Genomic DNA, 72,089 nt, shown 5'->3' with positions numbered 1-72,089 from the left:
ATGATGCTGGCTTCCTGCTGAAGTCTGCCAGTATAGATGTCTCTGAGGGGGGTCAGTGAAGTGCCGATTGGCCGCTCTGCTGCCCTCACCACGCGCTGCAGTTTCCTCTTGTCCTCCACAGTGCAGCAGTTGAAGCAGAGTGTGCAGCAGGGGGTCAGAAGGCTCTCGATGGTGGAGCAGTAGAAATGAATTAGCAGGCTTTGGGGCTTGACATTGCTTCCTGAGGAAGTGCAGCCTTTGTTGTGCTTTCCCTACCTGGTGGGAGATGTTTGTGGACCAGGTAAGGTCAATTCAATTCAATTCAATTCAATTTTATTTATATAGCGCCAAATCACAACAAAAGTCGCCTCAAGGCGCTTCATAGATACAGAGAAAAACCCAACAATCATATGACCCCCTATGAGCAAGCACTTTGGCGACAGTGGGAAGGAAAAACTCCCTTTTAACAGGAAGAAACCTCCGGCAGAACCAGGCTCAGGGAGGGGCGGCCATCTGCTGTGATTGGTTGGGGTGAGAGAAGGAAGACAGGATAAAGACATGCTGTGGAAGAGAGACAGAGGTTAATAACAGATATGATTCAATGCAGAGAGGTCTATTAATACATAGTGAGTGAGAAAGGTGACTGGAAAGGAAAAACTCAATGCATCATGGGAATCCCCCGGCAGCCTACATCTATTGCAGCATAACTAAGGGAGGATTCAGGGTCACCTGGTCCAGCCCTAACTATATGCTTTAGCAAAAAGGAAAGTTTTAAGCCTAATCTTGAAAGTAGAGATAGTTTCTGTCTCCCGAATCCAAACTGGAAGCTGGTTCCACAGAAGAGGGGCCTGAAAACTGAAGGCTCTGCCTCCCATTCTACTTTTAAATACTCTAGGAACAACAAGTAGGCCTGCAGAGCGAGAGCGAAGTGCTCTAATAGGGTGATATGGTACTACAAGGTCATTAAGATAAGATGGGGCCTGATTATTTAAGACCTTGTATGTGAGGAGCAGGATTTTGAATTCAATTCTGGATTTAACAGGAAGCCAATGAAGGGAAGCCAAAACAAGGTCGGCCGAGATGTGGACTCCGAGGAACTTGAAGCTCTCCACCCTTTCTACCTCCTCCATCAATGTAGAGGGTGGAGTGCTCAGATCCTTTGTTCTGCTGAAGTCGATTATCATCTCCTTGGTCTCGGCTGTGTTCAGATGCAGGTTGTTGTCATCACACCATCGCTTCAGATGCTGAACCTCCTCTTTGTAGCTGAATCATCATTGTTGTCCATCAGTCCTATGATGGTGGTGTCATCAGCACATTTATAATGGTGTTACTGGTGTGGACTGGAGAACAGTCATAGGTGAAAAGTGAGTAGGCTGATAGGCCGCCTCGGGGAACGCCCCCACCTCCACAGGTGCTACAATTGTCCGCTTAGTCCACAGTGGATTAAAAGAATATCGTGCAGGAAGCAGCTGCACGTCAGGAAGCACAAATGTGATGAGGAGAAGGCGTGGAGCGCTGTATAGAGGAAGTATATAAATAGCTAGGCTTCCTTTTTGTGCTTTAGACCTGAGCTTATGTGTTCGTGTGTTCAGGTCTCCGTTCCTGGGAATGTAAAATTAAAGATCATTTTTAAAGTAAAAGACCACTTTTGAGCCGTGTCTTTCTTGGCCGTAGAGAATCCAAAAGAACTGGGATTTAATACTTGATTTAGTTTGGACAATCCACCAATCACAGAGCTCCATCAGAGACCTTACAGTAACTACATTCACCAGCAGAGCTCTGATGGCGCTACTCTCCACGACCACTAGATGTCTCCACACTCTGTGCTGACTCCAGTGAACGATCAGAGCTGCTGAGCCTGTTTGCAGACCGAGGAGGAGCTCCTGGTGATCCGTGTGGGACTAAAAAGCTCTGATAACGTCCATCCAGCAGCTGATAACAGGGACATTTGGTGCCATGTCAGAGCTGCACAGCCAATCATCAGTTTGGCTCTTTAGTTTGAAGAGTTCAAAGCAGCAGCAGAGAATCTAAAGTGTGTCACACAGCACCAAGTTTCCTTTGGTCACATATGAAATGTGAGTCAGAGCTTCAGCTACACAACAACAACACACACAGCAGCTGATTGTAACATGAGCTCATCTGAAAGCCACCAAGAAGAATCCAGTGATTTGAAAGTTGCTGCTTTTAGTGGGTCTGTGTGATCAGCATCAGTGGGTTAAGGTGAGGTCTTGACTAGTAGAACGTCATGTTGGTGTCTGACAACACATGAGCCAACATCAGACTCCGAGCGCTATAATAAAGATGTTAGTTGTTTTTGAGCCCCTGTATTAAAAGTAGATGCAGTTTAAAGTCAGCTTGAGTTTGATGTCTTTATGTCAAAGCTGCTCATGATGTTGAGCTGCTGATGGAATAAAAACAGTGAAACATCTCCTCAATATAAAAGCATGTAGACTTCTTCAGCTTCTTCTCGAGGACATCAGCTGCTTGTTTGGCAGCAGAGGCAGTTAAGAAGCTTCCTGAAAAACACTGAACAGTGAGTTCACTGTGGCATATGACAAATTCATCAATCAAGGAGAAAGCCAGGACGTGTCTGATCTGTGGGAGGCACAATCCAAAACCAGTAATTAAGCCAGAGGCAGGAAAATTTCCCATCCCAGAGAGACCAGGTGAAGAGATTGTGATCGACTTCACTGACATGATTGATCCAGGGCCAGGAGGAGTTCGATATCTACTGGTAAGTGTAGATGCTCTGACGGGATGGCCCGAAGCGTGGCCAACAAAGAGGGAGGATGCAAAAAGTGTGATTAAGTGTTTAATCAATCATTACATCCCCCGGCATGGTTTTCCTAAGAGAATTAGGTCAGACAATGGGACTCATTTCAAAAACAAAGACTTGGCAGAGGTAGAACAGAAGCTGGGGTTGCAACACAGATTTGGCACTGTATATCATCCCCAGTCGCAGGGGAAAGTAGAAAGAATGAATCTAAACCTGAAAAATAAAATCGCTAAAATTTCTGCTCAGACGGGGCTAAATTGGGTGGCAGCCCTGCCAATTGCATTGATGATAATAAGATGTTGTGTTAATCAATCCACAGGTTTCACACCATATGAGCTGTTGACAGGACGACAGTTTCCAGGTCCTTGGACAACAGTCCCGGCGGAAGAAAGTATAAAAAGTAACAGAAACCATACTGAATGTTGGAAAGAATTAAAAGCTCTTGTGTCTAGTTTCACACAACAGGTTGGAGAGGGGGTGAATGCGGAGGACAGGTCCGTACCCGACGCCAAGGCGGTGTGGCTGAAGGTCATTAAGCGAAAGTGGAGAGATCCAAGGTGGACGGGGCCATTCGAGGTGACGGCTCGAACTACCAGTGCGGTTCGGCTGAAGGGAAAGGGTGAGACCTGGTTCCATTGGTCTCAATGTGCCGTGGCCGATGAGAGCTTACTCGAGATAAGCTCCACCCCAAGTAACACAGGGGGGAACATAGAGGCAGAATAATCCTCTCCCCCTGTGCCGCGGTTCTCCCCAGCAGTCTACCTGGGGAGACGAAGAAAGAAGAGGAGCGTCACATGCCAAGCATTAATTCATTTCAGGCTCCTAATAGGCTAGGGCTCTAGTCTAAAGTATTTGATAGTTTAAAGGAGTCGTAATAGTTTTGTACGATAATCGCATACTTTTATACTCATAACGTTATACTCTTATTACGAAGTTTAAAGTAAAAGTAAAAGAGCCTGGGAACAGTGATCATGAAGTTGTGGGAAAATTGGAAAATAACGGGGATGTTGGGGTTAATAAGTATTATAATGTGTTTGTTTGTTTATTGGCAGACAGGTGAATTGCCCAGACGCAGAGGTCTATCCGCTCCAAAGTCCAAACCGATCAAGTCGTCGAGGAAATTCAAGCGCGAGGTTGGCTCAGGTGGGAACAATTAGGTCCGAAGTCTTTAATGGGAGTCCAAAATCGAATGGCTCTGGACATGTTGTTGGCTGAGAAGGGTGGAGTATGTGCAATGTTTGGTGACATGTGCTGCACCTTTATTCCCAACAATACTGCTCCGGACGGAACGGTCACTCGGGCGCTTGAGAATCTGAAAACGTTATCTAGAACCATGCATGAGCAATCAGGCGTGAACACGGGGCTGGGAGACTGGATCACGTCTGTCTTTGGGCAATGGAAGGGTGTGTTTATGTCTGTCATGTTTTCTCTTATAGTTTTTCTAGGTATATTGATGATCGGGTGTTGTCTCATTCCTCTGGTAAGGCGAGTGTTGGTAAAACTGGTAAGCAGGGCCCTACGCTCTGGTTCAGCTGGTTCAGCTGGTCCGGGGTATGTGATGCCATTGCGAGAAGCCGCCTGGACGGAGGAGTGAAACAAATTCTGGTAAAGGTTGGCCGATGGCCAAAGAGGAGGAGTGTGGACAAGAGATATTTTATTTTGTATTCTTATGGTGACAATTTATAATCAGAACTATCATTGATCAATCATTCATCATTGTCGAATCTGCTGACAGAATAATCTCTGAATTATATCTATGGTAATCTGAGCAAAATATTAATGTATGTATATTATCATCACTTTAATTAGTCTATTGTTCTTCTCTATCATTCTTTCTATCTGCTTAAGCTGTTGCAAATGGTATCCATATCATTGTATTCACACCTCTCGAAGCTGTGGGTCCAGTAGGGCCTTCTACATTCACCTACACACATATTCAGGCCTACACCAACATGCACATAGAGAGTCATGGAAAGTACGCACGTTCACTCCCGCACGTACTAAGAACAGGGAGGTCGTCTCAGGACAATCTCTCGGTTGGACACACAGTCTCACAAAATTGCACAACATATCACACACTTGTTTGTCTCGAAAGTAGTATCGGATGTCTATATAAGGAGAACTTTGGAACTGTTATCATTTCCAGTAAGATCTAGCTGTGATGTCATCAGGGTAATATAAGGATGGGGAGCGGTCTGCTCGAGGAAGATTGGAAGATTGTTGTTGCAAGTTTCTTCCCACACTCTGCGCAAGTGTGTAAATAAAGATCACTATTTTTGGCACCTACCTGGATTCAGTCTGCTTACTTCTCTTACCCAAATCGAACAAGTTTCAACACTTTCTATGTGCAAATGTGTCTGTGTCGACCTTTCAAATGCTGTTGAATCCAAAACTTCAGCGGCTCCTTGGCTGCTCACTTCATGCACTTCTGTCTTTGTGACAGTCCAATGACATCACAGCTGTTTCCACCCCCAGTGTCTCAGGACTGGACACCTTTAAACATGTCGAGGATCAAACAGCCGTCCAGCCAAACACACATGAAACTATCAAAGGCTGCTTTGTAAAAACGTGAATACAAACAGGATACAATGATTTATAAAGTCACATTTATTCACAGTAGAACACAGAAAATATGTCAGATATTTAAACTGAGAGCTCGTTTTGAACTTGATGGCAGCAGCATTGCTCAATAAAAGGCTATGATGGGGCCAAAGCTGCAGAGAAATTATTTTCCAGTCAGCTCTTTACGAACCCACGGTTGGTCGGATGGGATATAACATTTTGGAGCGACTACTGGTGCAATTTTATTGGCCGGGCATTCGAGGGGGAGGGGCATCCTGCGTGGAGAGTCAGCTGGTGAATGGAAGTCCAGTCTGACCGCACTGGCAAGGACCTCAGTGGGTCAGTATTTCACCAGAGCACATGGACAAAGTGGATGGAGCTGTCAGTTGGTGTTGGCTCTCTCTGTGGCATCACTTCCTGTTCCAACACACAGTGGTGCTTTTGCTGATCTGTGTAGCAAATGTAATTGAAAACTTATAGATAACTTCTTGTTTCCTCCTGTGATCTTTGTTACTCCCCTCGAGTTTTAATAAAGCTCAGCTTGTTACTCAGACACACCCTTGACACACGCTGCAGGACTAACCATGATTTCATCAGATCAAACATTCATACAAACTTTCTGTGGACGATCAGTAAGAAAGTCTCTGATCCAGTGAATAATGAATCACTGCAATAAAATGTGTGTCCTCGTTGTTTTAGAGTCAAATCAACAAATAAACGTCTTGCCTGAGCATCTGTGTGTTGTCAGTGATGTGTAGCTGTATTAACTGACAGCAGCGCTGCATCTTCTGGCTCCTTTGTGACTTACAAGCAAAGTTGTGACAGTGAAGAAGAGTTGCAGTCCTACACGCCTCTCTGCAGCTCGTCGAGCCCGGAGGCCAGTACGTGTACGTGGACCCAAAAGTGCGTTTTTATAACATTTACACAGATTGTGAAGGCATTTAAAAACAAACATAAGAAATTTAAAGACACAGGCAGCCAGTGAGGCCAGCACAGGGGCTGCTGAGCACCCTGAGTGGCTGTGAGTGAGGCTGGCAGGACCTGTAACATCCAGCAGGCTCTAATGGTTCTAACAGGATATTATGGTGGACGTGTCTGTGAAGTTCTCAGTCATCCAGGTCAGCGTTAGAAACACCTGCTGAGAGCGTTCAAACCTGAACGACTGAATAAAGAAGTGAAAGCAACACATTCAGCTCTGTGTTTGACTCAGAAAGACGACGTCACTTTGATTCAAGTCCTTCTGCCAGCAGCCGTCACGTCTCTGATAATAATGTGTCTGATTTTATCAAACGTTCCCCGAACACAACACTTCATTCCTGAACAGTAAACACACCAAACCATGTTTCATAGTCAAACTGGATGTTCAGCCTGTTTATGAATGACAGCTTCAAACCACTGACTCAGTTTCACTGTTCAGATTCACTGATGCTGAGTTTAAACCAATCACACTGAGCTCACACATTCAACACAACCACAAAAACACCCTTACTTCTTTTTAAATTATATTTTTATTGAAGAAAAAAAAAAAAAGGGACTTGTTACAATAAAGTGCATTGACATTATTTAGTCAAAAAAAGAGAAAAGAAAAAAAAAGCCCTTTTTCTTAGTCCTTTTGTTTTACATTCTGATAGCAAAAAAAATAAAATTAACTCATTGGCTTGACAATGTGTTACATAATGCAGCATGTTTAAAGACTAAAGACTACATTAGGTACATATTATGAAGTTGAGGGTCAACCTAACATTGTACGATACATGGGAGATACACCAAGATACACCAATTCAGGGCTGGTCTTACCTAAATTCAGGGCGGATGGGGGACACAAAGCTAATCCATTTATTCCATATTTTGTAGAATTTGTCTTTCCGAATTTTTAAAAGGAATGTCAATTTTTCCATTTTAAATATTTCGAAAACCACATTAAACCAATCCTCAAGTGTTGGCGGAGTTGGATTTAACCACTTTCTGGTTATTGATTTTTTGCTGGCCGCTAATAGCGCTTGTAAGAGTTTTGTGTCCCCTCCCCGGACCGAGCCAGCAACCAAGCCCAAGTACAAATTTACAAAATTAATGTCAAATTTTATCTTAAAAACCTCACACAAAGTTTTATGAATTCCCAGCCAGTAATTTTTTAAGTTAGGGCAGTCCCAAAAGATATGATAATGATGTGCCTCTTCTGATCCACATCTTCTCCAGCATTCTGCTGTCCCATTTTTATATTTAGGTTGATGAGGGGTTTTGAAAAATCTAATAATGTTCTTCCAACAGTGGTCTCTCCAAGATAAAGAACTTGTTGAGTACCAATGAAAATTACAAATCCTCTCCCAGTTCTCGTTTGTTATACCCATCCCCGATTCCAATTCCCATTTAATCTTAACATTTTGAGTAGTATCCTTCCTTGCTTGAAGGAGCACATCATATAGTTTGGAGATTGCCTTTCTCAGAGAACTATCATATGCTAATTTAACTATCTTAAAAATTTCTGACTCAACCATATTTGGGTTTGGGATATTGCAGTGTTTATTAAAGTAATCCCTCATTTGAAGAAACCTGAAGAAATCTACTTGTCTTAAGCCATTTCTTATTTGTAAAGACTGGAAACTCTGTAGTGTCCCTTTATGTGTGAAGGAATGGAATGTTGTTAGTCCACTCTCTATCCAGGACTGAAATCTATTATCACTTTCATTTGGTTTAAAATCTGTGTCATAAGCACACCATCTAAATACTTTTAGTATTCGTTCACTACCACATATTTTAGTCACTTTATTCCATATTTTTAAAGTGTGGCTAATCCATGGTCCTTTATCTTCTAAACGGTCTGCCAATTTTTTATCCACAATTGAGGCTTGTAGTTGGAATTTAGGGGTTGTATTGAATTCTATGGATTTCCACTTAGCTTTCAAATTCGGGTTACACCATTGCAGCAGGGGGATGACCTGAGATGCATAATAGTAGTATTGTAAGCATGGGAGCATTGTCCCCCCTTTTGCCTTGCTTAACTGTAAAGATCTAAATTTAATTCTTGGTTTTTTCCCATGCCAAACAAAGCGCGAAATCCATTTGTCCCATTCCCCAAACTGTGTTTGACTTACTTCAACAGGCAAAGTTCTAAATAAATAGAGGAGTCTTGGGAGTACGTTCATTTTCACTGCTAATATCCTTGAATTTAAATTTAAGAAAGGCACCAGATTCCACCTATCTAAATCAAATTTTATGGCCTGTGACAAGGGACCATAATTTACTTGTGATAGATTAGAAATATTCTTAGTTATAATTATTCCCAAGTATTTAAGTGTTTCAGCTTCCCAATTTATATTATAATTATCTCGTAAAGTGTTAGATGCTGCATAGTTTAGTGTCATTACCTGTGTTTTGTTTAGGTTTAGTTTATAACCAGAGAGTTCTCCAAAAACAGATAGAGAGGACATCAACTCCTCAAATGATTCTTCAGGTTCCTTCAAAAAGACCAAGACATCATCTGCAAACATTGCAACTTTTTGTTCTTCCCCAGCAACTACAATACCTTTAATTTTGGTATTGTTTCTTATAAACTGACCAAGAGGCTCAATATAAAGTGCAAATAAAAGTGGTGAGACTGGACAACCCTGCCTGGTCCCTCTTTCTAGAGTAAATGATTCAGATAAATCTCCATTGACTTTCACGCGAGCCCTTGGTTTATAGTAAAGGGATTGTATTATTAAAATGAATTTATTGTGGAAACCAAAAGTCTTCAGTACCCTATAAAGAAAAAGCCATCTGACTGAATCAAAGGCTTTCTGGGCCAAGAAATATCTCAAGACTGATTTTTCTAAGGTTTTATGGACTGATGAAATGAGAGTGAGTCTTGATGGGCCAGATGGATGGGCCCGTGGCTGGATTGGTAAACTCAGACGCCAGCAAGGTGGAGGTGGAGTACTGGTTTGGGCTGGTATCATCAAAGATGAGCTTGTGGGGCCTTTTCGGGTTGAGGATGGAGTCAAGCTCAACTCCCAGTCCTACTGCCAGTTTCTGGAAGACACCTTCTTCAAGCAGTGGTACAGGAAGAAGTCTGCATCCTTCAAGAAAAACATGATTTTCATGCAGGACAATGCTCCATCACACGCGTCCAAGTACTCCACAGCGTGGCTGGCAAGAAAGGGTATAAAAGAAGAAAAACTAATGACATGGCCTCCTTGTTCACCTGATCTGAACCCCATTGAGAACCTGTGGTCCATCATCAAATGTGAGATTTACAAGGAGGGAAAACAGTACACCTCTCTGAACAGTGTCTGGGAGGCTGTGGTTGCTGCTGCACGCAATGTTGATGGTGAACAGATCAAAGCACTGACAGAATCCATGGATGGCAGGCTTTTGAGTGTCCTTGCAAAGAAAGGTGGCTATATTGGTCGCTGATTTGTTTTTGTTTTGTCTTTGAATGTCAGAAATGTATATTTGTGAATGTGGAGATGTTATATTGGTGTCACTGGTAAAAATAAATAATTGAAATGGGTATATATTTGTTTTTTGTTAAGTTGCCTAATAATTATGCACAGTAATAGTCACCTGCACACACAGATATCCCCCTAAAATAGTTAAAACTAAAAACAAACTACAAACTACTTCCAAAAACATTCAGCTTTGATATTAATGAGTTTTTTGGGTTCATTGAGAACATGGTTGTTGTTCAATAATAAAATTATTCCTCAAAAATACAACTTGCCTAATAATTCTGCACTCCCTGTATTGCCGTACATTTTGGGAGGAACACCCTTCAACTGGTGCGGGAGTATGAAAGGGAATCAAGGAAACTAGCGGATTATAGGAACCATCTCCGTTTCAACCTAAGATGTGGACAAAGCAGAGTTGTTCCTAAGAGCCTGCGCCGATAAACGACTTTTCTGATTTTTTAGCTGGGATTATGCCCAACTATGACAGTGTTCTTATTGTTGGAGATTTTAATATACATGTATGTGGTCCTGATAAGCCACTGGTAAAGGACTTTTTAAGCCTTATTGACTCTTTTAGCCTGGTACAGTCCGTGCCTGGCCCTACACATGAGCACGGACACACACTGGACCTTGTTCTGTCATATGGTCTGCCTGTCACTGACTTAGATCATATGCCTGTGTTATTCAACGCTGGTTTAACATATACCGCACTTAAATCTGGCGCTCCTGCTCGGCGCTGTCAGGTTATTAACCCTTCCACTGCTGCGCAGTTTTCTGCTGCTTTTAATCAGCTCAGGGGCCCTTCTGACTTTGTTTCCTTGGACACAGAAGAGCTAAATTCCTGGTTTCACTGTGAAACCGTCTTGGACTCTGTGGCTCCTTTAAAAACCGGGCAGCCCAAGGCTAAACCTGAGCCTTGGTTTAATGAGAGCACTCGTGGGAATGTCATCGAGCAGAATGGAGATGGAAAAAGGAAAAATTGCAGGTGTCATTTCAAATTCTAAAAGACTGCTGGCATCGCTACCAGAACACTGTTAAAAAGGCAAACATGGAATATTTTGCAAATATTATTTCTTCCAACGGTCATAACCCACGTGTGTTATTTAGGACCATTGACACTGTTCTAAATACTCCATTGAATGTCTGTTTGGAAGTTTCTCCTGAGATTTGCAATAATTTTCTGAACTCTTTTATTGAAAAGGTTGTCACCACCAGGGCTCTGATCACAGCTCCTGACTCTGACCCCTCTGTCTCTGTCCCTTACGCTGCTGTTTTTACTCAGTTTGATCTTGTGACCTTTGGTTTGATTTGGTTCGCCATGTTAAGCCTGCAGGTTCCCCTCGGGATCCTTTCCCTCCACAAACTGTTCCTAGTGTAGGACAGTATGTCCTTGACATTATTAACAGCAGCCTGTCTTCTGGTGTGGTTCCTACATACAGTAGTGCAGCCACTGCTTAAGAAACCTGGCATTGATCACACAGTTTTAGCTAATTATAGGCCTATTTCCAAGCTGCCTTCACTCTCCAAGGTTTTAGAGAAAATTGTTTTTAGTCAACTGAAAGACTTTCTAGATGATAATGGCATCTTTGAGGTTTTTCAATCAGGTTTTAAAACTCTTCACAGCACTGATAGGTTTGTAGCTTGAACCTATTCGCTGGAACGTTGAAGACAATATAATTACACAGCAAGCAAGACACGAAGTAGGCAAAGTTCTTCATGTTTCTCGTGCACGGGAGAGAACCGGACAAACGCCGTTCCTTCGCTTGACCCCAGTTGCTCTTGTCCGCTCCCCCGTAACACTGCTCTTTTATTGAGGTTACATGAATATGCATAGGTTCATTAACATATGACGTCTACATACAAACAAAGAGTACCTTGCCTGTGTGTGTGTGTGTGTGTGTGTATGTGTGTGTGTGTGTGTGGGGTCAGAGTGTGACCCCATAAATGACTTCCTTAAACCTGCTGGTCTGGAAAGTCCAACAGTTCATCTATATGTAAAAAAGCACTTAGACTAAAACTGACATAGCTACGTTAATCCTACCGTAAAACAATAAAACAAGGTACGACCTCTCCCATGCTCCCAGGATGTTGGTGTGCATTCAAGCCTTTGCAGACTGCTAAAGATCACACATCCTATCACTACACAATTGATTATACACCTCTAAGCATATATGGTTAAATATTTCTAAGCATAAATGACAATAAACAATACAAAACCTAACAGCACAGAATCTGCATTACTAAGGGTTTTTAATGACCTCCTTCTGGGATGTGACTCTGGTAACCATGTTGTTCTTGTCTTGCTTAACCGAACTGCTGCCTTTGACACAGTAGACCACAATATTCTAATTTCTCAATTAAGTGATGTAGTGGGTATTGGTGGCACTGCACTTAATTGGTTTAGGTCTTATTTGTCAGACAGAACTTTCTCTGTCAGCCTTCTCGGTTCCAAATCATCTTCCGCTCCTCTGTCATGCGGCGTCCCACAGGACTCAATTTTAGGGCCACTGCTCGTTTTACTGTATCTATTGCCTCTGGGTTCCATCTTTAGAAGGCATGGGCTCTTATTTCACTGTTATGCCGATGACTGCCAAATTTACTTACCACTAAAGCAGAAGGCTGGCATCTCCATAAAACCTCTCTTGACATGTCTAGATGACGTTAAAGCTTGGTTGGCTCTAAACTTTTTAAATTTTAATGAAAAGAGAACAGAGTTGTTGGTGTTTGGACCCAGTGGTCCCTGCGAGTCCTCCTCTGTTGATTTAGGATCCCTGGAAGTCTATTTTAAACCTGTTGTTACTGACCTTGGTTTTAAGTTGGACAGTGATTTTAAATTGGACAACCAAATTAGAGTAGTGGTGAAGTCCAGTTTTTATCATTTAAGGCGACTGCATTAAACAATGAAAGGTAGCTGGGGCATTATTCAAGCCAAAGGCCATAACTGTATACTGCATGAAGTGGTCAGGGGTGACAAATGCAGAAATATCTGTAGCTCTGGAAGTCAGAGGCACCTGCCAGTTACACAAGATGTAACATACATCATATTCTATGAGAATATTATGTGTTTGTAGACTTTCTCCCCAGTTTGACCCATTTAGCAGAAGTCAGCCTGTTTAAGGCTCTGATATCTATTCTGTATGACTTAAGGCAGTTATGACATGGTCTGATTTTCTCACCCAATAAAGGAATATTTCATATATCAGTCTACTCTTCATTCTATCAGAAACAGTTATCACAGCTCGTACATTTTCTTTTTACACATATATGTAAGCATGGAGCCAAATTAATAATGCCAACATATTGAAAAAACAATATTTGCGTCTTATACATAACACATCTATATATACACTGTCAAAGATCCTTGTCTTTGAGTGAAGATTTAAGGTGATAGGAAATATAAATAACTGCATTTGAATCTTTAATAAAGGTCAGTATTTGACACATAGTTCAAGTTCACTACTGTAATAATGAATATAACAATAACTTTAATGTTGGCCATAATATATTTACATTACCAAAGTGAGATGACTTTAGTCTCATGAACAACATTAGCTAATTGTTATTTACTAGCTAATCTTAAAATTACTGTTCAGTACAGAAATGAAGCCCAACAATCATGTTTTTACAGTCCCGTGGTCTCAGCCTCAGTAAAAACAAACAAACAAATGACAAAAGTTTTTCTCCTTCATTTCTGTCAAACAATGCTGTATGAAACGTTTCCAGCAGTTAGTATCATGGTTGCTAGGCTACCTGCACAGCAAAACAGAGGCTGGACCAGGGGTTGGCAACCCTAGGCACGCGTGCCACAGTTGGCACGTGAAGGGTTAACTGGTGGCACGACCATAGCTGGACTGGCATACTGGGCATTTGCTCGGTGGCCCGGTGACTTTTTTTTTCTTTGTAACGGTATAAACAATGAAAGGTGGTGGATTGGCCAGATGCTGGTCGGTGTGTAATAATAACTCAGTTGTTTGGTGGTGGCTGTGGCGGAGCTTCCTCAGATTCAGTAACATTAGCAAGTGGTGGAGGCCAGCAGGTGGATGAGAGAAAGGGGAGGCAGGAGGAGGAGAGACCCGAGGCAGACGCAGGTCCGAGTGTCAGGTGAACTGAACTTCAGGTAAGAAGTTATGACCTGCAGTCTATCTGGGTCAGATATGAACCAAGCTTAGGAGGAGTTTATTTTCGTTATGCTGGGTACTAGCTAGCATGACGGAGTTTCTATACAGCTGGGTGGGTGCTATGATGTTACTGATGTTGAACTTTATTTTATTCATAAGGTTAGTTAGTAGAGTTTCCAACCGTCCTGTAAAAAGACGGAATCCTCCCGCATTCAGAGAAAAAATTACGGGTTTCGTGTTGAGCTGAAAAGGAACACAGTTTGTCCGGTACTTCAGCTAGAATGGAAAAAGACACAAAGCTGGATTTGTTCTGTCTTTACGCTGCACAGCTGCCTCTTCTTCTCTCATTCTCCCCCCTCCCTCTCCTGTTGCTACTTCAATCATGAAACTGATCAATGATCAGCTGATCGGCTTTTCTCTCTTGTTTGTTTATCGCCCACTTTGCACCAGAAAGAGGAAACCGGCGGCTGCCGCGGTAAACAACAGCAGCACGTTTAAGCTTGATCAGCTGTTGTTAGAATTTATTTAATATTACTTTCTAGTATCAGCTGATGTTGCTGGAGCCACAGCTGTAAAGCTGCTGGTCATGATGTCGGTTTGGATATGTGGTGAGAGGGAAACATGAAGATGAAACCAGGAGATGTCCTTACTGAATCATCAGAGCTGAACAGGTGATGGAGAAACAGGTTTACCTTTAGGTCACATGAATGAGTTGAAGTTATGAACTGTTTCTGAGAGACAAATAACACCAGGATCCTTTTCTAAGTAGCTGACAGCTGGTAACTGTGCAGGGGCGGGTCTAGCAAAGTTTTGCCAGGGGGCCAGGCAGGGCATTAACAGGGAGAGGGGGGCACAAAGATATACTTTCTTATTCTCATTTAAAATGTCTCACTTTTATTAAATAATTATCTGAAGCTTACAACCAAAGTTTTTATCTGATGTAAAATGTATAGAAATCATACATATAACATCGAAGTAGCTGGAATCCACAGCTGTGCGTGTTCATGGAGCTGCATGTTCACCTGCTGGACATCACTACCTGACAAGTTTAACTGTCTTCAGAACATTGCAGAGGCCTTATTGACAGGATTTGGCTCTACATGTCTGTGTGAGCAGATTGTCTCTCACATGAGTCCTCCTATTTACAAATGACACAGCGTACATGATAACATCACAGCTCAGCTGCTGTGTGCTGATTGCCTTTACCTCCTTTACTGTCACTTTGATTAATATTTACACACGAGACACCTGCCAGAGCTCTGAGGCAAAGCTAGCCAGACAAAATGCTAATGCTAAGCTGACGCTAAATTAGCCAAGAAACCAGAGTGACGTTAACCCTCTGGGGTCAAGGGACGCGCAGCCGTGTCCAAATGATTAAAGATGGCATAGCAGCAAGACGGAGCCTCAATGAGATTCTGTTTTGATGTGTTGAAAGTGCAAATTTCAAACTACATACCAATTTTTAAATTGTGCTGATAGGCCAAGAAAAACTCGAGTTATGATTAATTATATTCACAATACTTTTTCCCAAGCACTGTTGTCACGTTTACTGCAAGACGAGCAGATAAACAACAGACTTTCCAAAGACAGAGCTCGCATTGCAAGCGAATCCGCACCCATCCACACCCCACCCACCGAGTTAATATGATCTGTGAAATGTGCTACGTCCTGAGATTTTCACCAAGGTGTCATCGACATACCTGAACCAATGACTTGGTGGTGTTCCAGGGTAGGATAACAAAGCCCTCTTTTCCACTTCTTCCATGTACAAATTGGCCACGATGGGTGAAACTGGGGAGCCCATGGCACATCCATGTTTCTGCCTGTAGAACTCACCCTTGTATGTGAAGTAGGTGGAATCAAGTCACAGTTCCAAAAGCAAACACACGTGGTCGATGCTGAGAGTGGTCCTTTTGCTGAGGTTGGGGTCATCCTTTAATCTCTTACGAACTACCTCCAACGCTTCCACGACTGGGATGCAAGTGGAGATGTAACATTGAATGAAACCATGGTTTCACCTGCCTCCATAATGACATATCTCACCTTCTCAACAAAATTCAAAGTGTTCTGGATGTCGTGCTCAGAGCTGCCTACCAGCGGGTTGAGGATCTAAGCCAGAAACTTGGAGATGTTGTAGGTGACCGAGTTGATCATACAGACAATCGGTCTTAAAGGTGCACCCTGTTTATGTATCTTCGGTAAACCATACAGACTTGGTGTAGATTCCCCTGGGTATAGCCTGTTGTACGAGGTCCGGTCGATAGCCTTGTCTTTTTCTAACTCCTTCAGACCGTCTATCACCCTCTTCCTGTAACCACTTCCTGGGTCTCGTTTCAAGGGCTCGGCCCTTTGTTCCTTCAGTGGGCTGGTTTCAGTCATTATGCAAATGTACTTTTTATAAGATTGGAGAAACCTGCAGTCAGCTGAGACTGAAGAAGTCATTTGGATGAGTGACTAAATGTTTCTTCCACTGAAAACGCTACATCCAGATGAACAGAATCAACTTTTGGAGGTCTTCTGTAGTCGTTTTCTTGTTGTTGTTTGACATGTCACATATCAAAACAATGAGACAGCTACTAAATGTGGATCAGGCACTGAAACTCTTTTTTGAGCTGGAAGAAGATGTGGAGCCAGACTCTGAGCTGGAGAGTGACAAGGTCCAGGTACAGATCTCCACTGCGTGAGGCAGCAGAGCCACATCTCAGCTCTGAGCCCTGAAAGTCAGAAGGGGATGCTGACATTAAAGTAGAATTTAGCAGGTTTCAGCCACGGAGAACACCAGGTGTCCAGATAGAGACACTTCCAAGTGTCAGAGATTACTGGAGACAGAATCATATCTTGTTTGTGCCCCTTCCATCCAAAGTGAGGATGAGAGACAGGTTCCGCAGCATATTATGGAACATCCACCTCAGTGATCCTGAGGAGGATCTAAAAAAATGAGATGAAGAAGGGAACACCAGGCCATGACAAACTTTTTAGAATCAAGCCTCTATATGATGAGATCCTCAGTGCCTGCCAGGCGTATTACCACTCAAGGAGGGAGTTGTCAGTAGATGAAATGATGGTAGCAACCAAAGCAAAAACTGGGATGACACAATATATGAAAGACAAACTGACTAAATGGGGGATGAAAATGTCTATATTTGCTGAATCAAGAAGTGGCTGATGTCATGGTCCTGGGCCATGTTGGCCCAGCATTCTTAGTTTTCTTGTATTTTTGTATTTTGTTCCTTATTTATGCCGTGGTTCCTAGGTTCTGTTAAAGATGTTCCTTATTTGATTACCCCCTGTGTGCCCCTCTGTGTATCTGTGAGTCCTCGTTTCCCCTCCTTGTGTTTCATTCAATGTTTTCCCCAGCCCGCTATGTCTGTGCTCTCTCTCCTCCTGTCTGAACCTCTGTGTACTTCCTGTTTTACTTTGACAGTCTCTCGTCAGTATGCGTCATGTTGTGTTCACTCCTGCCCTGTCTCGTTACGATTATCTGTGTCAGCTGTGTTCCCCGTGTGCTCCCACTTCCCTCATTAACCCTCCGTGTATTTATGTGCATGTCTCCCTCAGTTCAGTGTTGCGTCGTTAATGCCTCCTACCCGAACCTGTGTGCTTTTCTGTGTTCCCTCGGTCCTCAGTTAGCATTCCCAGTTTAGTTCTGTTTCTCTGTGAAGCCTGCAATAAAGCAGTGATTTTGAGTTCAGCTTTTTGTCTCCGTGAGTTTTGCGTTTGGGTGCTGATCTGCCTCCACACAGCCAGTTCATGACAGCTACACCATCAGTTTTACCACATACAAGACTGAAACTGCAAGTGAGCATAGGCTGGCCTATGATTGGTGATGAATCTTATTTAGCCTTCCTGTCTTGGCACTGGATACCATATTTACAAGGACGATTTTTACACGTCCATGTAAGGGGCGATCGTGGCTCAAGAGTTGGGAGTTCGCCTTGTAATCGGAAGGTTGCCGGTTCGAGCCCCGGCTTGGACAGTCTCGGTCGTTGTGTCCTTGGGCAAGACACTTCACCCGTTGCCTGCTGGTGGTGGTCAGAGGGCCTGGTGGCGCCAGTGTCTGTCAGTGCGCCCCAGGGCGGCTGTGGCTACAGTGTAGCTTGCCATCACCAGTGTGTGAATGTGTGTGTGAATGGGTGGATGACAGGTTGTGTAAAGCGCTTTGGGGTCCTTAGGGACTAGAAAAGCGCTATACAAATACAGGTCATTTACCATTTACAAGTCCCAGACTGTTCCTGGACCTGACAAGGATGAGATTTGGTGCATGTGGTACCTACAGGGAAAAGAGAAAAGCATGTCCCAAAGACAGGGCAAATGCTCTGAACAGAAAATGTCAAAGAGGATCTGTGAGATGGATCAGAGAGGGCCCACTCGTTTTTGTGAAGTGGATGGACACACGGGAGGTGTCTGTGTGCTCCACCATCCATCCTGCATTTTCAGGGGAGACGGTGAAGAGAAAGGTGAAGGATGGAGATGGACACTGGGCTACGAGAGAAATCCCCTGCCCCACACCAATCATGGCATATAACAAAAATATGGGTGGGGTTGACCAGTCTGACCAGCTAACTCGGTATTATTCCACTCACAGAAAAAGTGCTCGCTGGTACAGGACCATGTTGCAGCATTCTTTGGACATTGTGACAATAAATGCATTCATCATGCATCGTGAGATGTGCAGTGCCAAGCAGGTTCATCCCATGGCACACAAAGTTTTCATGGTGGAGGTGGTGTGTCAGCTTTGTGGCATGGTCAAGACAAGTGTTCCCCACAGCAGGAGAGCTGAACACATTTCTCACATTATTCTCACAGACACAGATGCTGTCCAGACAGCCACTAAAGGCAGACTCAAACGTAAGTGCTGTCTCCAGGAGGACCACAGGGGGAGTGACACACCCTGGAAGCCTGTGGTGTGTCCCTGTGTCTTGTGGTGGACAGGAACTGTTTTCTTGAATCGCACAAATAATTTGTGTGAAGTCTTTTTGTTACAACCGATCATTTTGTAAAGAGATGTACTAAAAACGCCTGAGGCATTGTCTCAGGTGAATATTTGCATATAAGTATGTTGTTTCAAAAATTTTACAAAGGTTTTTAAAGTTTACTATTTATATTTGCATTTTACGTTCTGAAAATCATTTGTTAAACATGTTTGGGGTTTGTACAGTAAAACATATCACATTTTGCCTACTCGGATTTTATGTTTTTTGTCTGATTTTATATCAGTTGTGCCAATACAGTTAGTCAAAATGAAAAACTAACTAAATTCAGACACTTTATGTTGTGCTGAAAAAAAAGATACCAAACAAGGCAAAGCGAACAGTTTTTAAAGGTGAAATATAGAGGTCAAATCAAAAGTAGGTAAAAATGGCCAGTTATACCCTGGACCCCAGAGGGTTAAAGCTGAGTAAATGCTGACACCAAACCAGCACCATGATAAACTGAACAGCTACTGAATTTGAACAGGTCACAAACTGATGATCAGTCAGGCTGCAGGTTTCTACCTGTTCATGTTTCTGCAGTAGAATTACTTTGAAATGTCTTTGTGCTGGTTTCATCTTTGATTTGTGTTCATAAACACTCAGAGAAAGATCATGTGTGTCAAGGATAGGATCTGTGTTGGTGTGTGGGGCTGTAGCCTCAGCTTCATATTGTTAAATGGTGATTATGAGAGTGTTTCAGCTCATTTTACAGAGTAACATCTAAGTAATGTTACTGTGTAACATCATTACATAATGAAGTAATGGAATGAATTACTTTTGATAAAAATGTTCTGTGTATTATGTGTAATAATTACTTTTTTGAGCAATGACCAACACTGATCACAACAAAGAGGAAATACATCTAACATGAACAAACATTGACCCACAACATGCAGTTATTTTGCACAATTGTCTTTGATATGCTGCTCAGTGATGGTTGTCACTGTCAAAGCAGAGCTAGTGAGAGTCAGTAAAACCCACTATTGATCATGTGCCTCATCACAAGTGGGTCAGCGCCCCTCTCTTTCCCTCGAGGGTTTAAATATCTGGGACTCTCCACCATTTGGTTTTAGAACTGAAGAAGCTTCTCAGATGAAACATCTTCAAGAAACTTAAAGAAGTCTCTTTTCTTTTCAAGCTCCTTAGATAACCATGACCTAGATGACTGAGAACCGACAGACATGTTGACCTGGTTTCTAGGTTACATGACAGGTCAGAGGTCAGTGACTGTAACTCAGTTACTCCTGTTAATGTCAACTCACTGAGTGTTTGTGGTTTACCTCTCAGACTGACTGAAGTCCACAAGAAGATGATGATGAAGGAAGAGGAGGACAGAGCAGAGTCTGCAGGATCCAGTTGTCCCTCTGTGAGGAGTGACTGGTCCAAAGATAGCAATCCATACTTCAGTGCTGAACCTGGACCAACGAGGTCAGAGAACTGTGATGACTCCTTTACATGTTTGTGTTTTCCTGCATAAACATGACCTGAAAAATCCTGAGATTTTCACAAAGAAAACAATGAAAGAGAAAAGATCAAAATGTTAGACTTGGTCATTTGCTGTTTGAGGACAGTGATGCTCATATCTGTGGGGGAAAGTGTGACCTGAGTGGGTTCATGTTTGTCTTTAAAGAACAGAGGTGCTCATCTTGAATAGACAGGTTGTTGAGAGACATCAGCTAGAAAAAGCAGAGGAAAGAATATCAAGATTTATTTTCTTGATATTCCGAAAAGAAATAGTGTGAGCGTTCTTGATTATGGAAAAAGTCATTTGGACATTAAAAGAAAGAAGCAGGTGATCAGAGAATGGTAGTTTGTCAGCTGTGCAGTTGGAAGGAGTAAGTCCTGTTGTGGGAGTTTTCCATTTAAATAAAGCCTGCAGACAAACAGTGAGTGGTAGCTAAGATCCTTTAATAAAAAAAACCCCCCGAAACCCAAGCTTGATGCGTAGAGAAAAGCCTTTGGTCACACCTTTGGTCTTCCAGATGTGAAAAGTCGTTGGGCTGTTGCCACGTCTCCGGCAAATAGAAAAAGTAAAACTGACGGTCTTTGAGGAGATCCTGGACAAGATGACCTTTGTTCGTGAGCGAACGGATGTTAAGCAGGCCGAAGTTGACGCAAGTACTGTCAGACTGTGTGAGAGTGCTAGGCGACCTGGTCAGGTTAGCCAAAACATTGTGGTCAACAGCCCTGCCAGGGTTCTGTGGAGAGTGGCGAGAGGTGGACCAGAGAGATTGTAGTTGCTTAGAATTATCTTGATTAAAATACCATGGATGTAACTTCGGCAAGAGAGGAAAACAATATTCGCATGGAGGTGAAGAACAGCAGGCGGTGGAGCAGCCAGGGAAAAGCAGAGTCAAAGGAGCTCATCAGCTGTGTATTGATTTCAGTACAGGGTTGAAGGATCGATGACACAAGGATCCAGGCCCACACAGACAGTGCATAAATCCTGGGAGGCCACATCATGAACAGGAGCAGAGACACAGATGGGCCGTATAGACACGAATAGAACAGGAATCCGTGGGAGGGAGTAGCTGGGATGCCGGGAGAGGATAGCAGTGAGTGGTGATAACAGTAACAGGAGAAAAGGGTAGCAAAACCAAGGGGGCAAGTAGCAGGTAACAAGGTACAAGTAGCAGGAGTAAAGAGCACCAATAGCAATAAGAGTAGCGACAGGGTTAGCGATGAATAGTGGGAGTAACTCGCGCGAGCATTCACTCGACCAAAACCAGAACACACATACTAAACATGAACTGAAGGTGAGTGGAAATACACCTAAACTCTGGAGTTGGCTCCAACTAAAACACTAACACAATGCACCACGCTCAGGGGCTAAGAAATTAAATTAACTCACTATGACTGGCAAAAACTTCAAAATTACTAGATACTATACCAGAGTATTACTGTAGTATGCTGTGAACAAAAGCAGAACTGTGAAGCACTAATCTCGACTACAACAATTTCAGTAAAAGTCACATAACATGAAAACCTGAGTCACACTAGGAGTGTGGCAGCAGAGTCCAAAGGAAGAAAGGGGGAAGCAAGAGGCATTAATCTTAATTTTACAGGTGGAAGCAAGGCTTGGGGGGAAGTAAGGTCCGCGTGAGGCTGAACCAGACCAAGTTCTCTCACTGTAAAGAACCTGGCAGGGAGGCAGGCAGGTGAGTTACGCCAAACCCAACAAGCAGAGTAGGTTAAAGTTACGACCATCCATCACCTCCCTAAGAGTAGGGTGTCTGGAGATCTTCAAGTCTATAATATACTCTCTGTGAAGGTGCAAAAAAACCTGGGGCCGACTTGTGATAACATTCAACATGCATGCATACAATTGGTGTCAGAAGTATCTTGCTATACTAAAATGATATGATACATGGGATTAAAAAGTCTGCCACCACAGTCCATAAAAAACTAACAACTAAAATTTGAACTAAAAAAAAAAAACATTAAAAGAAAAACATTTTAAAAATTCCAGAAATTCTTCATGATTCCTCCACAGAGTGGACCAGCAGAGCTCAGAGGTTCCCAGTGGTCAGTCTGCCCAGCAGCATCAAACAGACCTGAACTCCATATTTATGGTCTGTACATGTACAACAACTTAAATCTATTCACAGTCATCTCCATGCTGCTCTTTGTAGACCAGTGGATTGTCAGTGTGTCCAACATGGATCTGATGTTTGGCTCCATGATTTCAGCCTGATTGGGTCGTTCATAAAGTATTCTATTCCAGCTGCTGGAGGACAACATCATCACTTTTGTGAAGGACGAGCTGAAGAAGATCCAGAAGGTTCTGAGTCCAGATTACCCAGAATGCTTTGAGAGTCAGAGGGATGATGATGAGGAGAAGAGGAGCAGCAGAGAGGCATTTGTGAAGATCACAGTGGACTTCCTGGGGAGAATGAAGCAGGAGGAGCTGGCTGACAGTAAAACGATTTCTAAAAATATGTAATATGATGGATAATATTTACTAATGTCTCCAGACATGAAAACCACGTGTTAAGTAATTTCTTATCATGCGTATTGTGTAAAACACAAACTTTTTTTTTTCCATTTAGAACTTTCTGCTGCTGCTCATCATCGTAGCCTTAAATATAGGCTGAAGAAGAAGTTCCAGTGTGTGTTTGAGGGGATCGCTAAAGCAGGAAACCCAACCCTCCTGAATCAGATCTACACAGAGCTCTACATGACAGAGGGAGGGACTGCAGAGGTCAATGATGAACATGAGGTCAGACAGATTGAAACAGCATCCAGGAAACCAGACAGACCAGAAACAACCATCAGACAAGAAGACATCTTTAAAGCCTCACCTGGAAGAGATGAACCAATCAGAACAGTGCTGACAAAGGGAGTGGCTGGCTCTATCACCACCTCCACTCTCCTCTGCACCTCCTCTGTCACCACCTTCACTCTCCTCTGCACCTCCTGTCACCACCTTCACTCTCCTCTGCACCTCCTCTGTCACCACCTTTGCTCTCCTCTGCACCTCCTCTTTTGCCTCCTCTCTCCTCCTCTCTGCTTCCTTGTGTCCCTCTTTGATCACCTGCTCTGCAAACCTCTTGTACCTGATATAAAAGCTCAGGTAATGTTTAAATGGTTTGACAGAGGTGTGATATTCACATGGTTTTGGAGAATGCATGTTCCCTTACCAAGAAGCTGGAGAGCATTTGAAACACCTTTTGCCTTTCCTGGGTTTCCTTGTTATAACACCTTGAAATGTTTCTACTTCTGAGGAATTCAATTCAGTTTTATTTATATAGATCACAAGAGCAGTCGCCTCAAAACGCTTTATATTGTACAGCCTGATGACTGTTGGGTTTTTCTCTGTATCTATTATTGTACAATTTGCATGCTGTGGAAGAGAGACAGAGGTTAACAGATATGATTCAATGCAGAGAGGTCTGTTAATACATAGTGAGTGAGAAAGGTGACTGGAAAGGAAAAACTCAATGCATCATGGGAATCCCCGGCAGTCTACGTCTATTGCAGCATAACTAAGGGAGGATTCAGGGTCACCTGGTCCAGCCCTAACTATATGCTTTAGCAAAAAGGAAAGTTTGAAGCCTAATCTTGAAAGTAGAGATAGTGTCTGTCTCCTGAATCCAAACTGGAAGCTGGTTCCACAGAAGAGGGGCCTGAAAACTGAAGGCTCTGCCTCCCATTCTACTTTTAAATACTCTAGGAACAACAAGTAGGCCTGCAGAGCGAGAGCGAAGTGCTCTAATAGGGTGATATGGTACTACAAGGTCATTAAGATAAGATGGGGCCTGATTATTTAAGACCTTGTATGTGAGGAGCAGGATTTTGAATTCTGGATTTAACAGGAAGCCAATGAAGGGAAGCCAAAACAGGAGAAATATGCTCTCTCCTTCTAGTCCCTGTCAGGACTCTTGCTGCAGCATTTTGGATTAGCTGAAGGCTTTTCAGGGAGTTTTTTGGACATCCTGATAATAATGAATTACAGTAGTCCAGCCTGGAAGTAATAAATGCATGAACTAGTTTTTCAGCGTCACTCTGAGACAGGATATTTCTAATTTTAGAGATGTTGCGCAAATGGAAGAAAGCAGTCTTACGTATTTGTTTAATATGTGCGTTGAAGGACATGTCCTGGTCAAAAATGACTCCAAGGTTCCTCACAGTGTTACTGGAGGCCAAGGTAATGCCATCCAGAGTAAGAATCTGGTTAGATACCATATTTCTAAGATTTTCAGGGCCGAGTACAATAACCTCAGTTTGATCTGAATTAAGAAGCAGAAAGTTAGCGGCCATCCAGGTCTTTATGTCTTTAAGACATTCCTGCAGTTTAACTAATTGGTGTGTGTTATCTGGCTTCATGGACAGATAGAGCTGGGTGTCATCTGCATAGCAGTGTAAATGTATGCTATGTCTTCTAATGATGCTGCCTAAGGGAAGCATGTATAATGTAAACAGAATTGGTCCTAGCACTGAACCCTGTGGAACTCCATAATTAACCTCAGTGTGTGAAGAGGACTCTCCATTTACATGCACAAATTGGAGTCTGTTAGATAGATATGATACAAACCACTGCAGTGCAGTACCTGTAATACCTACAGCATGTTCTAATCGCTCTAATAGGATATTATGGTCGACAGTATCGAACGCTGCACTGAGGTCTAGCAGGACAAGCACAGAGATGAGTCCACTGTCAGAGGCCATAAGAAGATCATTTGTAACCTTCACTAAAGCTGTTTCTGTGCTGTGATGAGCTCTGAAACCTGACTGAAACTCTTCAAATAAACCATTCCTCTGCAGATGATCTGTTAGCTGTTTGACAACTACTCTTTCAAGGATGTTTGATATGAAAGGAAGGTTGGAGATTGGCCTATAATTAGCTAAGACTGCTGGGTCTAGAGATGCTTTTTGAGTAAAGGTTTAACTACAGCCAGCTTGAAGGCCTGTGGTACATAGCTGATTATTAGAGATAGGTTGATCATATTTAAGATCGAAGAATTAATTAATGGCAGGACTTCTTTGAGCAGTTTTGTAGGAATGGGGTCTAAAAGACACGTTGATGGTTTGGAGGAAGTAATTATTGAAGTTAACTCAGAAAGATCAATTGGAGAAATTCCTTTGAAATTCCTTTCACAATAAATCCATAAATAATAAAAAAAATAAAACATAGAAAAGTGTTTAAACACACTTTTCCATAAAGCTGTCAATAGGAAATGTTCCAGTAAACATGTCTGTGTTTCTGCTGTTTTCCTTCCATGTGTCCACAGCTGACAGGTAACCCTATTGGAGTCGCCATAGTGACCGGTGGCTTCTCAGCTTCAGCGTGTTGATGGGCACAGCCATCGTTCCCACAGCTGGAGTTGGTATACGGCGAGCTGTGAGAGGACAGAGATGGAGAACGGACATTTAACTATTTAACAGGAGATACGTTACGACTAACAGACGACTGCTGTTTACATGATGTCTTTGCAGCCCTTATGCTACATGTTACACAACTTTTCTTCATGCCAACAAGACTGAGGTGCCACATAGTTGACACATTCAACTGATTATGATGCATATTTTACTATTGCTATGTTCACATCATCTCCTTGGCTTTATTATTGAAAGCCTGGAGATACTCTGTGCATGGCTGATGTGAAGTATGATTAGGACTACATGACTGACACCATCAACAACAGAGGCAATGAAAGCTTTGTTGTTAACAGGTTGTAGGTAAAGTCAAATTTCTACTTCTACACTTGTGTTGGCTAAAGTTCTTCTCACTGCAGCAGGTTTATATCTGTGCTTTCACAGGGCGTGATGTGGAGCTCAGCGCTGAGGTGCAGGAGAGTTTCATTCAGTTCTCCCTGCTTCTCCATTACTTTACGGAAACTTGGGCCTGCTTGTGTTTAAAGCCGTACGCTGCTGCGAAGTCTGCAAAGGTTTGACCTGAATACTGTGGCCCATTATCAGACACGAGGACCTCTGGGATGCCATGACGGGCAAAGAAAGATTTCAGGTGGGTAATGATATCGTTTCATTTTGTTCTATTTAACAAAGCAATCTCAACGAATCTAGAGTGATAGTCAACCGCGAGAAGGTAAGTTTTTTCCTTAGACTCTGCAGACAAGGGATTCTGCCAGTAGCCCTCGGTCAAATCCAGTGTCGTAAAGAAATGAGCAGTGCCCAACCGGTCCAGGAGTTCGTCGACCCGGGGCATCGGGTACGCATCAAACTGTGACACCTCATTCACCTTGCAGTGGTCCACACAGAACCGTATAGACCCATCTTTCTTCACTACAAGAACTATGGGGCTACACCAAGCACTGTGCGACTCTTCTATTATTCTATTATGCATTAAATGCATAGTAATTACATAAATTGCAGAAAAGTGCAATAAACTACAAAAAAATTGAAAATCATTTTAGTTTTTTTAACATATATTTCTAGATAGAGAAATTTAAGCCGCAAATGCGCTACTGTTAGCGCTGATAACTGAAGAACCTTTGTAACTCAAGTAACAACGTAACTGTAACTGTAATGTGATTACTGCATTTAGTGCAGTAACACATTGCTGTGAACGTTACTGCATTACTGAAAAATGTAATGTGATTACTGTAACGTGTTATGTAGCTGTCTCTGGTGGATGTGATGTTACATGCCCGTGTAGAAAGGACGGCACTGGGCTTGCTCTTCTGGGTTGCCTCTTTATTCTGGTACAAAGATGACAGCACACTGTCGTCAACAACAGTGTGTTGGTTAGGGTTAGGTTAACAGTGTGTTGCGACTGCAACATTCAGGTCTGTTAACAAGGATTAGAACAGTTACAATCTCATACTGTGGGAGTGTTTAGCTTATTTTAGAGTTTAGAAATGTGTTAACATAGAATGTAGAACTATTGTAGAGACACTGACACTGCCCTCAATATAATAAAGGCCTCATTGTGTCGTGAACTTAGGAGTAGATTTTAGGAGACCCCTCCCCCAATTGAACTGTGGAAGTAAAACAGAGGAGTTAATGCTGAGGGGAAATTACCTAGAGGATGTTTGAGTGGGGGTCTCAACATTTGTAACTGGATAACTGTGGTCTGGAAGGGAGATGGGTTTTATGACCTAGGGAGTCACCTACACCCACAGTGTCACGCACACACATCCACACGCACACTCACTCATGTGCGCTCACATAGGCATTCATGTGCTCGTGCACATAGATACAGACACAGAGTTTGCAGCACACCGTGGGGGGTTTATGATGGGGACGCCTCTATAAAGCTGGCTGTAACGAATAAAGAGGTGAAGATTTGCAGAGGGACCCACCGGCCTCGTCTTCCCTTCTAGAAGTGCATGCTTAAATGAAGATGAATAAAGATGAATAAAGGTTTTGTGAAATGACTACTGAGTTCCGGTGCCGTCTCTGGAAGTTTCGACGAATAAAAGAACCGGGGTAAAACTGATTTCGCAACAATACAAACTTTAGAGCTAGGGGTGAGCCAGAAAGCACCTGACTAGCTAACTAATATTAGCTTAGCGTGCAAACCAAAAATGCTACTTGTGAATAAAGTTACTGTTAATGCACCAAAATGCCTGTAACTTTCAGGGCACATGCTAGTACTACTTATAAGAAAATACAATTACCACTGTGAGAACGTTTTCACTAATAAACATACAGAAACTAACAACGACATCGCTCATGCCCACCCACCTCCAACATGGGATTTTTAAATTTTTTTAATTAATTTTTTTTTTTTTGGATTAGCATTCGAGTCTCTCAATGAATACAGAAGAAAGACTGACCACAAGAAAGCAAGAGACAAGGCTAATAAAGAAGGTATTTGCTGAGGCATGTACTGTGCAGCAATGGGGAACATGAACAGTGCAGTTGTAGTATTTGTCCACCAGGTGGCTCCAGCTATTCATAAAGTGCATCAATGATTGAGGAAATTCATTATTATGCTCTTTTAATTAACTGTTACAGTTACAGAGTAACAAGGCTACTCTGTTTAACACACTTCAGTCTGATCTCTGTTAGTCTGACATGCTGAAACAACCTGCTTCATTTTAACCCTTCAAATAAAAATAAAGAGTGTATTTATTTCATTTTATTTGTCACTATAAAGCTGCTCAGAGCTCAGCAATAATGACATAATTCTTATTTTCAGAACGTGTGATAACAGACGTGACACTTTAATGATCATCTATATTCACACCTCAAAGAATTCAAAGTGTCACCTGACCCATATCTAATCTGAGACTTTTTGCTTTCATCAGTTTTGACTTCATCGTTAATATTTACTCTGATCTGTCATATAAATCTGATCTCAGTCGTGTGAGTTAGTGTAGAGTTTTCTCAGCTGAAGCATCGACGCCTCAGTGATGCGTCTGTCTGTCTCTGTCATGAGTTTGACCCACACGTCTCAACACTTAATTACATTTATTTAAACGTTTTCCTTCATCAGCTCAGTTTAAACCACGGTGGCTCTCACTGAGACCGACAGCATCGTCCAATCCTGTGAACTGGAGATGGGCGGGGCCTCAGTAAAGAGGGATTAGGACTCTGTTACCCAGAGTGCACTGCAAGTGTAAAATCTCCAAAGAGGATTAGTGAGGATCAGAGAGACGACATGCCGCTGAAGAGAGAAGGTGAGACGCTTTTTCCACATCAGCGTTCTGTTTGTTTGTGTGTTTGTTTGTTTGTTTTTGTTTGTTTGTTTGTTTGTTTTTGTTTGTTTGTTTTGTTTTAGGTGTGTGTGGTTTCACTCCTGTGGTTCGTCCTCAGCCTCTTCTTCTACTTCTTCTTGTCTTTCACTTCCTGTTCTCCTCACTGGTATATATAAAAATCTACTGTCTGCGTGACCTTTGACCTCTGTAAGTCACCATGGTTACACTGGGGTTCATCTTGTTTTGACTGGTTTTCCTGGTCTGACCTCAGAGTGGGTCATACAGGAAGCCTGGGCATCATGTGACCTGAGCTCCTGACACGAGCTGCTGGATTCAAAGTGAAACTTTATTTAAGGCTGACGGACGGACGGACCAGCTGATCAGAGCTCAGGGCCGAAGCAGGTTTCATGGTTTCTGTGAGTGCAGGAGCTGACAGGATCCTCAGGGATGGAGCTCTGAGGAGGCTGAGGACACCACCTGTTGGAGGAGTGTCAGGTGTGTCCTGCTGGGAGGAGGCGGGTCATCACTCTGGGTTACGGTTTGTAAACCCCTCAGAGGAGCTGAGGAGGCAGGGGGAGGTCTGCTGTCCTCATGACCCGACGGACTCCAACACACATGATTAAACCTCAGTCTGCATGAACAGGTGACGGGCTCACAGGTGAGCGTCAGGCCTGCTGTCACATGATCTGCTCATACAGAGCTCTGTGTACAGAGCTCAGTCTGGTTAGCCTACCAAAGATGGAGGAGACCTGCTCCTGCACAGTGGGTGGAGCAGCTGCAGCTGGTTTCTGACTCCACCCCTCCTCCATCTGAGGTTCTCTCAGGTTTGATGCTGATTGGGTCCATACATGACTGGGTGTGTGAGTGGGTGTGGAAGCTGTTCTCTAAGTCTTAGTGGACCTGCATTGTGCACAGCTGATGGAGGTGGGTGTGTCTCATGATGACCTCACAGCCATCTCAGACAGTGTGGAGGACACAGGGAGCTCCACCTGACTCTAAACTTTTATTTTGGTAGTCAGTCAGAAGTAGAGTTCCTCCTTTCCTCTGACAGACACTCGGGGATCAGGTCCTGGGCTGGAGGCTTTTCCTGGAAGTGTCCCTGCTGCAGGTCGGTGTGAGAGAGACTCCAACAGCTGCTTCATCTGTGAGGGACAGAGCAGGAACAACACCTACCCCGACTCAGCCACAGCGCTCTGCACATGTGGACAGATGTTCACACACAGCAGACACAGCTGATCTGAGCTTCATGGATCAGGCAGGTGTGGCCGTCCCTCCTCCAGACCCCCAGGCCCTGCATGCGTGGGGGTGTGATGGAGAGGGAGGAGGGAGACAGATGGGGATGGGGAGGAAAGGATTGGGGGGTGGGAAAGTACTCCCTCCCTGGAGGGGCCGCCCCTTCCACAGAGGTCCACCTGACCTCACCACAGAGGAAAAACTACACCCACCCCAAACTTTACCCAAATCCCAGACTACATAAGAAGCAAGACACCCAGGCTGAGCTCCTCCCCCACCTGCGGAGTGGACTCCTCAACAGCAGAGACGCCCTGCAAAGGATGGTAACAACCTCCCCACCAGCTGAAGAGGCCCCCAGTTCCACCAATGCACCAAAGGCCCCCTGCGCCAGGATGCACCCACCCACAACCTCAGCGACACATCAACCAGGACCCCAGCCCGGAGGTGGAGCACCCCAAGAACCCAGGGGCAGGCTGCCAGGCCGGTAACCAAGGGAACACCACCCAAGAGCCACAAAAGCCCCATCCAGGTCAGGATCACAGCCCCCACGCCAAACCGCACAAGAAACCTACCCCAAGGGAACCCACGTACCCAGCAATGGCCAGCAGGACAGCACCACAGCCCCCCACCCCCACGAGGTGATGGAGCCGATCGATGTAGCAGTATTGGTTCATGTTCAGGTTCCTTTCATGGTGAGCCGTGAGAGCTGATCTCTGGGCAGAGGTTTGTTATTACAGCAAACACATTAAGATTGTTCTATTTTGGTTTCTCTTTACTGATGTTTCCTGGAAATGTAATGATTTATTCAGACAGTTTGATTAATAATAACGAGGATTTCATTCATTTCCATCTGAATATATTTTTATCCTTTTTTGGATTTTCTTTCACACTTCATTTGTACTCAGTGTTTCCAGATGTCACACAGCTGTTGTTGATGCTGGTAGTGTGAGAGGTCCGACCTGTGTCACAGCAGCAGCATGTGAGCACGTCTGTGTGTTCTGCACTGGGACACACAGGTGTGCAGTGTGGGGGCGGGGCTCCTCATGTGTACAGGTGTCCTCGTGCCCCTGGTATCCCGACTGTTAAAGTGCTCTTCCACATGTTTCCTGGAGACGTCTGAGCTTCTTTACACCTTCAAAGTGTGACCAGGCTGTGGGTCTCAGTTACCTTTACTGGAAAAAAGGCCAAACATGACCTCTGTGACCTCTGTGACCTGTACAGACACAGTAACACACACAGGTGTGTCTGCTGGAGTCCAGGGTCCCACAGCTCAGCTGCTCCCAGAGACACAGACATGATGTATGTGGTCCATGACCATGATGGACAGTCCTGACAGCTCACTGTGTCACCTACTGCTTACATGACTCAGAACAGGGTTTGTACCACAGTAGAGTCCAGTGGAGTCCAGTAGAGTCCAGTAAAGCGTGTGCTGTGGTGTCTCCTCAGATACTGAGCGCGCTCTGCAGGTGATGGAGGCCTGTCAGGCTGGAGCCGCTGACGGGGTCAAAGGTCGAGCAGAGAAGCTGCTCAACATCTTCCAGAGTGACCTGTTCCAGGCCCTGCTGGGTAACAACACACACACACTGTCACAGTAACACACACACACGATAACACACACACACACACACAGGAACACACACACGGTTGCTGTACGTATAACGCCGGCTGTAGCTTTGCAGCTCACAGCCCGACACTCACCAACACAACAGCATGGAGAGCGCAGACTTCAAGGCGGCGAGGCCTGATTGCGGGTGCCGCTCAGGTGCGTCCGCCTCCCCTGCAGCGGCGCTGCAGACCACGCCCCGCCACACACATTAACCTGGTAAATACATATTTAGGCAGAATTTTGCAAATATCCATTTTTTTTTAGCAGCATAGAGCTTTTTTTCCAATCATTTTTTAAAAGTCAGGTCAAGGCTCCAAAAGCCCAAAGGAGATATGAGGATGGCTCACAACAGGTTTTGTTTGCTGGATCATTTTAGTTCAGCTGGGTGTCTTTGCTTTGGTTATAGTTAAAAGTTAAAAAGTTAGAACTTTTCTGTTCAAACAAGCCTTTTGTTGATCTACGTATTTTATATTCTTTACATTCTTTACATTTGATCTTTTACATTGTGTATAATGTCTGTTGATTGTATTGTTTATTTTAATATCTGTGTACAGCGCTTTGTGACTGCCTGTCTGTGAAAAGCGCTTAATAAATAAACTTTACTTACTTACTTTAGTTGTTCACACAAAGCATAAAGGTAAAAAACCAATATATACAGTGTTATCTTCATTTTAGATGTTAAAAAGTATTTGTGGCTCCCAGAGTTTTCTTTTGCGTGGAAATCGCGTCCAAATTGCTCTTTGGGTGTTAAAGGTTGCTGACCCCTGCCCTAGCCCCTAACCCTAACCCTTAAAAATGAATGTCTAACCCTGACCCTAAACCTGATCATAACCTAATTGTAACCTTGACACCAAAACCACATTTCGAGCCTCAAAAATGCCTTTAAATGCCTTCAAACTTGCGAGGACCGTTGTGCGTGTGTCTCCTCACAATGCACATTTTGGTCCTCACAAAGATAGCTAGACAGGAACACACACACTGACACACACACACACACACACAGATGTCACAGGTGTGACTCTCAGTGTGACCTGATGGTGGCGCTGCTTCAGGATCAGAGCAGGAGGGGGCGGAGCTTCGTCAGCTCTAAGTAAAGTGATCCTGATGATCGGCTGAGCTCATGACAGACGCTCAGAGAGGTCACATGATCACGTCACTGACTCAGCTGGTTACAGGTGAGGATACAGAAACATCAGAGAGTTTCACCTGTAATCACCTGCTTCTGTGTCGGCCTATCAGGTTTGTGTTACTGTGTATATATTTAATATACCAGGACTCTTTCCAGTACTTGCTGCATATTTATAAATACTTTTTTCTAAAATTTAACTCTCAGGTTATTTTGGGAACATTTTAATACTCTTGTTTCCTGACAGTTTATAATTTAAGACATATTTAACTTCATTTAGAATGATTATTATTTAGTTATTACTTTAGATTACTGTAATGAGCTGTTCTCTCATTAAGTATGAATATTTAACCTTTGTTTCCTCACAATAAAATGTAATTATTCAGCTTTTTAGAAAACTTTCAGAGCGTGTTTCAGGCGTTTGGATTTTTCAGAAATAATTATTTTTCTGCAGTTTTCTGTAATTGTATTCTTAGAAACATAACATCAACATAACGAGCTTATTCTCCTATAGCGAGTCACAGATGTGTGTGTTCGTTATATTTATCATTTATAATAATTGTAGAACATTTAGAAACAGTTTATAATTCACTTCATATTTGACTCCTTCATCCATATTTTTCAGTTATAATAAAACGTTTTAATGAGATTTTTCCTGATGCTTATTTCATATTTTGGGGATGTTTTCCCAGAAATATGTTCTTTGAATTCATCACTAGTTTTTGGACCATTTATTTATTTATTTATTATAATTGTGAGAGTTTTAATGGTTCTCAGTCATCTGAACGAGATTTTTTCTGATCTTTTTGTAGAATATTGTGATTTGAGGTTTTTAGTTGTTTTATCATGAAATCCTGTTTCATAATTAACGTGATTATTTAAAATCACAGTTATGATGCTGTTTTCATCAGACTGTGAGTCTGTGGTGTTTATGTTTCCATCAATAATAATAAAAACATGAAGTCAATGTTGCATCCATTCATACACTGGTGGTGTTCTCACACACTGCAGTAACAGATTACTCCTTCAGAGTAATAGATTACTCTTACAGAGAACTGCCTGCTCAGCCTGTGTTAATCTGGTCTTAGTGAAGTGATTGGCTGAGACGGTCGGGGTTTACTGAGTCACCACAGGACTCTGTGCTCTGATTGGCTGCTGCAGGTGAGAGCTCACCTGTTCATGCAGCCGTTGTGATGTGATGAAGGTTCAGAGGACGACGTTTCTGTGATGGGTTAATGGCAGAGCCGTTTTTAAAGGACTGTTTCACTTTATGCGAGCCTGCAGGGTCTCTGAGCGATCTGATTGGCTCTGTGAGGTTGCACTAACTCAGCCTGAACACTAACCAGCAGACCAGACTAACGGAAACAGAGCAGAAAGACCCTTTAACTGTGGGACAGGCGGGGGTTCATGATGGTGCATTCAGGTTTAATCTGAGTTTAGAGTGTCAGAATACGCTGTGTGGCCGGCCCACCAGGGGGCGCTGCTGCACAGGGAGGGCTGATCATGGGCCCATTTTCTTCTTCTGTTTGTTTGTTTATAATATTCTGACCAATCACAGCCAAGAAACGCTGCTGGTTAGTTGTTCCTGTGAGCCAATCACAGCCTGTTTGTCCATCATGTCTTTTTCTCTCATAGTCTTACTTTAAAATCTGAACATTTCCATCTTTTTACTCAAAATTCAGACGCCTCTCTGTCATTTACATGACTTTGGCTCCGTAAGTCAAAGATTTAAACTTTTTCATGTTATTAATGCTCCAACAGCACAAACTCGGTACAGAGGTTCAGTTCAGGTGAAGCTAGCGAATGGCTAGCAGCTACAGTCACTACTATCAACATCTACCTGTCAGTCAAAGAGGCCACGCCCCTAATGATGCAAACTTTAAATTATCCACAGAGACTGAAACATCTGTGTATCCAGCTGTAAACATGTTTAACATGAGGACTGACTCACTGCTGCCTCTGCTGGACACCAGAGGAACTGCAGGTGACACACTCAGACGTGTGTGTGTGTGTGTGTGTGTGTGTGTGCGCAGACATCCAGGAGTTTTACGAGCTGACGGTGTGTGAGAACCAGACGACGGACCAACCACACACACCTGTACAGGTACGAACACACACACACACACAACTTATAATCCACATAGAAACACCCGTTGCTGTTACTTAGCAACAGCTGCAGCAGCATTGCCGGGGCAACAGCTGCATAACACCATGGCAACAGGAGCCCAACCCCCACCACCCCCTCCCCTCACTCTTCCTCTGTGTCTCTCACCCTCTCTCTCGCTCTCTCTCTCTTCATGTCTTCTTTCTGTCGAGTGACTCAAGGTGCGCACGCACACACACACACACACACACACACACACACACACACACACACACACACACACACACCCCAGTCTTCCTCATCTTCATCTCTCGCTCTCTCCTGCACTGCTCGCTCGCCCCCTTCTCTCTCTCTCTCGCTCAGTGCTGTCAGACGGAGGATAGAGGAGCTGAGAGAGCGGGCGAGCGAGGGAGGATAGACAGAAGAACGAGGAGAGAGAGAGAGGGAGAGCGAGCATGAGTGTATGAGTGTGTGTGGAAATGTGTGTGTGTGAGTGTGTGTGTGTGTGTGGATATGGACTGCCTCTGCATTGTCACCACCAAGGTAAGAGCAGACCGCCCGCACGCATCCGCCACAACACACACACACACACACACACACACACGGTTTATGAGGACACACATACATGTCCTCGCGTGTGTCCTCATGAAGCATCAAAGCCAGTGTTGTGTGTGTGTGTTTGTGTGTTTTCAGATTTCATGTTTTCATTCAACACCACTGTCTCTCGCTCTCTCTCTCGCTCTTTCTGCCCCCGTATGTGCGTGTGTGTGTGTGTGTGTGTGTGTTAGCATAGCCACATTAGCACGTATGTTAGCTGGTGCTAGCCGCAGCCAGCTGTGAGCAGGAGGGCCGTGCGCTGGATGCTGAGCACATGTGGAATCGGCGCGTCACATGTCGAGGCTCACATGTGCTTGTTGTCACGGAGACGGTCATGTTTCCCTCCAAACTGAAGCTCGGTTCAGGACGTGTTGGCGGGCTGCAACAGGTCGTGTGTTAAACTGCACTGTCACCCTGACCTGTGGCGCTCGGCGGCGCGCTCGTTACAGGAAACTGAAGGAAAGTACCGAGTGTTAGAGACACTGTTGGCGCCATGGGACGGTTCAGGGTGATCACCTGTTGTATCACAGGATGAACCTGAGTGGCATCATTAGCGTGGAAACTTGGTCTCAGAGTTGTGCAGTAACCACACGTGTGGGTACGACTGTGACTGTGAGGACGAGGTCACGTCTGTGGAGGGTCCTAATAATCTTAGAGGCATCATCCAACCTCCCCAGCACGAGATCATGTGATTGATGGTAGAGCAATGATTCACCAAGGGTGTGCAGGTGTGCAGGTGTGAAGGCGTGACAGATGTGCAGGTGTGACAGACGTGCAGGTGTGACAGATGGAGCACGAGCAGTCAGGAGCATTTCAGCTCAAACAGCAGCAGTTAGAGGAGAAACAGCAGGAATGCAACAAAGCTGTGGGATGTTTTTCAATTTTCTGGCCTATTTCTGATCCTGAGCTGCTCCATGGTGGAGAGGATGCTGTCAGGTGGAGGAAGGAAGACCGTTAGTGGACACATATCATAAATATGAAGAGATGTAAATGAGCTGGTGGAAACACAGAGAACACTTGTCTCAGTCTGTGTGGATCAGAGCTGTGATTGGAGGTTCATGTCTGAGACCGGCTGTCGTGTTACAGTGCATCTCAGTCATGTCGTTACTCTGTAGTGTACCACAGTGCAATTATCATTTACTTTGTTCATCACAGAAGTGTGAAATGATGTCAGTGACAGAGTGACACAGTGCTCAGTGAGTTTAATGACTAAGAGTGTAAATTTGATCCAGTCAGCAGCTCTTCACACACCAGCTCTGTGATATTTTCATGCATTACAAATACTGTCCAGACTCACCTGTGGAGAAACTCACCTGTTCTGAACACAGCCGTTCACACTGATACATAAAACACTTGATTTGACTATCACGTTGGCTCCTGGGATGTGTTACAGAGGCTTTATCCCAGCAACAGGATACCGGCTGTAACAGGAAACACTGGGGCAGTGCTGTGGTGTCGTCCTTACAGGCACATCCAGGCCGGTGCTGGTCACTGGGTTCAAGCCTAAAACACTCTGTGAGTGACAGAAAGCGTCGATGTTTGACTGCAGCTCGGAGAGGAAACCATGTCACACATGAACACGTGTTTCTGACCGTGGGCCTGAACACACTCAGGACCAGCAACGTGGACTGGTTTATGATCCTGGGTAACACAGATCTGTGAGGGAGTCAGCCCAAACATGCAGCACAAACTGTGTTTCATCAACGTGAGAAGTCAGTGTGAGTAACGTTTGTGTTCTTGGAGCAACAGATGGAGCAAAATGTGCTTAAGGATGGAGGCCTGTAGGAGGCCATGAAGAGGAATGTAGCTGCACTGTGTTTGGTCTGGGCTGATGTTTGCTTTCTCACTCTGTTCTTTGTGTTCGTCCTCTGCAGTAACTCTTGACAGTCGTTGTTGGTTTATAACAATAATGTTGGCATCCTATTAAAGAGTATTAATCATTTTAAAGGCACATTCATCCCCCTGTTCTCTGATACTTCCTGTTTCCTCTCCTCCATCACTGCTGGAATATTCTTCTATTTCCTGCTCACAGAGATGGATGTGTTGGATCAGAAATAGCTTTGTCTATCTTTAGCTGCATCAGTGCTGCTAATGGACCCACACACACACACACACTGAGGTCTTGTGTATTCAAACAGAGTCTTTTGCTGTGCTCACTCCTCATTGGGCAGCAGTTTGTTTGAATGGACCAATCCAGTCCAGTGACATCATGTGAGAACTGGCTCAGACCGGACTGATTCCTGCAGCACGTTAAAGAGTTAAATGCTTTGCTGGTTCTTCTACACGTGTATGTTTGCATGAGCTGAACTGGTTCCAGTCTTTAAGACGATAAAGACTCTTTTTCATTAGCACCAACTCTGGAAGTTCGCCATGGTTTTCAGGGTTTTCCATTAGTGGTAGCTCCTGGTACCAGGTACGTTTTTAGTGCCCGCTATGCCGGGGTTCCAAAGTGACCTGAGGTGATCTGGAAATGTGACGTCAACAGATTGCATACCACTGCAGGTGGTACTCGATTGTAATGGAAAAGAATTGACTATCAGAGTATGTCATGGCTCTAGAGTGCAACCCATTTGGTCGCAAATGAGACCTAATTTCTCAAAGGTGCGACTGAAAAAAATCCACCAGCCGTTTGAGGAAAAAAAAAGCAACTCTGAAAGTCTCTGTGTGGTCAACAATAGATACACATTTCGTCGATGTCGTGATCTAATCCCATCAGAGATGGGGCGGGACCTTTCAGGTTCCCATGCACAAGTAAGATGTTCAGATGTTCAGTTTGAAGCCTCCGAGGCATTTTTAACTCAGATTTTGTTTTTATTTAATATATCTTGAGATGTTTTAAGTTTAAATTTCAGCTCAGTGAAGCAGTTTAAGCACAAGAACTTCATCAGTACCGTATTTTTTGGACTATAAGGCGCACCTAAAATTCTTTAATTTTCTCAAAAGTGCGCCTTATGTATGAATTCTGGTTGTGTTTACTGAGCTCGAACTGATTTCATGTGGTACATGGCGTTCAAAAATCTGTCACAAATGTTTTAGTACGACTTTGGTAACCTATGAAGCTGCACGGCTGCATAGATTGTCGGAGCATTACGGCTACCGTAGTCTGGAGCCTCGCGGAGTGATACGTACTGTGCTTCAACGCAATATTACCGTATTGTGTGTGTATAAGGAGCCCAAAATGGCTCCTGATAAGAGACATCCTTATGAAGCGGATTTCAAGTAAAGTCTGACTTGCGTCTTAATGCGCCTTAAAATCCAAAAAATACGGTAACTTATCTTTTTTGTAGAAATGTGCTCCAAATAAAGAACTTTGTGTTGACAAGACTGATAGGTAATCATTTACAAATCAATATTGTCTGTATGGACGGTCATTTTTAAAAAGTGAACGTGTAAAGTGTTAGGCACTGCGGTTGAAACATTTGGGTGCGCCTAACTGTGGTGCTGGTGCACCTAATAAAAAAAGTTAGGCGCACCAGTGCAACCATGGCAACAAGTTAGTCTAGAGCCCCGGATTAGGTACTACTGGAACATGCTGCTGACACATGACCTCATGATGTCATGGTGACGTGGACACCGTGGAAATACAGGCTTTCAGGATCAGTGTTGGTCAAGTTACTTGAAAAAAGTAATCAGTAACTAATTACTGATTACTTCCCCCCAAAAGTAATCCCATTACTTTACTGATTACTTATTTTCAAAAGTAATTAATTACTTAGTTACTTTTTAAAAACACGATTTACAACCTGAATAGGTGATGAAGTGATAGATCTTTCAGCCCAATTCTACTTTTTCTGCATAATCCATCATACAAAATGTAATCAGATGGAAAAGTCTCTTTTTAAAACTTGTTTTATTAGTTTTAATCTTTTAACTTTATGCATCAAGCAAAAATTTAATTATCTGCAACATTCTCTGACTGGAAGAAATTAGTTTAACATTTAAACCTATTTTCTGCACATTCCAGCACATAAAATAATTTTTTTGTGTGTGTTTACACTCAGTCTTTCAAATAGATGCAAGTAAAACACAGCAGAAAATAAATAAAGTCACAGACTAGCGGTCCTGTTGCTCTATTTTCACCTGTAAAGCAGGAGTGGGGCAGGCGGAGGTTTACCCTGGTGCAGGTGAGCCGCAGCGGTCAGTGGAAGAATCCGCGAGTTTCTCTGTGAGTTTCCCATTACCTCGTAGCTACTCGGTGCTTGCTTGGAAGTTTAGGGTTTTTTTCGCTGTAAAAAGAAGTTTTCTTCCCACGCACAGCGGACACTAATGTTTTTGTCACTTTTTATGGAATCAAACTCAAAGTAAGGTCAGTACTTCCACGCTTTAAACGCTGCACGCTCATACTCTCTCCCGCACTCGATATATGATCCACTGTTGATCTGCACACAGCTGTTGTCACGAACGTCGCACTCGCTTACGTCACTGTCATCAGACATTCTCGCAAAAAAATCACAATTTTAGTTACGCAGTAACGCAGCGTTCCTACGGGAAAGTAACGGTAATCTAATTACTGTTTTTGCGATAGTAATCCCTTACTTTACTCGTTACTTGAAAAAAGAGATGGGCAGTAACGCGTTACTTGTAACGCGTTACTGCCCATCTCTGTTCAGGATGATGGAGGTATTAAACTGAAGATGAACCTTTATTGTGGCGAGCTGAAAACTATGCCCATAACACAGGGAAACACGGTTTAACAAACACATTATCCTCGAGGCTTGAGCGGCTGTTTTTGTGTCCATCTCAGTGGTTTAATGAGGTTCTCTTCTGCCTCTGAAGGACTGACGATGGCTCAGGTCCGTCTGTTTTTAGAAACAGCAAAGGTTTCATCCAGTCGGGCAGTTTTTACTGGAGACCACACAGCTGCAGAGCTCTGAGCGGCATCAAAATAAAGTGTTTTTCACTGGTTTTACTGGAGCTGGAGCTCACCACTGGTTCTTCTGTTACAGCCCTCATGTAGTCCAGCAGGTGCAGCTGTTGGTTCTACTCTATAACACGACTAAGGGCGTAAGTCCCCTGTTAGTAAACAGTTTCAGTCTGTTTGATTAGAAATGAATCGTGTTTAAAAAAGTTTCCACCGTCATCATGAGGTCACATTCGTCTGAAAATGATGACAGTAGTTTTGTTCCTTCACTTATAAAGTGTCACCCAGGTGTGTCTGTACCATCAGGATCTGCTGCTTTTATTAGTACCTGTCTGGTGATTTTCAGGTGTGAATGTGGTCACATGACGTGCATGCAGTTTGTTTCCTGTTTAGTTGTCAGTAGACGGTCTGAAGGAGTCCAGCTGGCTTTGAGTCTTTATCTGTGTGTGTGTTGTGGCGCCTCCTGCAGGCCCGTGGGTCACCTGTCAGTCACAGGTGTGTAAACACAGCAGCTCGTCAGCGCTTTAACCAGACGTTAAATCACCGCCGCTCACATCATCGTGTCAGCTCGCCTGAGGTCAGGGGTCACCACTTCCTGCCTTTAATTAGAGTCCTTTGAGCTTCACACACTTCACACAGTGATGATCTGAAATGTTAAACCCACAGACACACAGACAGGTGAGCATGGCGCCGCCGAGGCTGATGGGTGAGAGCAGGTTACAAATGCTGCGCCGCCGCTCCGTGTGTCTGTCTCCATCTTTATGAATCGAACATGGCTCCTCCCCCTCCGTTTGGTGATGTCAGCTGCCAGGCAACGGAGGCTCTCAAGGGTCTTCTTGTTACTATGGCAACCGCATCATCTCTGCCTCTCATTCTCTGCTTTCCCAACAGCTACCTCGTTTCCTCGCTCTCTGCCGAATGCTTCCCTTCGCTCCTTAAACGCCTCCCTTCCTTCCCTTCCTTCCTTTCCTTCTTCTCTGACCTCCCATGCCAGACTCTGATCTGGGATCTGGAGGAGGTTAGACATGAATAATTAATGTTATTGCTATTTTGTGGATTATAGATGTTTGATGTCAGGATGAGTCATTGATGTAACCCCTCATCGATGGTGACATCATGGTAATGAAGAGTTAATAAACACAAACATAATGATCTATGACAGACGACCTGTGTGATCGATGCATTGGTAAACCTGTTTAACAGGATTATGAGGATGGTGTCAGAGCTCCTCAGGGGGTCTGGATGATCCACAGAAGCCCACAGAGCTCCGTGTGGAGGCTGATGGAGCCCTGTGGGCTTTCAGGGGTTGTTGAGGAGGTTCCAGAGGGCCTCCAAGTGTTTGCGAGGCGGCCTGAGCAGATAGAAACAGGGTTAGAGGAGGTTTCAGGAGTTCTCCTGGAGTTTGGAGTTCCTCCCTGTTCCTCAGATGGACTGCAGGGAGTCCTGGTGATGTGTCGGAGCTCCCTGAGGAGGTCCAGGAACAGGGACAGTGGAGGTGTCTCAGCTGTGGGGACAGGGTCCTCATGCTAACAGCTAATGCTAACCCCGATCTGTTTCACTGCAGAAGTACCGTTACCAAGACGATGAGACTCCACCTATTGATCCCAGCCCCGGTCACATGACCCAAGGACGCAGCGTTGAGCTGAGCCACGCACACCTGGACGGATACACACACCCCGCTGCAATCACAGTACGTACACACACACTCAAATACACACAGTGTTTAGTGTGTTTTAACCATCTAATATCAGTTGTGTCAGTTTTTTCATTGGTCAGGTTTTTTCTGACAAGCTAAAATAAATTGCTCTGCACAAATAATTCCAGATCTACGAATATGACACAAATGATAACTCATGTAAATGAATATTTAATTCATTGTTTCTGGTTTTGTGTGAGTGTGGATGCAGTTCTTCATCTGACCAACAGGGGGCAGCATCAGCCCGCCTGCAGCTGTGACTGTGCAAGCGTGTGGTGTGTGGCGCTGTGATGTAGCTCGGTACAAGTGTAATAATAGAACACCATCAGCAGCAGAGTGACGGGGTCACAGCCTGTGGAGCTGACTCATCCTGATGTCACACGGTCAGAATCCCTGGAAAGGTCCTTGAGGAGGCTGGAGGGGGTCAGAGTGACTGTGCTCAGAGGTCCTTGTCCAGGTTTTAGGTCCTGGAGGAGCTTGTTAGGGGCAGGTGAGGGTCTCTGTGGGGACTCTGAGGTGTTTCACGTGTCCTCAGGTCTCTGAAGATGTTCCAGTGATGTCTGGGGTTTGATCTGAAGGTTTTAGGGTCCTGGGATCACTGATGAGAGATTCCAGGTGTTTAGGAGGACCGTTGTGTGTCAGAGGACGTGCTGGATGATGCTTAACAGGGTTTAAGCAGTTTTATCAGGTTTTGAGGGTCTGAACTTAAAGGTCCTTTGAAGCTCGAAAAAAGAGTGCAGGGGCTCACCACAGAGAGGCTCCAAAAGGTTGGAGGGCTCTCAAGGAGCTCTGTGGAGCTCTGTGGAGGTGTGAGGAGATGTGAGGAGGTCTGTGGGAGGTCCTGTCACATCCTCAGGTCTCTGATCAGAGCTTCGCTGTTGAAACACTTCCAAAGAGCTGTTCCCAGGTCAGATCTGTGCACTGGGGTCGCTGTGATGTCACAGGCAGCAGGTGAGGTCAGCCCCAGTCCCCCGTCCCTCATTTACCCCATCATTAATATTCACAGAGAGAGAGTGAGGTGGTGGGGGTCAGGCCCACAGCCACAGGGACCTCTCCTTGCTTAATTACTGACACACACACACACACAGTGTGGGCCGCTCGTGCCCACTCTGAATCTGATGCTCTGCTTCTCTCTCTCTCTCTCTGTCGCTCGTCACCATGGCAACGGCAAGAATGGCAGAAAAGGGAGAGATGAGAAGAAGGGGATGTGGGGGTGGTGTTGCCATGGCAACAGCATTAGCCTGAGTATGTGTGTGTGTTTGCTGAATTACCCCCCCCCCCAATTTCTCTATGCCCCCCTCCTCCTCTTCATCTTCATCTTTTATCTCTCTCTCTCTCTCTCTCGGCGATGGTGACATCACAGAGGGGAGGGGATTCCTTCAGAGAGCGAGGGGCGGTGGTGGTAGAGAGACACAGACGCACAGAGAGAGAGAGAGAGAGGTGTGCAGTGAAGCATGAGGAGGGTCGAGCGAGGAGAGAGAGAGCGCGGAGGAGTGATGAACAGCCTCTCTCTCTCTTCAGTTTTCCTTGCTCGTCCCTCCGTCTCATTTCTCTCCATCAGGAGCAGGATGCTCGCTCGCTCTCTGTGAGCTGTCGGTCATGTCTCTGCGCTCCGTTAACGGGATCCGACGCCTCGCAGGGTTAGCGGGTTTGTGCTGAGCGCGACCTTCCTCCTCTCTCCTTCTTCTTGGTTAATTATTCATCCGTCTCTACACCGCCGCTCTTTATGTAACCGCTTGCTGAGGAGAGAGACAGGAAGTGATGTTCGTGTCCGTGTGGTACGCCAAGAAGATGGGACGACGATTCATCAACAACGTACGGAAAGCCAAGAGGCACAGGCAGAGGATGATGGTAGGACACCTTCATTTTATAGCCCTCGTTAGCACGCCATTGGCTCCACAGGCCAGGGGGCGGGGCCTCCGGCCAGGCCAATTGTGTGGTAACTGAGGTGAAGTTTGAGTGAGTGTAATGGCCGTCTGTGTGAGGTGGAGGGTAAAATGTGTAGCTGTGGGCAGGTTTCAGGTTCATGGATCCATCCAGATGTCAGATGCAGTGACATCACCACAGCTGGATCCTGTTTAAATGACATGTGTAAATACCGATGAATATCACGGCGACGGTTCACACCGCTCCAGCTGTCACCACCATCACCATCATCATCGCCATCATCAAGCCCCAGAGGCCTGAAGTCCTCACCTCTGCTGAGCGGCACTGTGAACGCAACGCGATGAGTTTGAGGGACCGAGTGCATCTGACTCCAGCTGTGGGAACCGCTGCATGCTGCATGTGTGTGTGTGAGAACTCCATTTCCCATCGTCATCAGATCTGTAGTTAAACGGGGTGTTAAGTGTGTGTGTGTGTGTGTGTGAAAATTAATCAAGAGGACGTCCCGGTGGTGTTTGCCTGCTGTCCTGGTTTCATCACTATAATGTTTAAATACAGCTCATTGAAGTGTGATCACATGACCACAGGCTCTATGGCATCACAACCTGCTGGTCTGTGTGTGAAACTCAGGCCTCTAACTCGGTGGATGTTTCTCCTCCTGCTGTTCCCATAGTGACTGCAGATTCTCGTAACTACAAAATACAATTTATCAATATTTGTATTTTAACCTTTGAGAAACAAAGATCAAGAAATTGAAAAAAATCCATCAATGCAGAGAGGTCTGTTAACACATAGTGAGTGAGAAAGGTGACTGGAAAGGAAAAACCCAATGCATCATGGGAATCCCCCGGCAGCCTACGTCTATTGCAGCATAACTAAGGGAGGATTCAGGGTCACCTGGTCCAGCCCTAACTATATGCTTTAGCAAAAAGGAAAGTTTGAAGCCTAATCTTGAAAGTAGAGATAGTGTCTGTCTCCTGAATCCAAACTGGAAGCTGGTTCCACAGAAGAGGGGCCTGAAAACTGAAGGCTCTGCCTCCCATTCTACTTTTAAATACTCTAGGAACAACAAGTAGGCCTGCAGTGTGAGAGCGAAGTGCTCTAATAGGGTGATATGGTGCTACAAGGTCATTAAGATAAGATGGGGCCTGATTATTTAAGACCTTGTATGTGAGGAGCAGGATTTTGAATTCTGGATTTAACAGGAAGCCAATGAAGGGAAGCCAAAACAGGAGAAATCTGCTCTCTCTGATTGTGCATGCAATGCATAATAAGAAGCAGAAAGTTAGCGGCCATCCAGGTCTTTATGTCTTTAAGACATTCCTGCAGTTTAACTCATTGGTGTGTGTTATCTGGCTTCATGGACAGATGGAGCTGGGTGTCATCAGCATAGCAGTGTAAATGTATGCTATGTCTTCCAATGATGCTGCCTAAGGGAAGCATGTAGAATTGGTCCTAGCACTGAACCCTGTGGAACTCCATAATTAACCTCGGTGTGTGAAGAGGACTCTCCATTTGCATCAGGGGTCCCCAATCTCAGTCCACGAGGGCTCCCCCTGGGTCAACACACCTGAATCACATGATTAGTTCATTACCAGGCCTCTGGAGAACTTCAAGACATGTTGAGAAAGTAATTTATCCATTTAAATCAGCTGTGATGGATCAAGGACACATCAAAAACTTGCAGGGACATCTACCCTCGTGGATTGGGATAGGGGACCCCTGATTTGCATGTACAAATTGGAGTCTATTAGATAGATATGATACAAACCACTGCAGTGCAGTACCTGTAACACCTACAGCATGTTCTAATCGCTCTAATAGGATATTATGGTCGACAGTATCGAACGCTGCACTGAGGTCTAGCAGGACAAGCACAGAGATGAGTCCACTGTCAGAGGCCATAAGAAGATCATTTGTAACCTTCACTAAAGCTGTTTCTGTGCTGTGATGAGCTCTGAAACCTGACTGAAACTCTTCAATAAGCCTCTGCAGATGATCTGTTAGCTGTTTGACAACTACTCTTTCAAGGATGTTTGATATGAAAGGAAGGTTGGAGATTGGCCTGTAATTAGCTAAGACTGCTGGGTCTAGAGATGCTTTTTGAGTAAAGGTTTAACCACAGCCAGCTTGAAGGCCTGTGGTACATAGCTGATTATTAGAGATAGGTTGATCATATTTAAGATCGAAGCATTAATTAATGGCAGGACTTCTTTGAGCAGTTTTGTAGGAATGGGGTCTAAAAGACACGTTGATGGTTTGGAGGAAAATGGCAAGCAGGTCTGGCCTGGATCTGGTATCAAGCCGGCACTGCTGGCATGATAAGCTGTATGTCATCCAGATATGGGTCAGTCCTGGCATAGATTGTAGTGTTTATGTGATGGCATGCCATATCTGGTTTGATTGTGGTTTGGTGTATGTGGCCCAGGCTCATAGAAAACAGGTCTTACCTGGATCTGGGATCAAGCTGGCACTTCTGACTGACCGGTGTCATGGCAGAGTGTCTGTCAACCACATGTGGGCCAGGTATGGCAATGATGGCACTATTTATGTTCCTATTTTTTCCTATTTTAGTTAGAAAACCCAAATGCCATGTTGCAGTACTATACTGCTATGGTAGCCAACGTTTCAAATGCAGGTTTGACAGGTTTGTGAGTGTACACTCTATCCAAAACCTAGTGACGGTTTACTCACGTTTACCACTGGGTGGCTGTAGCTCAGGAGGTAGAGCAGGTCACCTACTGATGGGAAGGTTCGATCCCTGCCTCCTCCAGTCTACAGTCAAGAGTGTGAATGTATATGAATGTAGTTAGGCACTCAGGTTAGAGAAAGTGTGTGAATGTGGCATGTTGTATAGAGCGCTTTGAGTAATCTGGTAGGCTAGAAAAGTGCTATATAAGAAGCAATCCATTCACTGTCTGAGCAGAGGTTTGTCTCTTGCACTGTTTTGCATGTTCCCGCACATGTTGTTATGTCATGGCTTGATTAAGGTACACATTAGGCTGACATCTGGGGCCAGAGCTGAAGCTGTTCTGGGCCAGCACAGGGCCACCAGTGTGTCTGCAGCTGGCCCATGTGTGGGCCACTTCTGGCAAACCAGATCTGGGCCACCAAAGGGCCATTATTCTTTGAGGTTTGTGGGCTATGTGTAAGCACATTGTGTGGGCCAGATCCAGGCCATACCAGTTTTGTTATGTGGGTAATTATTGAAGTCAACTCAGAAAGATCAATTGGAGAAAAAGAGTCTAACTTAACATCAATGGTACTAAGAGTAGCTGTAGATAATGTTACATCTGTGGGATGATTTTGAGTAAACTGCATTAAGAAGTTCATGAAGTCATTACTGGTTACCTGGACTGGATCAGCTGGGTCTCCGAACCTGCAGCAGGTTTAATGTCTCTGATGGATCCTGACTTTCAGCGTTCCTCAGCTCAGCTTCATTCATTCAGGAAACGAAGCAGGTCTGAAGGATGTGATGGCGATGAAGATGAAGGGCTCCTCATCTTCAGCGTGTATATCAGATCAGTAACAGCTCAGCTTGTGAGGACTCTGCACAGCTGCTCACTCACAGAGCTGTGATGGATGTGAGAACCTCAGATGGTCCTAAACTCTGAGAGCAGCACGGTCACTGTGAGGCCGAGAGACATAGACTCACAGTAAGAGAGAGAGAGAGAGCGCTGTCAGGGGTAACGAGGAAGAGATTTAGTTGATTCACACAGATTAAACCTCTCGGTCAGTCTACCTCTCTCACCCTCTCTCTGTTTATTGTTTGTGGTGTGTTTTCTGGTGTGTTTTCTGGTGTGTTGTGTGGTGTGGTGTTGAGGGTTTGTTGGAGTTTTTGGAGGGCCTGCTCTCAGCTCTGAAGTTCAGCCTGGTGGTGGTTCTGGTGGTGGTGCAGGACTCTGGTGTGAGCTGCCTCAGGCTGTCAGCTGCTGGGTGGAGGAGTTTGTGGGTGGGGTGGTCGGGTATGGCAGTTTTTAACGACTCTCTCAGTCCAGTTTCCTGTCTGGTTAATCTGCAGAGAGTCTCAATGATCCACCACCCATCACAGGGGTGGAGGAGGTATTCTCCATCACACTGATCCCTCTCAGGGAAACATCGTCTGCTTTAAAGTCAGGTTTGAACGAGGAGACGTGAACATGAAGATCAGTAACTCTGATCATAGCGTTGATGTGACACCTGAGGATATGAGGTGTTTCAGTTGGGAGATGGGGGAGGAGCATCTCATTGGAGTGGGGGACATCCAGCCCTGGTGCCGTGCTGCCGGTTGGCTGAAATGATGAGGCGAGGAAATTCACAGTTTGTCATATGGGAGGAAATCATGTGACAGTGGACAGGTGGAGACAGGTGAGCAGGTAGGTGGAGTAACTGAGTCAGTGTTGGAGGAGGAGGCTGGTGTGATGGAGACAGAGGAAGCAGACTGAGACAGGAAGTGAAGCTCTGAGGCCTGTGGGTCAGTCACAGGGGCACGATGAAGGTGGACGGTGAAGACGATGGAGGGAATGCTTGAAGGCCTGTTCTTTGAAGAAGAGTTACTGCTTTATAGAAGTCAGACGTTTACAGACAGTAAAGGAGCCACAAAGGTGGAGTCTCCAGGTTTTCACACTGAAGAAACTCATCAAATCTGTGATGATGAGCAGCTCCTTGTTTTCAGGAGAAATCTAAGCTGGACCTGAAAACATGAAGGAGGTTTTATAAAAGTCCAAAAACTCCAGTCCAGCTTTCTGATCACTCTCAGAGTTTTTAAGTGTGTCAGTGATTACTGACATTTTATTACTGCACTTTTCTCAGACTACAGGCTTAAACAGGACTCCAGGATCTCCTGTATGGAGACGCTGAGAGTTGAAATGAACCCTGGTTTGGGTTGTTTGTGCTCCTTAGAAAGCAGAGAGGGTTCAGGCTTTCTCCTCTCTGTTGTGGTCCCACAAATGTCAGCTCAGTTTTATTTAATAGCCCAGAATCACAAATCAAAGAGATGCCACACGAGATGGAACAATTCATCATATACGTGGTTATTATTGAGCTCCGGGAGCCCCTCCTCCTAAACTCAGGTCTGGTTTGAACGTTCTGGTCTCAGACTGTCAGCGTATGCAGATGATGCTGTTGTGACTAAACCAAGTGAGGAAACGATTCTGAAACACAGTATGAAACATTTGGAGAAACCTCCTCGGCCACAATAAACTGGGTCAGGTTTATGGTGAGGCTGTGATGGTGGGGAGAGGACTGCAGAGGACTCTGTTACTGTGGACTCAGCTGGAAACAAGGATGGTGCTTCTTTAGGGAGTCATGTTTTGGAAACGGTAGAAGCCAGACTGAAACATAGAAATGGATCTTACCTGAGCCGTCATTCATGAATAATCTTGCTGCATCTGTGCTGTGGCATCGTCTGTCTCCCGTGGACCCTCCTGTCGACCTTTATTTGCAAACTTCAGTCAGTAATCGTAGACTTTTTTGGACCTTCTTCACTGGGTCCCACAGAGTCTTCTGTTTTTACCCAAGAAACAGGATGGAGGTGAAGGACTTATTCACCTGGCCAGCAGAGGGCTCTGCTCTCTGTACAGAGATGGTGAGTGGTCCTGACGACTGAGTGTGGAGGTCCGTCACAGGGATGGTTCAGACTGGCTGTGGGGGGTCTGGGGCAGGCTGAAGGACTTAGTGCTGAAGGAGTGTTTCTAATGACTTTTCATCTAAGACTTTTACTAAGAGCTGGTCACATGTGTGACTCTCACGTCTGGGTTTCTAAGAACTCGTTATGTTTGGGACTCGTTTTAATGAGAAAATTCTCATGTGGTAAAGTGTGTGGACCAATCGTGGACCAATCGTGGACCAATCGTGGACCAACCGTGGACCAACCGTGGACCAACCGTGGACCAATCGTGGACCAATCGTGGACCAACCGTGGACCAACCGTGGACCAACCGTGGACAAACCGTGGACCAATCGTGGAACAACCGTGGACCAATCGTGGACCAACCGTGGACCAACCGTGGACCAATCGTGGACCAACCGTGGACCAATCGTGGACCAACCGTGGACCAACCGTGGACCAACCGTGGACAAACCGTGGACCAATCGTGGACCAACCGTGGACAAACCGTGGACCAATCGTGGACCAACCGTGGACCAATCGTGGACCAATCGTGGACCAACCGTGGACCAATCGTGGACCAACCGTGGACCAACCGTGGACCAACCGTGGACAAACCGTGGACCAATCGTGGACCAACCGTGGACCAACCGTGGACCAATCGTGGACCAATCGTGGACCAACCGTGGACCAATCGTGGACCAACCGTGGACAAACCGTGGACCAATCGTGGACCAACCGTGGACCAACCGTGGACCAACCGTGGACAAACCGTGGACCAATCGTGGACCAACCGTGGACCAATCGTGGACCAATCGTGGACCAACCGTGGACCAACCGTGGACAAACCGTGGACCAACCGTGGACCAACCGTGGACCAACCGTGGACCAATCGTGGACCAATCGTGGACCAACCGTGGACCAACCGTGGACCAATCGTGGACCAACCGTGGACCAACCGTGGACTAACCGTGGACCAACCGTGGACCAACCGTGGACCAATCGTGGACCAACCGTGGACAAATCGTGGACCAATCGTGGACCAACCGTGGACCAACCGTGGACCATGCTCCTGCTCTGTCTGCTGCACTCTGTGTCTTCCTGCCTCTCTCGCCCTCTCTCTCTCTCCTGCTGTCAGCCTGCCTCTCTCGCCCTCTCTCTCCCTCTCTCTCTCTCTCTCTCTCTCCTGCTCTCAGCCTGCCTCTCTCTCTCCTGCTGTCAGCCTGCCTCTCTCGCCCTCTCTCTCTCTCTCTCTCTCCTGCTGTCAGCCTGCCTCTCTCGCCCTCTCTCTCCCTCTCTCTCTCTCTCTCTCTCTCCTGCTCTCAGCCTGCCTCTCTCTCTCCTGCTGTCAGCCTGCCTCTCTCGCCCTCTCTCTCTCTCTCCTGCTGTCAGCCTGCCCCTCTCGCCCTCTCCCTCTCTCTCTCTCCTGCTGTCAGCCTGCCTCTCTCGCCCTCTCTCCCTCTCTCTCTCTCTCTCTCCTGCTGTCAGCCTGCCTCTCTCGCCCTCTCTCTCTCTCTCCTGCTGTCAGGCTGCCCCTCTCGCCCTCTCCCTCTCTCTCTCTCTCTCTCCTGCTCTCAGCCTGCCTCTCTCGCCCTCTCTCTCTCTCCTGCTGTCAGCCTGCCTCTCTCGCCCTCTCTCTCTCTCTCTCCTGCTCTCAGCCTGCCTCTCTCGCCCTCTCTCTCTCTCTCCTGCTGTCAGCCTGCCTCTCTCACCCTCTCTCTCTCTCTCTCCTGCTGTCAGCCTGCCTCTCTCACCCTCTCTCTTTCTCTCTCCTGCTGTCAGCCTGCCCCTCTCGCCCTCTCCCGCTCTCTCTCTCCTGCTGTCAGCCTGCCTCTCTCGCCCTCTCTCTCTCTCCTGCTGTCAGCCTGCCCCTCTCGCCCTCTCCCTCTCTCTCTCTCCTGCTGTCAGCCTGCCCCTCTCGCCCTCTCCCTCTCTCTCTCTCCTGCTGTCAGCCTGCCTCTCTCTCTCTCTCTCTCTCGCCCTCTCTCTCTCTCCTGCTGTCAGCCTGCCTCTCTCTCTCTCTCTCGCCCTCTCTCTCTCTCCTGCAGTCAGCCTGCCTCTCTCGCCCTCTCTCTCTCTCTCTCTCTCTCCTGCTGTCAGCCTGCCTTTCTCTCTCGCCCTCTCCCTCTCTCTCTCTCCTGCTGTCAGCCTGTCTCTCTCTCCCTCTCTCTCTCTCCTGCTGTCAGCCTGCCCCTCTCGCCCTCTCCCTCTCTCTCTCTCTCCTGCTGTCAGCCTGCCTCTCTCGCCCTCTCCCTCTCTCTCTCTCCTGCTGTCAGCCTGCCCCTCTCGCCCTCTCCCTCTCTCTCTCTCTCTCCTGCTGTCAGCCTGCCTCTCTCGCCCTCTCCCTCTCTCTCTCTCCTGCTGTCAGCCTGCCTCTCTCGCCCTCTCCCTCTCTCTCTCTCCTGCTGTCAGCCTGCCCCTCTCGCCCTCTCCCTCTCTCTCTCTCCTGCTGTCAGCCTGCCTCTCTCTCTCTCTCTCTCTCGCCCTCTCTCTCTCTCCTGCTGTCAGCCTGCCTCTCTCTCTCTCTCTCGCCCTCTCTCTCTCTCCTGCTGTCAGCCTGCCTCTCTCTCTCTCTCTCGCCCTCTCTCTCTCTCCTGCTGTCAGCCTGCCTCTCTCTCTCTCTCTCGCCCTCTCTCTCTCTCCTGCTGTCAGCCTGCCTCTCTCTCTCTCTCTCGCCCTCTCTCTCTCTCCTGCTGTCAGCCTGCCTCTCTCTCTCTCTCTCGCCCTCTCTCTCTCTCCTGCTGTCAGCCTGCCTTTCTCTCTCGCCCTCTCCCTCTCTCTCTCTCCTGCTGTCAGCCTGTCTCTCTCTCCCTCTCTCTCTCTCCTGCTGTCAGCCTGTCTCTCTCTCTCTCTCTCTCTCTCCTGCTGTCAGCCTGCCTCTCTCTCTCTCTCTCGCCCTCTCTCTCTCTCCTGCAGTCAGCCTGCCTCTCTCGCCCTGTCTCTCTCTCTCTCTCTCTCCTGCTGTCAGCCTGCCTTTCTCTCTCGCCCTCTCCCTCTCTCTCTCTCCTGCTGTCAGCCTGTCTCTCTCTCTCTCTCTCTCTCTCCTGCTGTCAGCCTTTCTCTCTCGCCCTCTCCCTCTCTCTCTCTCCTGCTGTCAGCCTGCCTCTCTCTCTCTCTCTCGCCCTCTCTCTCTCACCTGCTGTCAGCCTGCCTTTATCTCTCGCCCTCTCTCTCTCTCCTGCTGTCAGCCTGTCTCTCTCTCCCTCTCTCTCTCTCCTGCTGTCAGCCTGCCCCTCTCGCCCTCTCCCTCTCTCCTGCTGTCAGCCTGCCTCTCTCGCCCTCTCTCTCTGTTATATAAGTGTGTTGGAGCTGCAGCGTCTCCAGAGACGAGCTGAATGAAGTGAACTGTGTGTTTTAGTGTTGATGCTCGAGCCTTCAGGGACTGAAGCAGAGTTCACTGTGTTACTGACACTCACACACTCACACACACACAGACACACACACAGACACACACAGGTTTACCCTCATCGTGGGCATCCTGCTGTATCTGGCCCGTTGGTCGTCGCCTGTTTCTGGCTGATTTTAAATCTTTGATGCTTGATAACTTCTCATGTGAGCGTCACACAGACACGGCTGATGAATGCATGAACTATTAACAGATTCATATCGCACAGCGAGCGCCTCTAAAACAACAGACAGAGGCACTTTTTAACAGAGCCTGCTAACTAAATTACATCACTGTGTTTCCACGGAAACGACCCACAGCTCAGGATAATGTGATTTCCACACTGAGCTGTGATAAGAACACAATATTCTTTATTAATCATATAAACTGCAGTCATGAATGTGTGAACTCACACCTGTAAGCTGCTGAAACGCTCACCTGTGCCGGGCCCGTGATGTCACATGTTACCATGGTGACTGTGGAGGTTACTGGTGTGTGTTTGTACATAGTGGGGGTGTCCAAATTCATGGGCTGCATCCTCCTGAGGCCGCATTTGTAGACCGATGACGTCACAGCGACGCGACGAAGGCTGTCCAAATTCGTGGACTCCTCCGAATGCAGCCGACAAATGCGTCCTCCTTTTCCCCGAATTTGAAGGATGGGTCGGGTGTGTCCTTCGTGGGCCACCATATCCCAGAATTCATAGCGCGGTCCAGCCAATTCCAGTTACCAACAATGGCGGCCGCTGCTAAGTTTTAATATTACTCTTGTTACCCTTTCTGGGTCACAAAATAAACTTTTAACATATTTTCAGGCGAGAATGTAGCTGTGCAAACTTGAAATATCTGCTCGGTTTATCAAGATATCACATGTTTGCAAAAGTGCTTTGATGTACAACTCCCGGTACATCATTTTCAGATCACCGCGGACTTTTGCTATTTTGCTACTCAGGTTAAAAGTAATATATATAAGTCACTTAGACAACCTAAAAATGTTATTGTTGGGCTTTTTTCAGTGTTTTATTTGTTCATGAGTAAATCGGTTTGGCTGAGATCAAAGTTGTTAGATTAGATTAAATAAAACTTTATTTATCCCTCGGGTGGGTTCTTCCTTGGTTTTCACACAGCTGACTAAACGTCAAACAGAAAACTGATTAAACAGAAGTGTGAGACGGTCGAGAGTTTACGCCAGTGTCCTGTTATATTTTGCCCCACGTAGACTTCGAAGGCCGGGTCCTCAGGAGGATGCAGCCTATGAATTTGGACACCCCTAGTGACTGTGACTACATAAATTTAAACGTGCACTGTTCAGACACCTGACAGTGTCTTTGTCTGTGAACGACAGCACAATGAAAACCGTCTGCAGGCTGGGACTGGTTGTGCCGTCATGTTGGTTTAATGTAATGTAAGGAAAACAGGGGCCTGGGGCCCCTGAAAACAGACTGCAGCCGAGGCCCTGAAGCACCCACCTACATTAGAGCCTCAGTTCCACTGGGATCTACTGGACTCGACTCGGTTTTTCGTCTATCAGGTCACAGTTCCTGGTACCAGGTACTTTTTCTGTACCTACTGGGCGGGGCCAAAAATGTGACATCAACAGATTGCATGACACCGATTGGCTGGTCAGTGACATCAGTGGATGAGTCGTGACTCCGGCACAGGAATCAAACCCGCCGTTTTAAAATCCCACCGTGAGCGAAACCACCGCACACAAACCATCACCGCGGTCCAATGACAGCGTGCACACGTCTACCATTGTTGAACACATCAAGTGCTCCATTGTTGTTTTGTGTCACACACATGACATCACAGGACTCGTGCCGTGTTGCTATAACGACCCTGACGTTGGGTTTGTTTGTGGTATGACAAACATTTTAAATAGTGACATAAACAGACTTTCAAAGAAGTGACTGAGGTGGGACTCAACTGTAACAAAAACCAACCGTAACCAAGTAAAGTCAAGTAGAACCGAGTAGAGTACAGTAGAGCAGGTGCTAGTTAGCTAGCTAGCTTAGGTGGTGGGTTCATGGAGGTCCTGATCCCTTCATTCTGGTCCTTCTCAGGCTCCAGCTGTGTTAAAGGCCTCCATCAGTGTGACATGGGTGGAGGTTAGGTGGAAGTTGCAGATCAGTGGGTGAAGATGCTTCAGCTCTCTGAGCTGTCAGGATACAGATGTTGTGCTCCTGTATCCAGCTGTGTCAGCAGGAAACAGCGAGTGTTATATTAAGGTTTAACAAAAAGTGGGCTGTTTATTTGGCTGATGGGAAAAAAACCACAAAACAAAGACAAAGCGAACTGGGACAAAACTAAACTGGGAGCAGCTAAGACTAACCATGAAAACTATGACACAAGAACATGAGCATGAATCAAAGCAGGAGCACAAAAAAACCCAAGACCTGACGTGACATGAAGCAACACAAACAGATGACCCGACACTGAACGACTTAAATATACAGCAGGGTAATGAGGGGAGTGGAAACAGCTGACACAAATGAACATCACGCCACATGGGAAGCTAAACACACTGAACATGGAACATCAGTTTTCCTGTAGACTCCTGGTGGAGCAAAGGTCTGCAACAACACCATGACTCTGTTCAGGGCCGCTCTCTGCAGCTGGGTCCACGTCATTGTGGCGGCCTTCGAACATGGAACATAGGACTTTCAAAATAAAACAGGAAACATGGAGGGACATGAACTCGGACAAGAAAGCTTGACACAAGAGAGAGGGAGCGAGAGAGGGACACGGGTGATAACACAAACTGGACTAAAACTCAACTAAGTGCTAACTAATAATAACAACACAAGAACATATTTCCAAGAAATCACAAACCCCGCCCCCTGACAGGGAGGCCATGTTGGCTCAGTGTGAGTGTGATGTGCTCCAAATACAATACAGCTGATAAATTTACCAGCTGCTGCCTGTGGAGCTTTGATCAAGCATCCAACATCCTGCAGTTATTTTTATCTGCTTTAAAGCTTTTATTAGCTCCTATTTTTATTACAGTGTGCAGATTAAAGGACGTCCAACCCTCAGACACGTTTTCTAACACACAGTTTACTGTCAGAGAAGCTGCTCCAGCTGTTTCCTGTTTGGATCATCTGAAGGTGTCACAAACAGAGACGCTGTTACAGTGTATCTGTCTCTGCTCCAGCTGTTAGCAGCTGTTTCAGTAACCGCTTTGCATTTCATAAAGAATGACTGAAAACTAACAGCTCACCTGTACACACACCTGCAGGAGCTCTGACCCCTGTTTACAGCTCTGTGTGTGTGTTGATGGTCAGAGCTGTGTGTGGGCGGGTCTAGGATCACGTGACCCTGAACCCTCCCTCATATCTGCAGCACATGGCCGCCCCTCACTGAGCCTGGCCCTTCTGGAGGTGTTTGGCTGGGTGTAGAGCAGCCTGATGGAGGCTGAGGTGTGTATATGCTTTGAATACATCAGGTGTAGCTAGCACAGCGCCTGCTGACAGCTTTAAATGGCACTGATGGAGCTGCACATGTGTGGCTGTCAGTGATGTCATGATGATGTCATAAGAATCATGATGTCAGGTGTGCTTCAGGACATGAAGGACGGTGGACATGCTGGGCGGTGTGTGTGTGTCCTTCTGTGATAAACTGTGTAAGTGTGAGGTAGAGTGTGTGTACAGCGTGAACAGCTGGCATGGACTGATAGGCTCCGCCCCCAGCTACCCTCACCTGGACAAACGAAGATGATGATGGACGAGGTGTGAAGGGTTTGGTCACATGACTCAGTGAGGTGTGTGTTTAATGAGTGGAGAGAGCGCCGCAGCAGGAAGTGATGTAATAACCGTATCTCCAAGCTCTCATGAGTGCTTGGAGCAGATGATATGAGAGTTGGTTGCTATAGCTACGGCTACAGTTGCCCAGGTAACCGGGCCCCTTGAGGGCTCAACAGCTGTTACCATGGAGTTGCCGTGGCGATGAGCAGAGATATTCTGGGATGTGATTTAACTCTTCAAGTGTTTATTTTTTTTACAGATGAACGGATCAGAGGGAGAGCTGGAGTACGAGGAGATCACACTGGAGAGGGTGAGCGCACACAGACACACACACACACACACAGACACACACAGACACACACACACACACACAGACACACACACACAGAGACACACACACACACACACACAGACACAGAAACACACACACACACACGGACACACACACACACACACACAGAAACACACACACACACAGACACACACACACACACAGACACACACACACACACAGACACACAGACACACACACACAGAGACACACACACACACACACACAGACACACACACACAGAGACAAACACACACACACACACAGACACACACACACAAACACACACACACACAAACACACACACAGAAACACAGAGACAAACACACACACACACACAGACACACACACACAAACACACACACACAGAAACACACACACACACACACAGACACACACACAGACACACACACACAGAGACACACACACACACACACACAGAAACACACACACACACACACACACACACACACACACAGAAACACACACACACACACACACAGAAACACACACACAGACACACACACAGAGACACAAACACACACAGACACACACACACAAACACACACACAGAGACACACACACAGACACACAGAAACACACACACAGAGAGACGCACACACACACGCACACACACAGAAACACACACACACACACAGAGACACACACACACACAGACACAGACACACACACACAGAGACACACACACACACACAGACACACACACAGAAACACACACACAGACACACACACACAGACACACACACAGAAACACACACACAGACACACACACACACACAGAGACACACACAGACACACACACACACACAGACACACACACACACACACACAGACACACACAGACACACACACACACACAGACACACACACAGAAACACACACACAGACACACACAGACACACACAGACACACACACACACACACACAGACACACAGACACACACAGAGACACACAGACACACACAGAGACAGAGACACACACAGAGACACACACACACACACACACACACAGACGCGTGTGGTGGTGAGAAACACTCGGTCCTCGCGCTCCTTCCAGCTCGTCTCCGCTCTGTTTTTAGACGCATCACTCTGATTTAAAAGCCGCCGTCACCCTCTGAATGTAAGCCACGCCCCCCTGACATCAGCGGGTTATTTTTAGCTCCTTTTACAAATCAAACCAGTGAACCTGACGTTTAATCAGCTGGTCTCAGATCTGCTCACAGAGGCACAGCTGTCAGCACACACAGGAGTGATTTCATGAGTCACCTCCCATCAGCCCTTCATGTACTCTGTGAGGATGATGATGATGAGGAGGAGGATGGTGAGGATGAGTGTGGAGGTGTGTCAGAGACAGCGGGTGGACAGAGACACTAACATCTGTCCTCAGTGAGTGAGAAGTCTGCAGACACATCTGCATAATTCATGCACAGCTGATCATTGAATACGAGCTGCAGGCAGAAACACCACAGAAGAAGAAAACAGGAAGTAAATGAGACGTTCCTGTCAGGGCTTATGATGATGATGATGAAGGTTTAGCTCTGCTGTGAAGACACATTAGTGAAAGGGCTGCTGGGTAATGTCAGGCAGGACTGACCTCCATGAGGCAGATGGTCCAGAGAGCTGCAGGAGCAGGAGGAGGATTAAATTCAGTCTTGTTAGAGGACAGGAAGGTGAAGCTCGTCTCTGTGGACGTCTTCAGCCAACAGCTCGCAGCTTCCTGCGGTCATGTGGACAGCAGCTATGATGGTGACACCATCACAGGAAGTGGAGCAGAAACATCTCCTCTGCTCCGTCAGTGAAGCTCTGACTGAAACAGCTGACTAACTGCTGTCATGGTAACCTGCTGCTGAGGCTGAACTCAGTTCACACTAGGGCTGGGCGATATGACCCAAAATTCATATCTCAATATGTTTTAGCTGGATGGCGATATACGATATATATCTCAATATTTTTTTAAAGCCATAAAGTAAGAACAAACAGAGAGTTCTTAGTCAAAGCTGTGTCCCAGATGTCACACAGGCACTTTTATTAACATACAGCGTAGACATGTACATGAAGAAATTACTCAAAAATAAATTATCAGCATTTATTAAACAATAATGCTCCATAAATAAAAGAAAACTATGTTGTTTTTGTGCATAACAAAGAGCTCACAATTGTGCAGTCAAAATGTAAACTAACAGATGCTGAGCATAATAACAAGCAGCTGCTCTGTTCCCAACTTCTACTGCGTGACTGACAGCCTGCAGTTTGAAATCCTCTTTGTAACCGTGTCTCTTACAGGTGCCATTTATGGTCCTTATACACACACAGTACGGTAATATTACGCTGAAGCACAGCACGTATCACTCCGCGAGGCTCCTCGGTAGCCGTAATGCTCCGACAATCCATCAAGCGGTGCGGCTCCGTCACTTACCAAAGTCGTACTAAAACATTTATTGACAGATTGCTGAGCGCCGTGTACCACATAAAATCGGTTCACGGTCATCAAGCACAACCAGAATTCATACATAAGGCGCGCTGTCAACTTTTGAGAGAATGAAAGGATTTCAGGCCGTGCATGGCATTAGCGTGGTTAGCTCGTTAGCGTGGTTAGCTCGTTAACACGTTGACACCGTCCAGCCCCACGCACGGGGCGATGCGCAGTAACTCATTAATGGAGATTTCCCGTGTCCATCTTGTCGCTGCCTGCAGGTGAAGCAATGGGGGAGGAGGGGGAGTGGAGTTCAGTGAAGGAGAGGCGAGGCGGAGTAACGTTGCGTAGAGACAAAAGTGGACGAAAGAGAGGCAAACTTGCGGCTCCACAACTATAATTATAAAGTAACATAGACTCTATCGATATAAAGGATATTGTCACATCTTATATCTCGTATAAAAATATATCGATATTTTTAAAAAACTCGATAAATCGCCCAGTCCTAGTTCACACCATGAGGCCTCTCAGCCCAGTGGCAGGTTTCAGCTCCTCAGGACGTCCTCATCAGGGTCCTTTCAAAGTGAAGGAGCAGCAGCTCCACTACTGGATGTCCGACTTACTCCCCCTGTCTCTAACAGAGACCATGAGCAGAGGAACACTGGGTCTGCTGGACCAACGAACCTTCAGCTTGTCTTTCTTCACCTCGTTGCTCCATCATGAAGGGAACTAACGCCACAGAAAGCAGGATCTATAGAAAACAGAATATAACATTATGACCAGAAGAATAAATAATACAGAACATAAAACCAAAGTTCAAGATTATCAAAAATACAAAACCAGAAAACACCAAATATCTCTACAGCCTCACTTCACTCCTGTCTCCCCTCTGAGAGCTGAAGATCCAAAAGTCAGCTGGTTTGGACGTCAGTCTGAGTCTGATAAAAACGCCAACATCTGCAGAGCTCCAGGTTATCCAGCTGTGCAGGAAGCTAACCTGACAGCTGGATAACTCTCCTGGGCCTGGGCTGGCTGTTTGTCTTAGATTCACTCCCAGATTTGATTTATGAGCTCACTGAGCACATGGGCCAGGTGCTGGTGTAAGTGGGGGCTCATCCGGGATCCACATACAGGGAGACCCAGGTCTGCATCAGGTACAGTGTGTTCATGTGTGTGTTAATGTGTGTGTGTTCAGGGTAACTCTGGTCTGGGCTTCAGCATCGCGGGAGGAACCGACAATCCTCACATCGGAGACGACCCCTCCATCTTCATCACCAAGATCATCCCCGGAGGAGCCGCTGCCCAGGACGGACGCCTCAGGTGCACACACAAACAGACACACACAGAAACACACACAGACTCTTTGCTTGTGCTTGTGTTTTCTGAGGACATGAAGCTGAGCCTCTCACCTTTAAAGGACCTAAACCTGATCACACCTGAGCCTTCAAACAGCTGTTTGAGGAGGTGACAATGACTGTCTCTCTCTTCATCACCAGGGTGAACGACAGCATCGTATTCGTTAACGATGTGGACGTCCGGGAGGTCACTCACTCCATCGCTGTGGAGGCGCTGAAGGAGGCGGGGCCTGTTGTCAGGCTGTACGTGCTGCGGAGACGCCCACCGAGCGAACGCATCACACAGATCAAACTGATGAAAGGACCCAAAGGTGAGACAGGAGAGCAGCTCTTATGTAACTGTGATTCCAGCTGCTCTGCCGCCCTCTGCTGGACTGTTAGAGTCATTACAGTTCTTAAATATGTTTCATGTCAGCTACAGAAGAATTAGAGACATGACAGAGGCTTCATACGGGAGATTCACCTTTACTCTGTGATTCCTCAGCAGGTCCACGTACTGTAGTGATCTTTAATAAACCTGTTATAAATAAAGTTTGGTCAAACAGGAAGCAGAAACACACCTGAACGTGTCACCTCATGTGGAACCAGTCACACCTGGAGATTTATTACTTTATATATTTTTAACATTTTGTGACACACTGATTACGTCAGTAACATATTTTAGTTCATCACCTTTTTAATCTATAAACGTTGTTTCCCATGAGTCAGTTTGATCTTCATCACTCGCTGTGTTCTGGGTTTTGTTAATCTAACCCCGCCTCCCGGTGCAGGTCTGGGCTTCAGTATAGCGGGCGGCGTGGGGAACCAGCACGTCCCTGGAGACAACAGCATCTACGTCACCAAGATCATTGAGGGCGGGGCGGCACACCGTGACGGGCGGCTGCAGATTGGAGACAAAATCCTGGCAGTACGTAACATCACACGTGTTCTCTCTGACACGCTAAACTGATGTGACTGTGGTCTAACGTGAGGCTCCGCCCCCCGGCAGGTCAACCACATGTCTCTGGAGGACGTCCTGCACGAAGACGCCGTGTCAGCCCTGAAGAATACAGGAGAGGTGGTCTACCTGAAGGTGGCCACGCCCACCTCACAGTACATCCACCCAATTGATCGATACAGCCCCCCCGACCTGACCAGCTGTAAGCACACCTGTACAGCATCACACTGACTAGACCTGCTCACAGGTTGATTACAGTGATAATGCTACAGTAATATTGTAAATAATACTGCATATCAGTCGTCTGTACAGATGTGAGTTCGCTCTGAATGATGACTTTAGTTTCCCTGCAGCGCCACCCAGAGGACAGATGCGCACTTTCAGCTCAGACTAATTCTGAACTCCTCAGAAGATGAAACCAGGACACAGTCAGGCTTTAAAATGAGTTTAATGAGGTTTTCCTTCAAGAAGCTCCAGGAATGTTTGATCCTATCAGGCTTTGATCCTGATGCTGAACTCAAGACTCAGACTCAGAGGAAGGTCCAGGATTTTTGCTTTGCTATGCATAAGATTATCATTCATAACAGATTAATCCAGAATAATGTGTCAAACACACAGTCAGCAACCAGTTAAACCCATCCCTGATCCAGATGTTAGACCCGTGACCCTGATCCAGATGTTAGACCTGTCCCTGATACAGATGTTAGACCCGTGACCCTGATCCAGATGTTAGACCTGTGACCCTGATCCAGATGTTAGACCCGTGACCCTGATCCAGATGTTAGACCTGTCCCTGATACAGATGTTAGACCTGTCCCTGATACAGATGTTAGACCTGTCCCTGGTACAGATGTTAGACCCGTGACCCTGATCCAGATGTTAGACCTGTCCCTGATACAGATGTTAGACCCGTGACCCTGATACAGATGTTAGACCTGTGACCCTGATCCAGATGTTAGACCCGTGACCCTGATACAGATGTTAGACCTGTCCCTGATACAGATGTTAGACCTGTCCCTGATACAGATGTTAGACCTGTCCCTGGTACAGATGTTAGACCCGCGACCCTGATCCAGATGTTAGACCTGTCCCTGATCCAGACGTTAGACCTGTCCCTGATACAGATGTTAGACCCGTGACCCTGATCCAGATGTTAGACCTGTCCCTGATCCAGATGTTAGACCTGTCCCTGATCCAGACGTTAGACCCGTGACCCTGATCCAGATGTTAGACCTGTCCCTGATCCAGATGTTAGATCCGTGACCCTGATCCAGATGTTAGACCCGTGACCCTGATCCAGATGTTAGACCCGTGACCCTGATCCAGATGTTAGACCCGTGTCTCTTATCCAGATGTTAGACCTCTGACCCTGATCCAGATGTTATACCAGTGACCCTGATCCAGATGTTAGACCTGTCTCTGATCCAGATGTTAGACCCGTGACCCTGATCCAGATGTTAGACCCGTGTCCCTTATCCAGATGTTAGACCTCTGACCCTGATCCTGATCCAGATGTTATACCAGTGACCCTTATCCAGATGTTAGACCTGTCTCTGATCTAGATGTTAGACCTGTGACCCTGATCCAGATGTCAGAGATCAGCTGCTGACTCTTCCGTCCTCTCTGCAGCCTACATGGAGCCGGACTACATGTGCGATTACCCACAAGCCCTCCCTCCTCCGTCACCGCGGCGATACTCCCCGATCCCCCGTGGCATGATGGGAGAGGACGAGTACTCGAGGGAGCCTCGCAGGGTGTGCGTGCAGCGCGGCTCCACCGGCCTCGGCTTCAACATCGTGGGCGGAGAGGACGGAGAGGGCATCTTCATCTCCTTCATCCTCGCAGGAGGCCCAGCAGACCTGAGCGGGGAGCTCCGCAAGGGAGACCAGATCCTCAGTGTAATACACACAAACACACACAGATCCTCAGTGTAATACACACAAACACACACAGATCCTCAGTGTAATACACACAAACACACACACAGATCCTCAGTGTAATACACACAAACACACACAGATCCTCAGTGTAATACACACAAACACACACACAGATCCTCAGTGTAATACACACAAACACACACACAGATCCTCAGTGTAATACACACAAACACACACACAGATCCTCAGTGTAATACACACAAACACACACAGATCCTCAGTGTAATACACACAAACACACACACAGCAGGTCTTCAGAGCAGGTGAGTTATTTAGAGAAACATGATCAATAACTCCAACAGGTGTTAGTTGTAAACACCTGTTGGAGTTATTGATCATGTTTCTCTAAATAACTCATGAAAACATGAAGTCCAAAATAATAGGAATACTTTAGAGCAGGGGTGTCAAACTCAATCGCACAGGGGGCCAAAACTCAAGGCACACTTTAGGTCTTGGGCCAAACAAGATAAACATTTATTGAACACACTTAAACAATGTTTTTTAAAAATAAATCTGAATAAAAACAGACAGAAATATAATTCCAGAATAAATAAACTTTAACTTTAAATATTTTGCTCTTCACAAAAATATATCCTGTCAAAATGATGCAAGTTAGAAATATGAACATGCTGCCAAAACCCCAGAAAAAGTAAATGAAAGCAAACACAAGGTTGGAGCCGCATGTAGACGGAGCTGGGCGTTGCTGCAGGAGTGGAGCTAATAAACTGTGCGGGCCAGTCAGTGTCGTACTTTCCCTGAGTGCATCATTACACTGCAGCTCCATCTGAATCTGCACAGGTGCAGCTCAGCAAAGTCCGCTGACTTGGTTCAACATGACTCTGCAACAGGGAAAGTGAGGCAGGCTGCACTGGTGCATTTGTGACAGCTTGAAACGCCTTCACCGCATCATACATGTCCATGAACTGACAGGTTTCCTTGCTGAGCTCAAAAACTCTGTTGAGAACTTTTCCCCAACTCAGCCAGCGGACCTCTGTATGATGAGGAGTGTCGGCAAACTCTGAATCTATTTCCCACATAAAAGACTGAAACTGACGGTGATTTAAACAGATTTAAACATCAGCTGAAATGTCAGATTCTTCTTTAGCTCTTCTACTTTCTGTAGTTTCTGCGTTTAGGTTTTTCAGCTCATCCTGACGTTTTGTCTCGTAGTGCCGTCTTAAATTAAATTCCTTCATTACAGCCACATTAGCTCCACTAATAAGACACACGGGTTTAGCAGCATGTCTGTAAACATATATTCAGCCTCCCACTGGCGCTGAAAGGCTCTGCTTTCAGAATCAACTTTTCTCTCCACCATCGTGAGCGGCGAGCTTCACAATAACAGAAGTTTGACTTTATTGATGCAGGAATGTTCCCAGTTAGCCTAGCGTTCAGCAAGGAGGCTGCAGCGCTGCATTATGGGATCTGTAGTTTATATATTATTAGCGCCTCATGTCGCCGGGCCATGCATAACAATAATAGTACATCTATATAAAATGATCTCGCAGGCAGGATATAAATGTACGCCGGGCCGGATGTGGCCCGCGGGCCTCTCAAACTACAACAGAAAAGTAACCAGAGTACTCTGATGAGTAACTTGTCTGGTGTTACATCAGCTCTGGTCCTCAGTCACAGATCAGTTTGTAACCAGCAGAAACAAAAGTGTAACCAGGCTGCCCCCTGCTGGTCAGGCAGAGGTACTGACCACAGATCCACTCAACTAACGTGTGTGTGTGTGTGCAGGTGAACGGGGTGGACCTCCGGTACGCCACACATGAGCAGGCAGCAGCAGCTCTGAAGAACGCCGGGCAGACTGTTACCATAGTAGCACAGTACAGACCTGAGGGTGAGGACACACACACACGCACACACACACACACACACACCTAACCCGTTTCTCACTACTCCAGTACGCGACTCCGTACTCGCGTTCTCACTAGTCCGGACGTTGTAAGTTCACGCGTCAGTCCGGACTTCCTGAGAACACAGCGCGATCGTTCCACAGCTGGAACATCAGTGTACTTGACTTGATGACATCACAGCTCCAGAGGTTTCACTGCCATCCCCTCGTAATTTTACTGTGATTAATATTTGCAGTGGAAATTCCACATGGTGTGGGAGTTTCTTTAAGAAAAAAGATAAAACAGTATTTCAAGCACTTTGGCAAATAAAGCAAACATGAACATTTTATCTAAGTGACTTATATGTTTAACCTGAGCAGTGAAAGACCGCGGGGGGTTAAAAACGATGGAGTCCGCTGTTGTTGCTCTGGTGACCCTTGACCTCATGGTCAGCTGACAGCTGGTGGGTAACAGACGTCTCTGAAAACGTCGGAGCGCTTTTACAAATATGTGATGTCCTGATATTTGAAGTTCACACAGTGACATTCTCCCCTCAAAATATCTTAAAAGTTATTTTCTTACACAGAGTCATATTTGTTTAGCAGCTGTCCTACGTCACTGCCGTGTTTGAGTTTGGACAAAATGCATTCTGGGATATTTGGCTGCACCAAGTCCACATAAGACACCACCGATGCATGCTGGGTAAAATGGGAGGAGCCAGAACACATCTGGGAATTTTGAGAGTACTTGGCTTGATGCTACTTTGAATTGGAGCAGTACTGTTACTGATGACGTATCACAAGTCCACGAGAATGCAAGTACACACAAGTACACACAAGTACATGCAAGTACACACAAGTACACACAAGTACACACAAGTACACATATTGAGAAACAGCAGGGTCTCCTGATCCATCTGTGAGCTGTGATTGGCCTGCAGTGATGCTGATGGTTGGTCCTGCTCACTGTGTGTAACGACCTCTGATCATGTGACCCTTGTACCTGTGTGACCTTTGACCCTTGAACCTGTTTAAACTCTGAGTGTGTGTTTTCAGAGTACAGTCGCTTCGAGGCAAAGATCCACGACCTGAGGGAGCAGATGATGAACAGCTCGTCCGGCAGTCTGAGGAACAGCCGCACCTTCTACATCAGGTAACCTGAGCTCACCTGTGACAGCTCCTCCACACTGAGACACCTGGACCAGGTCTCCTCAGGGCAGCACGCCCGGCCTCATTCATCTGTTCCTACTGTGAATGAGTCAGAACGACCTCACAGTCATGACACCTGTGAACAGGTGGGCTTTACTCCATCATGTGTCACTCAGCTGTAACCATCAACCATCTAGATTCAGAGATGGATGCATCCATCGGAGTATGAGTGTGTGTGACTGTTAGCTAGAAAGAAAATGTGCTTGGGTGAATGCACACGTTGCATAAAGCACTGTGAGTGAGTAGAAAAGCGCTGTATGAGCTGTAATAAGCTGTATTTGTACAGTTTAGAATTCATAACTTTTAGTGAATAATTACTATACATTTAATACAAATACATAGTGTGTGTGTACATGTTTATATATCTTTGTGAGGACCAACATTTAAATACTACTATGCTTGTGGGGACCAACAGCCATCATGGGGACTATGAAGACATCTTTGAGACTCACAATGTGGTTTTAGGGTCACAGTTATGGGTACGCTTTCATTTTTGATGGTTAGGGTAAGTAATATGTCAATTGATGTCCTCACTAAGATATGAAAACAGGACTGTGTGTGTCTGTGTTTGTCGGTCCGAAGTGTGTGAAGAACACACAGAGAACTCCTGGAACAACTTCTGACTCCAGATGTTCTAAATTTAAATGACTCCCAGTCAGCTGACAGTCTGAGGCGGTCACATGACCTCCTGAGGTCCACAGGAGCGATGAGCGGCGTTCTCCATGGTGTGCTGTGTGTGTTACAGGGCGCTCTTCGACTACGATAAGCAGTGGGACTGCGGCGTGCTGTCGCAGGCGCTGGACTTTAACTTTGGCGAGGTCTTCCACGTGATCGACAGCGCCGACGACGAGTGGTGGCAGGCACGCAGGGTCAACCAGCAGGGGGAGCTGGAGGAGCTGGGCTACGTCCCCTCCAAGCACAGGTCAGTGAATGCTGCACACACACACACACACAGGTCAGTGAATGCTGCACACACACACTGACTGTCACCTCAGGTGCTTTATACTGTAAGATAAAGACAATAATACAACATGGAACCAAACAGTGTGTGTGTGTGTGTGTGTTTCAGAGTGGAGAGGAAGGAGTGGTCACGGATGAAGAGCAAAGGTAAAATCACCAGTAACACACACAGAGGAGGAGGAGGAGGAGGAGGAGGAGGAGGCGTGGTTATTAATCAGCGACTCCTCCACACACACTCCTGTGATGATAGTTTGACCTCCTGATGATCAGTGAGGAGGAACCTGAGAGCTCAGGAACAGGAAGAGGTCAGAGGTCATTCATCGAAGCTCCATGTTCAGTGTGAGGAAGTTAAATAAAACCTGCAGGCTGTGCTGATGATACAGGAAGTGGAAGTATCTACTTCCTGTTTTCTCCTCTGTGAGGATCCAGAGGAAGTCACTCAGACTCAGAAACACAAAAACACAGAGACGTCCATCAGCTCTGACCTCATCACAGCATCACAGGAACCTCCAGACTGACAACAGGAAGTGACCTCTGACCTCTCTCACTTCTAACCACGTGACTCAGTCAAACTGAGGGTTCATGTAACCTCAGACCCTCCTCCTCATCATGTCCCCGTCGTGGGTCAGATCTTCGTATGAAGTCACTTCCTGTGTTTTCAGGTGTTTCTTCTTCTTGCAGGTAGAGAAGGCTTCGTTCACAGCTACGAGCTCATCACTCAGATTGAAGGTCAGTGTCACCAGTAACCTTTGACCCCAGACTTTAAATCAAACTGTTCCCGCCTCTGACTGTGGGTCACATGACTGTGTGTGTGTTCAGTGGACTATGCCCGCCCCATCATCATCCTGGGACCCACCAAAGACCGCGTCAACGACGACCTGCTGTCCGAGTTCCCCGACAAGTTCGGCTCCTGCGTTCCCCGTAAGGCTCCGCCTACAGGTGGTCAAACAGGAACTGAACAGACAGGTTTCTAATGTGTGCCTCTCTCTCTCACAGATACGACTCGCCCTCGCAGGGACTACGAGGTGGATGGGCGGGACTATCACTTTGTGGCGTCACGGGAACAGATGGAGCGGGACATCCAGTCGCACCGCTTCATCGAGGCGGGGCAGTACAACAACCACCTGTATGGGACGTCGGTGCAGAGTGTGCGACAGGTGGCCGAGCAGGTGACAGTCCGCACTTTCCCACAGTGGCCGTTTCCACTCCCACAGTGGCAGTATTGTGACAGTGTGTGTGTGTGTGCAGGGGAAGCACTGCATCCTGGATGTGTCGGCCAACGCCGTGAGGAGGCTGCAGGCAGCACAGCTCCACCCCATCGCTATCTTCATCCGACCGCGGTCGCTGGAGAACATCCTGTGAGTCTAACACGTCACGTAAAAACATGAGGTCAGATCAAACTGCTCTCTGACTCCGCCCATAAAGGTCAAATCAGACCAACCTCCCAGATCCAGTAACAGACAGAGGTCTGCAAAAGCAGAGATGAGATTCTGACATCTGCTGGAAGATAGACGAGTTGTGCCTCAGACTGTAGTGTGGGTGCCCAGCTGGGCCCCCACGGGAGACCCTACCAGGGGACAAAAAGCCCCCAACACCACAGGTTGCGATTCAGGGAGGTTCTTAATTTTTAAATCTTAAAGTAAATTAAAATTCAAACATGAAAATCTCAAATGTCATTCAATTACATTTTTGAAAAGAAAATTAATTAAAATTTTACATTTTCTTTTTTTAAGATTTGATTCAAACTGTTATGGTTTTGTGGGCGGAGTCAGAGCATTGTGATGTCACTGTGAGGATTAACACGTGTGACATTGGTGCAGGGACTTGAACAAGCGCCTGTCGGAGGAGCAGGCGAGGAAAGCTCTGGATCGAGCCATCAAGCTGGAGCAGGACTTCCTGGAGTGCTTCACAGGTGAAACAATAATTCAATAAAGTTCACGAGCGTTCACGTGTGAAACGTACGAGCGTCTCGGGGTTTGATGCCATCTTTGCCTGTCTTCCAGCCATCGTGCACGGCGACAGCTTCGAGGAAGTCTACCACCACGTCAAAGTGGTCATCGAGGAGCAGAGCGGACCCTACATCTGGGTCCCCGCACGCGACAGGCTCTGATTGGCCGACCGTCTTCACGGGAACTGCTGTTAACGTCACGCCCAGGCTCCTCCCTCCAGCGGGTTTTTGTTTTCTCCTCTGGGAGGGTGACGGGCGCACGCACTGATGGGTCAGGATGTTTTTAATCTGAGACGAGGACAGACTCACAGCTGATTGGTTTATTATCAGTACATAATGAATCAGAGCCTGTAGAGCTGGTACTGAAGTATTTATATCATGCTATTTATTTATTTATCTATTTATTTATTGGTTTGTGTGATGTGAAGATGGTGTGTGTGTGTGTGTGTGTGTGTGTGTGTGTGTGTGTGTGTGTGTGTGTGTGTGTGTGTGAGTGTGCACGTGTTGGTGTGTAGTGTACATACAGACTTGTGTGACTGTAAATAAACGATGGGGCTCAAACACACAGTCTATTTCAGGGCTTAAAGTAACAAACAACCACTGGACTACAACACCCACAATCCTCCTCTGCCTGCACCTCTACACCCCCACGCCCTCCCTTTCCACACTTCATCTGCTACTGTCCTCCTCTGCCTGGACTACAACTCCTCAAAGCACCCTTTGTTTGGACTACAACTCCTCAAAGCACCCTTTGTTTGGACTACAACTCCTCAAAGCACCCTTTGTTTGGACTACAACTCCTCAAACCACCCTTTGTTTGGACTACAACTCCTCAAAGCACCCTTTGTTTGGACTACAACTCCTCAAACCGCACTGTGTTTGGACTACAACTCCCTGTCTTTCCCCCTGCTTCCACTAAAGCACCCACAATCCTCCTTGGTTTTGACTGCAACAACTTTATGCTGGACTACATGACCCACAATCCTCCTCTGTCTTGACCTAAACGCACACAATCCTTCTTGGCTGAACACTGAACTGCCCTCATATGGACTACAGCTCCCATAATCCCCTCCTGATGGACAGTTTGGATTGAAACACTTCCATTTTTAAGCAAAAACGTCTGGACTGCAGCACCAACACTTCCCAGTTGTGGTGATGGATAAACTCCACCCACAAATGTCTACAGCACAGAAGGACTACATTACCCACAAGTCTCAGCTGATCCAGGCCACACATGCTGCCTGTGGGTCTGTGCTTGACTACAATACCCATGATTCCCTGCTCAGATGGCAGGGTGGAGACTGTGAAATTACCCTGCTGAGGGGAAGGCGGAGCTAAAGCTTGAGGTTGGGGTAGCATTAGGGGGCGGGGCATGTGTCCCGCTCACAGGACTCTGTTACCCACAGTGCTTTGGGTGTAGATGGGTTCCAGCGGGGTTTCCCAGACTGAATATCAGGGTCGTGTGAATAATAATAATTATTATAATGAAAGTAATCCTACTTATAGATGATGTAATATCATCACACACACGTGCACCCAGCGGGGTCACCTGAGGTCACGTTAGTTTGTGAGCACTGACAGAAACACTGATGTATCATTAAATCTGAGTATTGATTAGCCTGCCTCACACACACATTTATGCACACTCACACACACACACACACATTTATGCACACTCACACACACACACACATTTATGCACACTCACACACACACACACACATTTATGCACACTCACACACACACACACATTTATGCACACACACACACACTCACACAGAGTTGAGATAGTTTGATGAGCGGCTCGTTGTATAATGACATGAATTAGTTATAAATGAAACTCTTGAAATATTGAAATAAATTCCTTATAAAAGCTGACTGAGTCTCGTCCATGTTGGATCCTGCGTGTTCATGCACAGCTGACTGCTGAAAATCCTGACAAACATAAATTTATTATTGATTATATGACCAAGGTGGTGTCATAGATACTGATGGAGCTGAGGACCTGCACATGTTTAACCACAGGTGTTAAATATGAGTGAACACGCCTCACATGAAACCTGCAATCTGCAGGTCATCTATGAATCTAATCACAGGTCATTTTCTGCTACAGAAATGATCCCTATTAGTGCCAACTGTATGTATGCTGAACTAGTGAGGTTACAAAGTAGGGTGGGTGTAAAAAGGATCTGAAGATTTGTCCATTCATTTGAATGGAAATAAAAAGTAATAACAAGTTTAATATTTTAAAAAGTTTAAAAGCTACAGAATGAACAGTAATAGTGGTGTAGTCTTAATCTAGCACACACAAACACAAAGCACAGACCCGACGCATCAGAAACAGCGAGCTGTCGGCTGTTGGGTCTGTGTTTCCAC

General features: G+C 45.9%; 1 protein-coding gene across 3 annotated transcripts; it reads left to right on the top strand.

Moving 5' to 3' along the window:
• The first annotated feature begins 28,888 nt into the window (after positions 1 to 28,888).
• Positions 28,889 to 71,591, top strand: dlg4b (discs, large homolog 4b (Drosophila)). 3 transcript variants are annotated; one of them, XM_084922924.1, is made up of 20 exons: positions 28,889 to 28,920; positions 31,618 to 31,737; positions 34,937 to 35,007; positions 42,030 to 42,155; positions 57,019 to 57,069; positions 60,720 to 60,844; positions 61,021 to 61,190; positions 61,650 to 61,786; positions 61,868 to 62,018; positions 63,446 to 63,714; positions 65,500 to 65,602; positions 66,653 to 66,749; positions 67,551 to 67,727; positions 67,875 to 67,912; positions 68,447 to 68,494; positions 68,585 to 68,686; positions 68,762 to 68,934; positions 69,014 to 69,123; positions 69,586 to 69,677; positions 69,769 to 71,591. In XM_084922924.1, exons 1-20 carry the CDS (start codon positions 28,902 to 28,904, stop codon positions 69,873 to 69,875), a joined length of 2,286 nt encoding a protein of 761 aa, XP_084779050.1. In that variant the 5' UTR covers positions 28,889 to 28,901; the 3' UTR covers positions 69,876 to 71,591. The 3 variants fall into 3 exon arrangements, with proteins under 3 accessions (XP_084779050.1, XP_084779051.1, XP_084779052.1); XM_084922925.1 differs by lacking the exons at positions 28,889 to 28,920; positions 31,618 to 31,737; positions 34,937 to 35,007 and adding an exon at positions 35,257 to 35,550; XM_084922926.1 differs by lacking the exons at positions 28,889 to 28,920; positions 31,618 to 31,737; positions 34,937 to 35,007; positions 42,030 to 42,155 and adding an exon at positions 43,628 to 44,012.
• Positions 71,592 to 72,089: the final 498 nt, after the last annotated feature.

Source organism: Perissodus microlepis, chromosome 3 (genome assembly GCF_051167445.1).
Source record: "Perissodus microlepis isolate ML-2025 ecotype Zambia chromosome 3, ASM5116744v1, whole genome shotgun sequence".
Classification (NCBI taxonomy): Eukaryota; Metazoa; Chordata; class Actinopteri; order Cichliformes; family Cichlidae; genus Perissodus; species Perissodus microlepis.
The sequence above is the reverse complement of the archived record's forward strand: the minus strand, read 5'-3'. Positions and strand labels throughout refer to the sequence as shown.

Excerpts from the sequence above, each read along its gene's own strand:
- dlg4b (XM_084922924.1), top strand. Across the intron at positions 57,070-60,719 it reads AGGAGATCACACTGGAGAGG|GGTAACTCTGGTCTGGGCTT; the intron begins GTGAGCGCACAC and ends GTGTGTGTTCAG. Across the intron at positions 65,603-66,652 it reads AGCACAGTACAGACCTGAGG|AGTACAGTCGCTTCGAGGCA; the intron begins GTGAGGACACAC and ends GTGTGTTTTCAG.